A 72,089-nucleotide genomic window follows, 5' to 3' on the forward strand; every position below is an offset into this window, starting at 1 on the left:
CCTGGGGGCGGCCGTTGAGAACGGGCTGACTGCCGAGGACCTCCTCTGCACCATCGCCGAGCGCTGGGTGCTGCCGCTCCAGAGGCGCACCCACAAAATCGGGCACATGTCCGGCCGGTTCGACCCGAACCGGACGTCCAAGGCACTGCTCTCCAAGGCCCAGGTGGCCAGCCGGGTGAATAACATCACCAAGGCGAACATGCCGGACGACTGGAACTACGGGCTGGCGCCCCGCGACAGGGACCACCCGCCCGAACGGGTAAGCTTTGTGTTTTTCGCCGGCTTCCGGCTTGCGGCTGCGAGGCCGACTTCCTTTTGCTTCTGCCGATTTCCGGCTTGTTGTTTGCTCATGTTTTCTGTTTCTCTAGCTTTTTGAGCGCCAGAACGCCGAGGACGGTGACCTGGCGACGAGGAGGTGGACGCCGGATCACGTCGATCCGGCTGACCAAGCCGGCGACCAAGCTGGCGACGACGACCTGCTGCAGGCGCCTGACCTAGGCGGCCAGGGGGAGCACAATCCGCCCCCTTCACCGGAGCAGGAGGAGGACGAGGAGCCGGCGACGTCCGCCACGGGGCCGATCCCGGCCGTGCCCCTGCGCGCGAGGCCGCCAAGCACCACGGCGACTTCGGCGCACAAGGGGAAGAAGCGGGCCAGCGAGCCCCGCTCCACTGCCGCCTTGGAGGCGAAGGCGAAGAAGCTCCGCCGGCAGCAGCCGAAGAAGGTTCCGGAGCAGGCCGGGTGAGTTCTCTTTCTCTTTCTTGTTTGATTCCTTTTCTTTCCTTACTTTTTATGCTTATCTTCTCCTTGTTTGTCCGGCTTTCGGCTGTCGGCTGCCGGCTTTCGTTGGCAGCCGGCGGCAGAAACTTCTGATTTCTTCGCTATCTCCATCTTCGGGCTGGGGGCAGTCGGTTCTTGCCGGCTGCCGCCAGGCTTTTCCTTTTGTCTTAGGACTTCGAAAATTTGCATTTTTCAGCTTATTTCGGCTTCGATAATTTCTGACTTGCTTCTTCTTGCAGCGGCCTTCCCGGAGACGCAGGACGCGGCCTTGGCAGCCGTTGGCGTTGCGCGCGATTCCAGGAGGCGGGCGACTGGCGAGGGCAGCTCGGAGTACTTCACCATGGAGGACTACATGGCGTCCATGGCTGCCCGCGTCGAGCCCATCACCAAGCTTGGCTGGGAGCTCCGGAAGGCGGCTGAGGAGCTGGTTCCGATGCTGTGGCCTGAGGAGGCGGTGCCGCAAGATATCTCCCATCTCACCTCCTTCATGGAGCGGGCGCCGGATCGCTTCCTCGACTGGAAGGAGTCGGCCACGCGCGCTGGTGCCGACATGGCGCTGTCCTTTGTCCTCTCTTGGTACGACGAGGTGGACCTGGGGCAGCTCGAGTACCGGCGAGCCGGCGTGGAGGACAAGCTCCCGGCCGAACACAAGACCGCCCGGCTTGCCCGAGCCAGCGCCATTGCCGACTTCGTCGACAAGGGCCTCTTCGTCGCTGACCCGAACCCTCCATCCGATGATGATTACGAGATGGACGATGAGGAGGCGGAAGAGGCGCCCGAAGACGACCCGGCAGCCGGCTCCGCTGACGCTCCTCCGGCTGGTCCTTCTTCAGCCGCTACCTAGATTACCTGTCTCTTTATGTTGCTTTTGCCAAGACAATTCATTAAATCCCCGGGATGCCGGGTGCATATGTATGAATATTATCGTCCTTTTGTTATGTCACAGTTTAATGTGTTTGTTAATCATCTGTGTGCCGAGTTGCTTTCTTTCGACTCGTTCGCTTTTTCCCATCCGCCCCACTCTTTGGATGTGCTCTTGCCGGTCGTACGTCCGACTTGCGATCCGTCGCCGGATCAAGAGCGGGCCGCTGGGTGAGGCCGACAGTATTTCAGTCGAACGAGCTGAATTCGGCAATCCGGCACTTTTATGAAAAGTTGCAAGTCAACTCGCTTTTACTCTTTCCCTTAGTCGTTTTTCGCGTGCCGGCTCCCTATGCCTTACTCCCGCCAGCCGGACAGCCGGGTTGCGGTCTGTAGCTGGATCGGAAGCCGGCTGTCGGAAACCGGATCACGTTACTGAGCCGACCGCGTGAGAGGGTGTTATCACCAGAATTTGACCGAGTCAGAGGTGGGCCGCGATCAAGATGGATTTGAAGAATATACATGGAAGAAATATGTGGATCGGCCTTTATATGCAAAATATGGGCTAGTTGGCCCGTGTATCTGTAACATAGTAGATTACGTGTCGTTTTAGTTAGAATTGGCCTCGTGCACGGTTGGGATTATTCCCACGTTAGAAAGTCCCCTGGACTATAAATATGTATCTAGGGTTTATGAAATAAACAACAACCAACGTTCAACCAACCAATCAATCTCGGCGCATCGCCAACTCCTTCATCTCGAGGGTTTCTACCGGTAAGCATCATGCTGCCTAGATCGCATCTTGCGATCTAGGCAGCATAAGCTTCATGTTGTTCACGCGTTGCTCGTACTGAAGCCTTTTTGATGGCGAGCAACGTAGTTATCATAGATGTGTTAGGGTTAGCATAGTTCTTCGTATAACATGCTATCGTAGTGCAACCCTTGCATATCTAGCCGCCCTTACACCTATCTTAGGTGTAGGGGCGGCACCCCACTTGATCATTATTTAGTAGATCCGATCCGTTACGGTTGCTCCTTGTTCTACAAGGATTAGTTTAATATCTGCAATAGTTAGGCCTTACAAAGGGTTGGAGGATCCAGCGGCACGTAGGGTGTCGTCTGCTAGTCCTAGGCAGGATGTTCCGGGGATCAACCTTGTGTTGGTTTTTATGCCCTATCTAGGATCGGCTTACGATCACCGTGCGTGGCCGCGAGGCCCAATCGTGAGTAGGATGATCCGATTATGCGATGAAAACCCTAAATCGTCGTAGATCGCATTAGCTTTATCTTGATCAAGCAGGACCACCATATATGCGTGCACCTCATACGAATCATGGGTGGATCGGCTCCCTGAGCCGATTCACAGGATAACCTGAGAGCCGATCGAGGCTCGTATTTAATGTTTACGTGTATGCCATGCAGGAAACTAAGCGAGGCATCTCCATCACCTTCCTGACCAGGTATAGGTCAGGTGGCACGCCCTTGCATCAGCATCGGACGTGTGCACCAGAGGCTTTGCGGGCCGTCGCTCGGAGGGACCAGGGCCAGCCGAAGCCCTAGGTTGTTCCCGGCTCTACTGTGTTGCCCGTCGCTGCCCGCCGGTGGGTTTTGACCGCAACACATTCTGGCACGCCCGGTGGGACTCGAACCCACAATCGCTTGATTAGAAGTCAATCGCTGACTGAAGGCCCTGTACTTGCGAGGTTACATCGATGGGAGGCCTGTAAATAAGATGCTGGTGGACACCGGAGCGGCAGTCAACATCATGCCGTACTCTATGCTACGTCGGCTGGGACGCTCTAGCTCAGATCTAATCAAGACCAATGTGACATTGAGCGATTTCAACGGCCAAGCGTCTGACGCACAAGGTGTTCTGAACGTGGATCTGACCGTAGGAAGGAAAACTATCCCTACAACGTTCTTCATCGTCGATAGCACGAGCACTTATGCTGTTCTGCTAGGAAGGGATTGGATCCACGCCAACTGCTGCATTCCCTCCACGATGCACCAATGCATAATACAGTGGGATGGAGATGAGGTAGAGGTCGTCCAGGCCGATGACTCAGCCAAAATTTCAACGGCTGGCATGAACGCATGGGAAGCAGAAGGCCAAGAACCCCTCTCAGGTATCAATTTGGACGACTGCGAGCGCATCGACGTGACGAAGGGAAGGGTTAAGCTGGTTTTATCCACTGGCCTGACTATGTAGCTGAAGCAAAGCGATGGGCAAACGTGGCGAGGCTGATCCTTGTGATCGGCCCCAAAAATCTATGAAGGGGCATTACAGAACCTTCAGTCAGCACTGCAATCAATATGGAGGCCGATCCCAGCAATCGGCCAAAATTATCCTCACCACATGTTCTGCTTATGTTCGTCATTGATCCTACCGGAGCCGACGGACGAATTATAGAGCCGATATCTGCCATTCCCTGACAGATTCGGCTCGGGGGGCACCTAAACACGATGAACATGTGAACATGTGCAGGAGAACATGTGTGCAGTGAAATATTGGGGCCGATAGGAAAAAATCGGCCAGTAAAATTTTTTTACAGCCGATGCAAGGGCATCGACTTTAGAACTAAGAAACGAAGCCGATGCGCAGCCATCGACTCTAGTGCAATTATACGAGGTTTACCGGATCTCCACCAAATCCAGTTCAGCTGTGGGGCCCTCTGCTTCTTCGCGGGAGTAAAACAATGAGAACTTCTTCAGCTGCTTTGAGCCGATCCGGGTTCCTGAACCTTCTCGTCGAGGATTTTCAACCATTGGTACTAATTCAGCAGTGTTGACAGAAGGGGTATATCGGCTTTCTAAGGAAGAAAGGTGATCGGCTTTGGTGCATCCTCTCTGACATTTTCGCCCCGAGTAAGGCTGGGGGGGCAGCAGGCCTGGTGGACGCTCTGTTCAGGAGCCGATTGGGGTACCATCGGCTGATCTTTCGTCGCGACCTTCTTCACAAAATGATGAGTGTTTAAAGAAGATCATTAAGTTTGGTTGGAAGAATTCAAAGGCTTCCCGGAAGACTCTACATTATCCACCAGATTTCAAAATCATCAGTTGAAGAATGGAAGGATGAATTTTAAAGGACCGATGCGTTGCTATCGGCTCATTACGCATTGGCAAAGGGGACAAATCGGCAAGATCAGTATGAGAAGAAATCGGCTAAATTAAGCTCAAAGGAAATCGGCAAGATCAAATTGGGAAAAGTTCTTCATTGATAGATTTCTTACATAAAGAGCTGATTGCTCTCAAAAGGAAGTACTAGGGGATACATTGCCCCATCTACTGCTACTGGTCCTATGCTAGAGGTCCTATCTACGGGCCGTCGCTGCCCTCGTCGTCGCCGTCGTCGCCGCTGTCGGCGCTGCTCCCGGCGGGCTCGTCGTCGCTCCAATGGCCGCCGACCGGGCCCTCATTGTCCTCGTCCTCTTCGTCAGCGTCATCGTCGTTGCTGTCGAAGTCGCTGAGGTTCCCCGGCCAGGGGCAGAACCGCTTGGCCGGCGGCTCGTCGGAGGAGGTGTCGTCCTCCTCCTCCTCCTCTTCTTCCTCCTCCTCCTCCTCGGGAGAGGTGAAGTCACAGGAGAAGCGATCGTCGTCGCTCTCCTCCTCCGTTTCCCCGCCGGCGAGGAAGCGGAGGTCGCTTTCCCCGTCGGTCAGGGACTTGTCGTCCTCCGACCAGATGGAGAAGTCATGGCTAGACTCCTCCCCGGCCTCAATGGCGCGGTGGGTGTTGGCTGCGTGGACCTCCGCCGGGTTCGGTTCCGGCGTCGGCTCGCGAGAGGAAGGGGACTGGGTGGAAAGATCCGATGAAGCGGAGGAGGAAGAAGACATGGTGGCGCAGGAGGGATTTTGGAGTGCTAATGCGAAGAAGATGCGGAGATAAACTGTGCGGAGCGGTTAAATAAAAGGGGATATAGTGGAAATTCAATGCCACAGCAGTTTCCGAGGAAGTGGTGCCTAAAAGAAAAAAAAACTGCCAGGTCACGCGGAGAAGTTGAGAAGGCAAGGCATCATGATGACGGATACTGCAACGGTTCTGCCACGACATGACCCAACGAAGGAAAAGCAGAGTGATTTTGGAATTACCAATTCCAAAACCAGGGGGGCATGTGTTATCACCAGAATTTGGCCGAGTCAGAGGTGGGCCGCGATCAAGATGGATTTGAAGAATATACATGGAAGAAATATGTGGATCGGCCTTTATATGCAAAATATGGGCTAGTTGGCCCGTGTATCTGTAACATAGTAGATTACGTGTCGTTTTAGTTAGAATTGGCCTCGTGCACGGTTGGGATTATTCCCACGTTAGAAAGTCCCCTGGACTATAAATATGTATCTAGGGTTTATGAAATAAACAACAACCAACGTTCAACCAACCAATCAATCTCGGCGCATCGCCAACTCCTTCATCTCGAGGGTTTCTACCGGTAAGCATCATGCTGCCTAGATCGCATCTTGCGATCTAGGCAGCATAAGCTTCATGTTGTTCACGCGTTGCTCGTACTGAAGCCTTTTTGATGGCGAGCAACGTAGTTATCATAGATGTGTTAGGGTTAGCATAGTTCTTCGTATAACATGCTATCGTAGTGCAACCTTGCATATCTAGCCGCCCTTACACCTATCTTAGGTGTAGGGGCGGCACCCCGCTTGATCATTATTTAGTAGATCCGATCCGTTACGGTTGCTCCTTGTTCTACAAGGATTAGTTTAATATCTGCAATAGTTAGGCCTTACAAAGGGTTGGAGGATCCAGCGGCACGTAGGGTGTCGTCTGCTAGTCCTAGGCAGGATGTTCCGGGGATCAACCTTGTGTTGGTTTTTAGGCCCTATCTAGGATCGGCTTACGATCACCGTGCGTGGCCGCGAGGCCCAATCGTGAGTAGGATGATCCGATTATGCGGTGAAAACCCTAAATCGTCGTAGATCGCATTAGCTTTATCTTGATCAAGCAGGACCACCATATATTCGTGCACCTCGTACGAATCATGGGTGGATCGGCTCCCTGAGCCGATTCACAGGATAACCTGAGAGCCGATCGAGGCTCGTATTTAATGTTTACGTGTATGCCATGCAGGAAACTAAGCGAGGCATCTCCATCACCTTCCTGACCAGGTATAGGTCAGGTGGCACGCCCTTGCATCAGCATCGGACGTGTGCACCAGAGGCTTTGCGGGCCGTCGCTCGGAGGGACCAGGGCCAGCCGAAGCCCTAGGTTGTTCCCGGCTCTACTGTGTTGCCCGTCGCTGCCCGCCGGTGGGTTTTGACCGCAACAGAGGGTTCAAGCCAATTGGCGAAACAAGGTAAAGTACGCGAAAAACTTGTCGGAAACGGCGCTCTTGGCGCGTGCTTTTTCAGAGCTTGCAAAAGGGATACAAGGGATACATACATTCCTGCTCTCATGTGTAAAATGGGCGGAGTAAGTTGACATTCCAGGGACGTTTAGTCTCCTCGTCAGCCTTGTCCGGCTTGTTTTTCTTAGCCTCTTGGGCATCTATGAGATAGTAGGAATCATTGCCTACTGCCTTGCTCACGATGAAGGGACCCTCCCATGGGGATGACAGTTTATGCTGTCCGGCTGTCCGCTGGATCAGCCGGAGCACTAGGTCTCCTTCTCAGAATGCTAAGGGCTGGACCTTCCGGCTGTGATAGCGTCGGAGGCTCTGCTGGTAGATAGTAGATCTGGATGCAGCCAGCAGCCGGGCCTCTTCGACCAGGTCGACTCCATCTTCGCGAGCTTCTTTGGCTTCGGCTTCGGTATACAGCTTGATTCTTGGCGCGTCGTGCTCGATATCAGTCGGCAAGACGGCTTCGGCCCCGTATACGAGGAAGAATGGTGTGAAGCCGACTGAGCGGTTTGTCGTTGTGCGCAGACTCCATAGCACATTGGGCAGCTCTTCAATCCAGCAGCCGGCTGCTCGCTCGAGCGGCTCCACCAGCCGGGGCCGAATGCCGGCTAGGACCAAGCCGTTAGCCTTCTCCACTTGTCCGTTGGACTCTGGGTGCGCCACAGAGGCTAGGGCCATCCGGATCCCCATTTCCCCGCAATAGCGAGAGAAGATGCCTTGGGCGAAGTTGCTACCGTTGTCGGTGATGATGCTGTGGGGGTAGCCGAACCTCACGATGATTTCCTTGAGGAATGTGACGGCTGTGGAGCCGTCCAGCTTCTTGATTGGCTTGGCTTCGATCCACTTGGTGAATTTGTCAATCATCACCAAGAGATGTGTCATGCCGCCTCGCGCTGTTTTGAACGGACCCACCATATCCAAGCCCCATACGGCAAACGGCCATGTGATGGGGATGGTCTTCAAGGCGGAAGCCGGCTGGTGTCTCTTCTTTGCGAAGCGCTGACAGCCGTTGCACTTCTTCACCAATTCTTCTGCGTCTCTCGAGCGCGATCGGCGATAAAAACCATGCCGGAAAGCTTTGGCCACTATGGCCCTGGATGAGGCGTGGTGTCCGCACTCTCCTTGATGGATTTCCCGTAGGAGTTCAATCCCTTCAGCCGGCTCGACGCACCGCTGGAACACCCCACTTACGCTGCGTTTGTACAGCTGGTGGTTGATGATGGTATAGGCCTTGGCCCTTCTCTCAATCTGCCTGGCCTGGACTCTATCATCAGGCAGCACACCATCGGTGAGGTAGGAGAGGAATTCTTGTGCCCATGAAGGTATGCATCTTATCTCGAATACGCTGACCAACAGGGCCTCCTGCGTGGGAGCTTCCGGATTCGACTGCATGGTCGCCGGGTTCGGCTTGCTAGCCGGCGGGTTCGGCTTGCTAGCCCCCGAGTTTGGCGATGAAGCCCCCGGGTTGGACTGAGAAGTCCCCGGGTTCGGCATGGTAGCCGGCGGGTTTGGCTTTGAAGCCCCCGACTTGGGCGATGAAGCCCCCGGGTTCGGCTGAGCAGCCCCCGGGTCAGCCGGCACGAATATTGAATCCGAGTCCGGTGACGGTATGATGGACGGCTTCTTGAGAACCGCCAAGGCGATGCCCGGCGGAATGGCTTGCCGGGTTGAGCCAATCTTGGACAAGGCGTCAGCCGCCTCGTTGTTTGCTCGTGGCACATGGTGGAATTCGCAGCCGTCGAAGAAGCCGGATAGCTGCTGGACATGGAAGCGGTATGAGGCCATGTTGGCGTCCTTCGCGTCCCAGTCGCCAGATGCTTGCTGTATAACCAAGTCGGAGTCGCCGAAGCAAAGTATGCGACGCACGCCAATCTCCTTGGCCAGCTTCAGCCCATGAATGAGCGCTTCATATTCCGCCACATTGTTTGATGCGGCGAAGTGGATCTGCAGGACGTAGTCCAACCGGTCTCCCTTGGGAGAGGTAAGGACGATGCCGGCTCCCAAGCCGTTGCGCATCTTCGAGCCATCGAAGTGCATCTTCCAGTGTGTGGAATCCGGCACAGGCGGCAGGTATTGCATCTCAGCCCAGTCGACGAAGAAGTCCGCGAGGATCTGCGACTTGATGGCTGTGCGTGGCTCGTAGAGGATGGTGTGGGCGGCTAGCTCCAGGGCCCACTTGGCAACCCGGCCGTTGGCATCCTTGCTGCCGATGATTTCCGCCAAGGGCGCTGTGGCCACCACCTTGATGGGGTGCTCTTGGAAGTAGTGCTTGAGCTTCTTGGCCGCCATGTAGACGCCGTAGGTGACCTTCTGGTAGTGGGGGTAGTTTTGCTTCGACTGGGAGAGCACTTCGCTAAGGTAGTAGACTGGGCGCTGAACCAGCTGCTCCCTGCCGTCTTCTTTGCGTTCCACCACCAGGACAACGCTAACCACTCGGTTGGTGGCTGCGATGTACAACAGCATCGGCTCCATTGAAGCCGGCGTTGCAAGGATTGGCGCGGTTGAGAGCACGCGCTTCAAGTCACGGAAAGCTTCCTCCGCCTGCGGTGACCAGACAAACTTGTCCGCCTTCTTCATCAATTGATACAGGGGCAGTGCCTTCTCCCCCAGCTGGCTGACGAAGCGGCTCAAGGAAGCCAGGCAGCCAGCGAACTTCTGGACGTCCTTGAGGCACTGCGGCAGTTCCATCTTCTCCAGGGCACTGATCTTTTCCGGGTTGGCTTCGATCCCTCGCTGAGAGACGAGGTAGCCGAGGAGCTGGCCAGACGGCACGCCGAATGTGCACTTGGCCGGGTTGAGCTTCATCCGAAATCTTCTCAGATTGGTGAAGGTTTCTCTCAGGTCATCAAGGAGGGTAGTCGTCTCCTTGGTCTTTACAACGACATCATCCACATATGCGTGAACGTTTCTGCCGATTTGATCCTGCAAGCATTTTTGCATGCACCTTTGGTAGGTGGCGCCTGCATTTTTCAAGCCGAACGGCATAGTCGTGTAGCAATAAGCCCCGTACGGGGTAATGAACGGAGTCTTTATTTGATCATCCGGATTCAAAGGAATCTGGTGGTAGCCTGAATAGGCATCAAGGAAAGACAACAGTTCACAGCCGGCAGTCGAGTCTATGACTTGATCTATGCGCGGCAGGGGGAAGGGATCCTTCGGGCACGCCTTGTTCAGGCTGGCGTAGTCGATACACATGCGCCAGGAGCCGTTCTTCTTCAAAACCAGGACTGGGTTTGCCAACCAGTCCGGGTGCAGCACTTCCATGATGAAGCCGGCTGCCAGCAGCCGGGCGATTTCTTCACCGATGGCCTTCCTTCTTTCTTCGGCGAAGCGCTTGAGAGGCTGCTTCACCGGCTTGGCTTCGGGCCGGACGTGGAGGTGGTGCTCAGCCAGCTCCCTCGGCACACCCGGCATGTCTCTTGGAGTCCATGCGAAGATGTCCCGATTCTCACGGAGGAAGCTGGTGAGCTCGCTTTCCTATTTCTTGCTCAAGCCGGCACCGATGGTGGCGTACTTGTCCGGCTGCGCCGGGTCCAGCAGGATCTTCTTGGTGTTGTCGGCCGGCTGGAAGTGAGTCGTCCCAGCCGGGTTGCCTGCAGCCGGCATGTCTGTCTGCGCGGCTTTGGCGAGGGCGACGGCGTCGTGGATGAGCTGCTTCTCGGTGGCGATGACCAGCGTCTGGGCCATCTTGGAGCTCTGCGTGGCGCAGTCCATGGAGCGGCAATAGTCGCCGGCTATGGTGATGACCCCCTTGGGGCCAGGCAGCTTCATCTTCAGGTACCCATAGTGGGGCACCGCCATGAACTTGGTCAGGGCCGGCCTGCCCAGGAGCGCGTGGCAGGGACTCACGAGGTCCACCACCTCGAACTCGATTCTCTCGGTGCGGAAGTGGTCCGGCTTCCCGAACATCACCTCCAGCGTGATCCGGCCGATCGGCTGGCAGCAGTGGCCTGGCACGATGCCATGGAAGACGGTGGGGGTGGGGCGCAACTCGGCCTCCTGGATGCCCAGCTTGCGGGCGGTGTCGCGGTAGAGGATGTTGATGCTGCTGCCGCCGTCGATGAGGACGCGCGAAAAACGCACGCTGCGCCGGGTTGTGCCGATGGTGGGGTCGAGGACCATGGCATAGCTGCCCGGCTTCGGCAGGACAGCCGGTGTGTCGCGGCGATCAAAAGTGATGGCCTGCTCGACGGTTTAGGTACTGGGGGACCGGCGGTATGACCGCGTTGACCTCGAGGGAACGGCTCTGCTGGCTCGTCTTGTCCTCGGGCTCGGAGGTGAAGATGATGTAGGTAGCATCTTCGGCCAGATATCGGCCGCCATGGTGCACTTGGTTAGCCTCGTGGTGCTCGAGGTTGGCGTTTTCTGCGCCGGCTTGGCCACCCGGCCCGCCGGCTGGTGGAGGCGGGGGTGGAGGCGGGAGAGGTTCACCGCTTGTCAGCCGCTTCATGAAGTGGCAGTCGCGGGTGGTGTGGTTGGAGGGGTTCTTGCCGCTGTGGTACTTGCACGGCGAGTCGAGCATCTGCTCGAAGGTGTACTTCGGCTTCCACTGCCGGTCTTGCTTCTGGCGGCGGCTGCCGCCTGCCGCGTTGTCTGCCACGGCGGCTACGTGGGCGGAGCCGTACCGGTGGTTCGGCTGGTCGCTGTGACGCTTGCCGCGGTAGTTGTCCCGCCGGCTGCCATGAGAGGCGCCGTCTGCCGGCTTGTGCTCAGCCGACTTGTGGTGGTCCCGCCTGGAGGGAGCCGGTGCTGGGTCAGCCGGCGCCTTGCCGGCTTCTTCAGCCAGCGCGTACTTGTCGGCGATGGCCATGAGGGCGGCCATGGACTTGGGCTCGCTGCGGCGCAGCTTGTGCCACAGCATGGTGTTGGGCCGGTAGCCGCCCATGAAGAAGCTGATGGCCTGGATCTCGTGCACACCCTCGCAGGAGTTGCGCATCTCGCACCAGCGCGTCAGGTATGCGCGGTCCGTCTCGTCCGGGCCCTGCTTGCACATCTCAAGCTGTTGGGGCCGACCCGGCCGGCGGTAGCAGCTGGTGAAGTTGCTGATGAAGGCCGCCTCGAAGTCCAGCCAGCCGTTTATGCTGCCGGCTGGCAAGTTGTTGAGCCATGTGCGGGCGGAGCCGAGCAGCATGAGGGGGGAGTAGCGCACAGCCCAGCGCTTGTTGCCTTTGCCGATGCCGACTGCGGTGGAGTAGTCCTGCAGCCAGTCCTCCGGCTTGGCAGTGCCGTCGTACTTGGGGGTGTCGCGCGGGAGCTGGAAGCCGTCGATCATGGGCTCGTTGATGATGCGTGGCCCGAAGCACTTTGGGCCGGCTGGCGCTTCTTCTTCCGCAATGCGGGATTCGACCAGCCGATCGAGGCGGTCTCTGGCGTCGGTGGGCTCGATGCGGGGGCCCAGCCGGGAACGTGCCGGCTGGCGTGTGCCGGCTGCTTCTGGAGCCGGCCGATGCTGGCGGCGAGGCTCGGAGTCTTGCTCCTGGTTCCGGCTTGGGGAGGCCGGCTGCGGCTGCTGCCGCTCGGCTGGTGGCTCGGCCGGCCCGAGCTTGCGTGCGTGGCCCGGGAGTCACGGTGCCGGCTTGGTGCTGGGGAGGCGGACTCGGCCGTGTCCCTGGCGCCTTCCCTGTCGTTGCCTGCAGCTCCACGAGCGTGAGAAGCTCTGGGGGCATTGACATACCTGGGGTCGGCCGCCTGCTTGTTGGCTGCGTTGAGCAGCTCAGTCACCCGCTTGGTCTGGCGGCGTAACTCTTCGCCTTCAAGGCGGTTCAGCTCTTCTGCGGCGGCTTGTGCCGCGCGCATGTTCTTGTCGGGGGTGTTGTAGACGGGTAGCTCCGCGGACGGAGCCGGCGAAGGAGCGCCGTCGCGGGCGATCTCGGCGCCAAGGTCGCGGCCCCTGCGGCGGATCTGGCCAGCTCGGCTGGGCTCGTCGCCGCCTGGAGTGAGGCCGTGGGCGCGGTTGTACTCGCGCTGGGTGATCTCCATCTGGCGCTTAGCAGCAGCCAGTTCTTCGGTTTGCTTGAGGAGGAGCTGGCGGTGCGCCTCCAAATCCGCCTCGATGGTGGTGGGGTCGCCGCCAGGCGTGAGCGGGGTGCTCAGTTTTGCCCGGACTTCGTCCAACCGGGACGGTGGTGGTGGCGCCTTTGGGCCCGAGCCGGAGGCGTTGGGGTCGACGTTGCGCTCCAGGTTGGGGCCACGGGTGCGCGGGTTCTTGGTGGGGAGCTCCTCGCCAGCCATCATGACTTGCACGACGGCGGGGCTGGCGGGAGCGCTGCTGCCGGCTCGCGGAGGAGGGCTTGCGCAGCGCAGCACCTGCCGCGGGTAGCGCGGCGGTGCGACGGTGGCGACGTAGACGTCGTGGCCGCCGAAGGAGATGACGCTGCCGCCGGCTGGGAAGGGCCGGTCGGCGAAGCAGCCAGCGTTGTCGCTGACGCAGTCGAGGGAGCCGAATCTCCAGATCAAGCCTGAAGCGACTCGCTCGCCGGTGGTGATGGTGAGGCCCGTCCGGATGAAGACACCGGCCGAGGATGCTGAAGGCCCCACGGTGGGCGCCAAATGTCGTGGTATCGTCACGGCATATGCCATAGGGTGGCTAATCGAAGTGGTTCCTGAGAGATCTCACGGCGGTATCCGGATGCGGGTATGGGGACGAGCGACACGGCGACGTACCCAGGTTCAAGGCCCTCCGATGGAGGTAACACCTCTAGTCCTGCTATGAGTGTATATGATGATCACACAATACAATGGTGCTCCTAGAGCTGTGACCGGCTGCTCCTGGGAGGCTAAGGAAGACGATGGTCTCTCTCTCAGGGCAGCGCTAAGGGTGGAATCAAGTGAGAATGATCGATCGATCCCCTGCACGAGAGGGGGTAGTGCGGCTTATATAGGCACCGGCACTTTACATATAAGACCCTATAGTCTACTGGCCGGCTTCGGCTTCCGCTCCTTCCCGAGGCGGTGACATCAGGAGCCGTTGAGGCGTCGTGGCCTGTCCCATCCGGCTGCCAAGGTCAGCGGTATGGAGAGGAGGTGTCCCTGTCACCGTCAGCCACTGTAGCCAGTACGGCTCGACGTAGACCATGATGGCCTGTCCGGCGCGTGGCACTATTGCTCCACAGTGCCCCGCGCTTTACGGAAGATGAAGTCAGCGTGGACTTTGGGAACCCGGATCACCAACCCGGTTCCTTCCAGTGCAAGACTCGCCAGCCTCGAGTCGGTCCGAGTCTGAGACCCCGATCGGATATGGCTTGTAGAAGCCGGCCCAGCTACAGCATTGGTGGCCGTAGCCAGGCCGACTAGGACCTAGAGCCAGCCGGCTTCCGGACCAGCCGGCCACGGCGCCAGCCGGCTGCTCCTCAGCCGGCCTTTGCCGCGAGCCGGCCAGTGGCCAGCCGGCTGCTCCGCGTCCATTGCCCTACCCGGGGTCTTCCCCCCGACAGTGTTTGAAGAAAGGACAGTCCCAGTGCTTGTCCACGTCGTCTTGTTCTCTTGACCTTTCCTTGGCATGGTGCTCGTATCTCTCCTCATCGCGATCATGCCGACGGTGTCTCCTGCTAGCTAGACGATCCCTTTCATCGTCGCTGTTGTACCGCCGGTGTTGGTCGTACTGACTTACATATTTGTTGAGGAGATGATCAGAGAGAGGTCGTTGATATCGCACATTCTTCACTTCTCCCTCAGTGATGTAACGTTTGCCATCGTGCCGGAGCCGATCGCGTGGAACGGCTTCCTCCTTGTCCTTGCTACGAGAGCGGCTGCCCTCGCCCTTGCCCTTACCAGAGTGGTGCCCAGGCTCGACCATGTTAATGCTCAACAAGAAACCTGGCTGGCACCCCTCGGGGTAAGCGTACTCCACCATGTTAACGGCGGGGAAGGGGTGTGTGTCGACTTTCATGGCGTACTGGTTGAAAATTAGACGTCCTTGCTCTATCGCCATTTGGATCTGCTGACGCCACACCCTGCAGTCGTTGGTGTTATGGGTGAACGTGTTATGCCATTTGCAGTATGGCTTTCCGTTCAGCTCCTGTACCGTGGGGATTTTGAGGCCTTCGGGTAACTTTAGCTGCTTCTCCTTAAGTAAGAGGTCGAAAATTTGCTCAGCTTTAGTTACGTCAAAATCAAACCCTCTGGGCGGACCTTGTGGCTTAACCCACTTGCAGGACACGGGGCTTGCCCCCCGAGTCCATTCAGCCACTGCTACCTCTTGATCTCCCGCAGACCCTTCATCTTCCTCTGTCTCAACCAGGACTACTGCACGCTTGAATTTGTCCTGGTACAGCTCTGGGTGGCGCTGTTCATATAATGACAGTTTCTGAACCATATGCGCCAGTGAAGGGTAGTCTGCTTGGGAAGCCATATCCTTGATCGGCGATGCAAGACCCACCACCGCCAACTCGACTGCTTCTTTTTCAGTCAAACGAGCCGAATAGCATCGGTTCCTAACGGCCCTGAAGCGCTGGACGTATTCTGACATTGTTTCTCCGCGCTTCTGACGTACCTGTGCTAAATCGGCAATGCCAGCCTCGGAACCTTCTGAGTGATACTGCATGTGGAATTGTTCCTCCAACTGCTTCCAAGTCCGGATCGAGTCTGGTGGTAGTGATGTGTACCACCCAAAAGCCGATCCTGTGAGGGACTGTGCGAAGAACCTCACACGTAGTGCATCTGCAGCTGAGATCGTGCCCAGCTGAGCCAAATATCGGCTTACATGCTCGATAGAGCTGGAGCCATCTGACCCACTAAACTTGGAGAATTCAGGGAGCCGATATTTGGGTGGTAGTGGGATCAAATCGTAGTCGTTGGGGTACGGCTTGGAATAGCCGATTGCTCTCCTTTTCGGCACCATGCCGAACTGGTCTCTCAAGATCGTGCTGATCTGATCCGCAGTGCCAGCTGCAGGAGTGGAGCTCTGAAGATTCCCTGGCGTGGCATACTTAGCTAGCCACGCTTGCTTCTCAAGATCTGAGCTAGCTACAGGAGTTGAGCTCTGGAGGTTCGCCGGAGTGGCATACTTAGCTAGCCACGTCTGCTTCTCAAGATCTGATCCAGAGGCTCCTCCTGCTGTTCCGGAAGTCCCCGCTGTTGCAGCCTGGTTCGTGAGTGCCCGATTGCTGGCTGTCTGGCACGTATGTGCACGTGTATCCGTGAGGGATCTCCTTAGGCGCCTCGTACAAGAACTGGTAATCGCTAGGATCGCCACCGATCTTGTAGACAACGAATGCCGGTGTACTCGGCACCTCTGGTGCTGCCCGTGCGAACGGCAGCGGTGGTCGGCTCTGGAGTGGTAGCTCTCCTTGGTGAGTCCCTAGAGCAGGTCCTGACGGAGAGTACTGATGCTTCAAGATTTCATGGAGCACCCGAAGGGCGACACGCTCCAAAGTGTTCACCAAGCTCTCGGAGTGGCGGTGTAGCGAATGAGCTACCATGAAATTGATCTCCTGACGCAAGGACCTGGTGCGTTCTTCTGAAGAGGTGGACAGGTCTACTCCATCGAGCGCGCCTTCAGGTGTGAACCCTCTCCACCTGATGCCGTGTGAGCGGGTCCTGTGGAAAGAGCCGATGAGGTTGGCTTCGAGGATAGCTTTGACATCGTCATACTTCTTCTTGAGCTCCTCGGGCAGATCCTCGTACGTGACTGGAGTACCTTCCGCCATCTCAGATGTAGATGGCGACGCAGTTGATGTCGAAGACTGTCCCACCGGGCGTGCCAGAATGTGTTGGCGTCCGAAACCCACCGGCGAGCTACGGCTGGCAACACGAAGAGCCGGGAACAACCTAAGGCTGCGGCTGGCCCTGGTCCCTCCGAGCGACGGCCCGCAAAGCTCCTGGTACGCACGTCCCGATGCTGGTGCAAGGGCGTGCCACCTGATCTATACCTGATCAGGAAGGTGATGAATTTGCTTCGCTTAGTTTCCTGCATGGCATACACGTAAACATTAAATACGAGCCTCGATCGGCTCTCAGGTTTTCCTGTGAATCGGCTCAAGGAGCCGATCCACCCATGGTTCGTATGAGGTCTACGATCACATGGTGGTCCTGCTTGATCGATATATAGCTAAAACGACCTACGACGATCTAGGGTTTTCACCACATAATCGGAACATCCTACTCGTGATTGAGCCTGGCAGCCACGCACGGTGATAATAAACTGACCCTAGGCAAGGCCTAAAAATCAACATTAAGTTGATCCCCGGATCATCTTGTCTAGGGTTAGCAAACTACACCCTACGTGCCACTGGATCATTCAACCCGTTTGTAAGGCCTAACTATGCAGATATTAAACTAATCCTTGAAGAACAAGGGGCGATCGTAACGGATCGGATCTACTAAACAATGATCAAGCAAGGTGCCGCCCTTACACCTAAGAAAGGTGTAAGGACGGCTAGATGTCTAAGGGTTGCATGAACGAAAGCATGTGATACGATGAAAACAATGCTAACCCTAACACGTCTACGATAACTACGTTGCTCGCCATCAAAAAGGCTTCAGTACGAGCAACGCATGAACGACGAATAAACGTATACTGCCTAGATCGCAAGATGCGATCTAGGCAGCATGATGCTTACCCGGAAGAAACCCTCGAAACAAGGGGTCGGCGATGCGCCAAGATTGGTTTGTGATGAACGTGATTGTTGTTCTTCTCAATAACCCTAGATACATATTTATAGTTCGTAGACTTTCTAACGTGGGAATAATCCCAACCGTGCACGAGCCAAATTCTAACTAACCGACACGTATCTTACTATATTTACGGATACACGGGCAAACTAGCCCAAACTTTCTTGTACAAGGCCGGTTCACGTATTTCTTCCATGTATATTTTTCAAGCCCAATCTTGATCGCGGCCCACCTCTGATCCAGTCAAATTCTGGTGATAACAGAAATATGGATATCAGTACAGCCGATGCATGGACATCGACTTTAGAATGACGAAAAAGCCGATGTGTAGCCATCGACTCTAGACAGAACGAGCTCAAAAGGAAAATTGAGCAGGTTAACGGATCAATTTCATGCCAGAGTTCATGGCATCTGAGGTGATTCTCCCGTTGGATTTGCTGAATCTGCGCGTTTGAGACCAGGAGATGGCGTGGACACGAATTGGATTTGTTGACCGTGTGAATAGGCAACTTTTATGGCCTTAAAGCATGTTTATGGCATAAGCCGATGCCCCGCCATCGGTTCTTTGTGCAGCAACTCCGTTTGACAATCGGCAAAATTAACGAGAAAGCAAAGTTAATGGGGAAATATTTTCTTCATTAATAAAGGATTTCTTACAAAGAAAGAGCCGATTACTCAAGGGAGGAAGAACAAAAGAAGGGCCTATTGGCCAATCTGCTACTACTAGACCTATACTAGTAGACCCTACTCTACGGGCCGTCGCTGCCCTCGTCGTCGGAGCTCTCGTCGGCGCTGCTGCCAGCGAGCTCCTCGTCGCTGCTCCCATAGCCCTCTATGGGAGCCTCCTCCTCCTCGTCGTCGTCGTCGTCGTCATCATCCGATCCGGCGCGGAAGCGCTTCGCCGGCGGATAGTCCTCGAGGGAGTCGTCGTCGTCTTCTTCTTCCTCCTCTTCGGGGGAAGAGTAGCCGTCCCAGGAGAACGAGTCGTCCTCGCTCGTCGCTTCCAGCTCCCCATTGGCGAGGAACTGAAGGTCGTTGTCGCCGCTGGTCAAGGACTTGTCGTCCTCAGACCAGACGTAGGGCTCGTGGTCCTCCTTGTCCCACTCCGATGCGGCGAGGATGTCGTGCGCCGCCAGCGAGCCCCACTCCGGCGTCGGCTCACGAGATGAGGAAGAATCGGAGAATACCGATGAGCTGGAGGAGGACGAAGAGGAGAAGGTCTGGGAAGAGAGATCCGACGAGGCGGAGGAGGAAGAGGAAGAAGACATTGCTCTGGATTGGGGTTTTTTGGGTGCCGATGGCTAGAACAGAGCAAGGGGATGAAGAGGCGAACTGTTTGACGCGGTGAAATAAAGGGGATATAGTGGAGATTCAATGCCACAGCAGTTTCCGAGGAGGTAGTGCCCAAAGAAAAAAAAAACAACGGTCAAATCACGCGGAGAAGTTGAGAAGGCGAGTCATCATGATGAAGGATGCTGCGACGGTTTTGCTCTGCCACGACATGACCCGACGAAGAAAAGCAGAGTGATTTTGGAATTATCAATTCCAAAACCAAGGGGGCATGTGTTATCACCAGAATTTGACCGGATCAGAGGTGGGCCGCGATCAAGATTGGGCTTGAAGAATATACATGGAAGAAATACGTGAACCGGCCTTGTGCAAGAAAGTTTGGGCTAGTTTGCCCGTGTATCTGTAAATATAGTAGGATACGTGTCGGTTAGTTAGAATTTGGCTCGAGCACGGTTGGGATTATTCCCACGTTAGAAAGTCTACGGACTATAAATATGTATCTAGGGTTATTGAGAAGAACAACAATCACGTTCATCACAAACCAATCTTGGCGCATCGCCGACCCCTTGTTTCGAGGGTTTCTTCCGGGTAAGCATCATGCTGCCTAGATCGCACCTTGCGATCTAGGCAGTATACGTTTATTCGTCGTTCATGCGTTGCTCGTACTGAAGCCTTTTTGATGGCGAGCAACGTAGTTATCGTAGACGTGTTAGGGTTAGCATTGTTTTCATCGTATCACATGCTTTCGTTCATGCAACCCTTAGACGTCTAGCCGTCCTTACACCTTTCTTAGGTGTAAGGGCGGCACCTTGCTTGATCATTGTTTAGTAGATCCGATCCGTTACGATCGCCCCTTGTTCTTCAAGGGTTAGTTTAATATCTGCATAGTTAGGCCTTACAAACGGGTTGAATGATCCAGTGGCACGTAGGATGTAGTTTGCTAACCCTAGACAAGATGATCCGGGGATCAACTTAATGTTGATTTTTAGGCCTTGCCTAGGGTCGGTTTATTATCACCGTGCATGGCTGCCAGGCTCAATCACGAGTAGGATGTTCCGATTATGTGGTGAAAACCCTAGATCGTCGTAGGTCGTTTTAGCTATATATCGATCAAGCAGGACCACCATGTGATCGTAGACCTCATACGAACCATGGGTGGATCGGCTCCTTGAGCCGATTCACAAGAAAACCTGAGAGCCGATCGAGGCTCGTATTTAATGTTTACGTGTATGCCATGCAGGAAACTAAGCGAAGCAAATTCATCACCTTCCTGATCAGGTATAGATCAGGTGGCACGCCCTTGCACCAGCATCGGGACGTGCGTACCAGGAGCTTTGCGGGCCGTCGCTCGGAGGGACCAGGGCCAGCCGCAGCCCTAGGTTGTTCCCGGCTCTTCGTGTTGCCAGCCGTAGCTTGCCGGTGGGTTTCGGACGCCAACAATATCTCACCAGAGATTTCAACTACATGCTTATAATTTATGCATAGCTGACCATATATAATGTTCCAGAGGGTCTTTTTAGGAAGGAACTACGTGGCCTAATTTCATATTTGGCACTGGGCCTCCAGTTTATCAGGTACGGACCTGGCATGGACCCTCACGGTTGTTGGGTGCTGCCGCCAACCGAACTCGGGACGGCCCAAAGCACCAGTTCTGGTGGCGCGCGTAGCAAGCGCCACCACGCCCAGATCGCAGCTCGTCGAGTGGGACGCTCAACATTGGCAGTCACCGGCCGTGTTAACACTGTCCCTCCGACTACTGTCCTCATCTCAACCAAGCAGTGTGTTCCTGTATCAGAAACAGAGAGTCGGCGTACGTGGATGGTAGCCAAGCGAGTGAGCGATCGATGATAGAACGGGTCGCCGGGCGGGGTGGGGTCTCTTGTTTGTTTGGTCGCATATTACAGACCACACGATGGTGTCACCAGACCAGAATCGTCACAGGCCGTCACATTCTTCCACGTACACCAGACAAATCTTGTCATGGAATCGACCACTACAAACCTTTTAATCACTAACCCATGTACAACGACATGTCCAAATAAAGGCGTGGAGAGTGACCGCTTGCTCTCTTCGCACCACGATTAGGGTGGTTTTCTTGTTTTCTCCCGAGCTTTCTAGAATCATTTGTGACCACCATGTGTTCTTCCATTCAAACTAGTACAAATAATCTGCTATCCGGACGTTATCACTTGGATATACAAAGAAGTTTTTAACTAGTGATGCCACAACGCCAGAAAGGCTTGACAACATTACAGCAGAACGACCGCTGACTCGCCTCACGCCAATATTATAGAAGTGGCTATTCCATGTGTTCCATTTATGTAGTAAAATGTTGTAGTTTTGATTTTACATGATTAGATTAGTGTGAATAGATGAATGGTAGTACTACTAGCTAGCAGATATGACTGAAAAATGTTGCGCGGATACACCACATTTTAGACAACAATTATGAAAAATAACATTCTTGCAGATCGGCATGGTCAAAGGTTGCATGATGAATCATGCCAACTGAAAGATCAGATTCCATGGGTCAATTATTTATAATAGTAATTTAATGACTATGCTTAATGAAAAATTGATTGAGTATGTGTTCGAATTAGCTACTGATAAGGGTATCAACACTCTGCACGATGTCACGCTAAGTAATATTATCGCTTAAAAATAACTAATTGGGTTCTTCAAGATTTTAAATTTGAAATTTTATGAAGGTTAAGTTGTGTTTGCTAGATGTTGGTATATTATATACTTATATCTTTTGATGTGATTTGGTTAATATAAATAAATATTACTTATCAAATGAATATTTTGATAATATCCTATCGTAATGTACATCTAATCTGATTTGTTTGGCTATAAACATTAGAACAAGTGTTACTCACTCATCGTTGGGCTACAAAAACAATCACGAAGTTGACGTCCTCTTGATGTATCTCGCTAATTACGCTGATCACTCACCGCTTAGATATCATATCCTAGTATTATATTTCAACAAGGCATTATTATCATTTTCATTAAAATCATTGTTTCCAAAATATTATTCTAAGTCATAAAATTGAGAAACGTTGTTATCATAAGAATTCATCTTCATTGATTCAAAAGAGATCGATAGAAATTTGGAGGATTGAAATCCTTATGGTTTTCTATGTTGGTTGTCTGATAAGTAGGTTTCAATCCCACATATTTGTTTAGTTCAAAGTAAATCCTATATCCATTTTAACCTCTTGGAAAGACTGCTTTTTTCATGTTGCCCAATCGAACATGCTTAACAATTTTGTAGGAATCAAGTGGGCACAAAATTGTGACCCTACATTTTCCTATATATATCCCCTTTTTGCAATAGTATTACAATAAAGGATGCCTTTATAAGTATATTTCGATTGCTTCCCATATTGAGCTTTCTAGAGATTCATTTATAGAAGTGAACTAAATTATTTGCATATATCTTAAATATCTTCATAGATTTCAAATACAAGCATATGATTTAGTTATAGCCGACAGACCCTTGAATCTACTAGACACCTCCTTATTTAATGTCATTGTGGACATTGACAAGCATTCGGGTGAAGGTGGCCCTGAAAGGCTGAAACCACAACCTCCTTTAGAATCTAAGATCAGATCATCCCACGATGCTCCAATATTCAGTCACAAAATGTTCAAAAGTGTATGAGGACGCCACTCAATGCAGCTTGGGGGATCATGAAAGAGTGAAACATAATGCATGGTTTCAACAAAAACTCAAGCCCCTACAGATACAAGCTCTATGATAGATAGATACATAAACTCCGATATGGCTCGTAGCAAAAAAGACCGTTCGCCGCTCTTGCGTCTGGCAGTGGAGATTGCGGAGGGCCGCCAAGGAGATTGACTTGTTCTTAACGCGCGCAGTCCTGCACAGGAGGCCGCGGACACCAAAACAGTCCACGGCGCCTATCCTTGAGGGAGGAGCGGTGTGCATTCGGTGGTTCTGACTGGCTCAAACAGCTGCCACCATGGATCCATCGTGGGAGCCAACAAGCGATCGTTGATTCGTTGAGCGCTCGCGAGGTAGGCGGCGAAGGGCGCCGGAGCCGCAGACCGGTCCATCGTTGCCCTGCTCAGCTGTGCGGCGAATTCGCGAGATGCACCTGCATCGGCACGGCGCCGCGTCCGTGCCACAGCCAGACGCGGCCACAGCTGGGCGCCGTAGTTGGATTGGTAGGTAGCTGAAGACAAGCCTTACGAAGACGACAGAGTACAAGTCTGCAACTGGATCCGCAGTCAGTTCGGCTACGTACGCGCGCTTCCCCTCATCAACCGGCGATCATGGAGACGGACTGGAAGAGGGCCCGTCGACAGATGGACACCCACGCACGCACTGGTTTGTCCGGTGCTACCGCCAACCAAGCCCGGGACGCCCCGACCCCGAGCCACCAGTTCTCGTGGCGCGCGTAGCAAGCGCCCCCACGGCCATATGCAATGGTTTTGAGGAGATTTCACGTCGCGCCGCTGGACATGATCGCAGCCGATCTGGTGGAGACTGATCTACCATTTAGCTCGGCGAGTAGGACACCATGTGATGATTTCTTCTGCACGTTCAAACTCGCCAGTCACCGTGTTAGCACTGTCCCTCCAGCTACTCTCCTCGTCTCCTCCAACTTCACAAGACACATAATAATTAAGCTGTGTACTGTGTCACTGTATCAGAAAAACAGTGTAGGTGTACATAGATGGATGATAGAACGGGTCACCGGCTGACTGAGCGATCCATCGATGATACTAGAACGGATCACCGGCCGCGAGCGTGGGGTCTCTTGTTTGTTTGGCCGCATATTACAGACCACCCGAATGGTGTCACCAGAATCACTACGGATCACCACATTCTTACACGTACGCAGCAAAAAATCTCAGTCGTGGGATCAACGACCACAAGCGTTTTAATCACTGGCCCGTAACTAATGACATGTACGACGACGTGGAGAGTGACCGCTTGCTCGCTTCACACCAACGATTAGCATAGGGTTACGTCACACACATCACTATACTTACTTAACTTTGATCGATGATGGATGATTGTGGAAATGACGCGCAAGCATTTGCACGCCCAGGACATACTCCACCATCTTATCTTTCTCTAGGAAACATTAGGAGTAGCAGGTTTGGCGATCAAATTCGTTGTCTCCGTGGCAAACTATGTGGTCTCTATGCCAGTGGAAAATTAATCAGATCCGTCATGTCGATTTATGCTAAGAACCTTAGGTGGGGTTTTCAATAACCACTTAAATAAGCATGCAGCATTTGAGCTGAGCTAGGCAGAAAGTATTTTAGTATTATTGTCCTTCACACGGAGTTTGATCCTACTCGGCAATACCAAGAATCTGACGATTGTTAGAGTATATCACATCTAGGCCATATTAGGTAGTTTAAGATTATAATCTTGATCTATCTCTACTAGATTCCTTAGTCTTTATGTACTATAAATAGCCCAAGAGACACACAATGTAATCAACAATTATCATCAATACAACAACTATTCCGCAATTCTACGATGATGATGCATATGAAAAAATTCAAGAGTTTGAGGCATGGCACAATAATTACGGGATTTATTTTTGATGCGAGAAGCATAGGCTGCCAGTTTATGGAAAATTTCCAACTTCAGCTTTTGCTTTCATGACGAACCAAGGAGGTCGAAAAATTGGAACCATTTTATCCCTAGTGTTTGATGCGTATCAGAACTTTTGAGAAAGCCAAATCACTTGGATACGATTGGAACCGAGACTATTACATATTATAGCTATCCTATTAGTTCAGATCAATATTCTCTATTCTCTTAGGGTTCTTCATGAATATGGAGAGCGGATTGTGCAAATGTAAGGGGAAGTTTTTATTTTGTTTGGTTTAGTCGTAGGTTAAATTTCTTAAATTTATACTAAAATTTTGTATTTTCATCGTAACTGATCTTATAATTAAGGTATTGATCCATATTTTAGAATATAGTATTCAATACCATTTTCATACAAATTAGGATGACTATAATATATAAGCATAATCATTTATATTAATATGTACATATGTGATAATGTAGCACATCTATCCTTATGAAACAAATTGCACAAAAATTATTTTAGTTTGCTTGTGATGTGTAAGAAGTTTATTCGCAACAATGGTTTTCACAATAAATCTAAGCATCCCCCATATTATCACATTTCCTGCAAATTTATTTATGTCCAAAAATATATTTCAAAGTATTTACATGTATCGTTTCATGTAGTATCCTTACATATCTACAAAACTTGCTAGAGTATTCCTTAGTACAAGTTATGGTTAGTACTTGTTCTACGAGTCACCTCTTCTACTATCTTTTGCGGCCTACGATTAGTGGCAAGTCATTGGTATTTTCTTGTTCTAGAAATATTATTAAGACCATTTAGCTCATAGCATAACGAATAATAAGAAGTAAATTTACATAAGTTTCGTGATACTCTAGTACACAATGATATCCCTATAATAATCAAGCAACTTCAAAAGGTGAATTTACAAGTTAATATGTTTATTTCTTATTTACAAAAAGATATATGTATATAAAAATACTTCATCGTTCCAGGATAACTGAAGTTCTAGGTTTATACTAAATGAAAATACTATAATTTGACCAAGTTTGTAAAAAATATATCAACATGTAAAAAGACAAATTCGTTTTATTACAACCAACGTACAAAAAATTGTTGTGCTATATAGATTTGATATGATAGATGTTGACACATTTTCCCATAACTTCGGCCTCACTTAGAGAAGTTTGACTTCAAACAAAACTAGAAGATCAATTATGATGTTACAGAGGGAGTATAATATTGCTAAAATAAAGGTCTCGACAAGGCTTTGGTTTGTGCGAACAGGACACAATATTTATATTAGCTGTTAAATAGGTACATACTCATTATGTTCCAAATTTACGAACCATATGTTGATCAATGTGGTACCAGTGGATAATTCTTTTTAAGAACGGAATTTGAATGAACTTAACTGATGAAGTGTTTGAAAGATATGCGTGCCTAGCTGTTAAGTTCTACCAATGAAATTTGTCCATATTTTAGTTTAATGGGTGAACATTCATATCTTAATAGAGTTGGCCGGTGCGACTAAATCGGTTGATGTAAAATGTGCATTCTAGTGAATACGCTTCCTATGTGGGAACGAAGACCAGGAGAATATGTGGGATCAAAGACCATGAGAATATGGGATCACGTAGAGCGGATGATCTCTCATTCATCGTCATAGCCGCCATAGCATTCATATCTTCCATCTACACTGTCGGCAACACTGTAAATCAAATAGACATCAATATAATCAAGCAGAAGTAGGTCTTTAACTCCACCGAGAGGGGCCAACCTAGGTATAACGTGTCGTGTACCAATCTCTTCTAGCTGCTTCAATATCGTCATCGTCAACGATGATCTGTAAGCTACCCTTGTAGCATTTGCTTCGTTAATACCACGATAATGACCGATCTTTTGCTCCATACTTTCATGGTTTAACACGCATCATGTATAATATGGAAGACAAATATTTGACTTACCTCTTTTCTCAAAATCATCCCAAGTTATTTCCGTGTATAATCACCATACACTTCAATGTACTCCAAACAAAAACTCGTTAACGGCCAATAATGACATAAAATAAGTGTTGATAGCGACCACGTCCCACCACGATTAGAGGCCCCCTATGCCATACTCATTACTTAATTTTGATGAATAAAATTCAGTGCCATGCTAGATGCATGGACATGTATGTATGTCAACCTGTACTTAGTTCCGTAAGCTTTATCTTTGTTGAATTCTCCACCCCACATGGCCACTGCGTCTGGCAACGTTCATCGTGGAGTCACACTTTTTTTATGAGCATGTTCGATAGACTGAATTGGAAGACCTTAAGATTGATGAAGGCACCACATACGCCACACTATCGATGGAAATGTCGCACTAAACATAAATTGTATTTTTTTATGAGATACTAAAGTATAAAACCTGAGGTTTGATCTCCTCCAAGCTACGTGTAACACTGTCTCTGCAATCATCCAACGTGAGGTTGGTTCTCGAGTCAATAAGAAGCGGCGGTAGATTTTTTTTCCACACTCAGTATTGTTGTTGTGATAGGTCTGGGTCAGGGAAAATATCTGGGGATACCAAACTCTATATGATACCATGATACCATTTGTGAATACTGCATTTGTAGTTTTGTCTTTTTTTTTACACTATTCATGTTGAATTTGTCATTTTTGTTTCTCTGTTTGTTTTTCGAATTTGGTTATGAAGATTCTAGGAGTTATAAACACACGTATTATGAACACTCACAATTATATTTGGATTTTTTAGAAACTGGAATTTTGATTTTGAAAACTGGTACCATGGTATCATTTAGTGGTATCACTAGATATATTCTCGGTCATAAGAGTATAATGTTTGGAACTGGATCACGAAGGAAAGGAGGCACATAAACCATCCGCGAACAGGATGAAAGTGATCTACAGAAACGGTCACATGACTACATGAGGTCTTCTTGTTTTCTCTCGAGCTTTCCAGGATCATTTGAGACTACACTATATATATTCTTTACATGTAGTACAAACAACAAACTGTTTAACTACCTAGCTAACGCATACATACATACTGGGCAGTGGCGTACTTAAATTACTAGAGCGACCGCTAACTCGCATTACTTAATTCACCACACATGATGATGGACCAATTACAAGAAGGGGTGTGCATTCGCTGTATTTGGCTGGCTCAAACCGCTGCCACCGTGGATCCATCAGCGGCCGACGTGGAGCCAACCACCGGTGGTTGCACGCTGGCGGCGAGGTAGGCGGCGCATACCGGCCGGGCCGGCGCCCCGAGGGCGGCGTCCACCGCGGCGTCGCTCCACCGGTCCCTCATTGCCCTGTTCAGGCGCGCCACGAACCCGGCGCGTCGCCGCTCCAGGTGCTTCAGGAACCGCGGCGAGATGCACTGGGTGTTGGACGTGCCATCCGCCTCCTTGGAAGACGACAGCGCCTCGACGTCGGCGGCGCTGGCACTGGCGAGGTACTCCACCATGGACTCCGTGACGCGGGCCGGCGCGGCCCCGCGGGCGTCCCACAGCCACATGCGCGCCACGGCCCGGCGCACCGCGGCGGCCACGGCGTCCACGGGCTTGCCAGTCCCGGAGGCGCCGGACAGGAGACGCGGGCTCAGCGAAATGACGTACTCCCCGCCGGCGTTGGCGTCGACGGTCGCGTCGGCGGCGGTGAGGTTGCCGCCGTCCATCATCCGCACGGTGACGCGCGTGACGCGGCGGCGCGGGAACGACGGGTCCGGGAAGAGCGTTTCCTCGACGGCGCGGCTGGCGCGGTGGAGCACGCGCTCGGCGCGGCCGTTGGAGACGAAGAGGAGGTCGAAGCGGCGGGCCGCGACGCCGCTTCCCTGGGTCCCGGCGCCGACGACGTCGATGCGGAAGCCCTTGGATGCCTCGCGGTGCGCGAAGAGCGACACGGAGGCGACGAGGAGGACGGCGAGGTAGCGGGCGAGGATGCTCCGGCCGGAAGGGGAGGAGCGGGTTGGGGTCGGGGAGAGGACGGTGGTCGTCGTGTCATCGTCGACGGTGATGCCGGAGGAGGAGGAGCACGACGCGGCGGTGGAGAGCGGGAGGAGGAGCGGGGCTTCCATTGCAGCTGGCCGATCGACCGGTGGCAGGTCAGGAGGAGCTAGAGAGCCAGCTACGGAAGCTTTGCACTGTACGAGATTGTAAGCAATCAGGAGAGCTTTGGGATTATTGTACTGGCCTGTGGCAATAATGCGAGCTTCGCGCGCTATTTAAAGGCAAATTGTAACGTCCTAGTGAAGACTGAAGCGGCCTAAATTATTGATGTGAAAGATTTCTCTTGGTGTGCATCCATCAGCCGATCAATGTCAGAGATTCAGAACGAGTCCGTGTCAGGTTCCCCGTTTGGTGCCAAAGATGTTGGTCACCCTAGATCATGGGCCTCTAGTTTGCATTGTCCTAGCGATGACAAGTCGTTAAGTGGAATCGCCGGCAGCGGCACCACAGAAAGTACCGGCCATTGCATCCTCTACAAATCCAGCCACTCGTTAACTGGCCAGCGACCCCTGACCACCTCGTTCAGTCCTTAGGGCATCTCCAACCGGGCGACCCAAACGGACGCGCTGGGCCGTCCGTTTTGGGCCGTTTGGGTCGCCGCCAGGACACGCGGACAGCGCCCCGCGTCCGCGTGTCCGTTTGGGTCGCGCGCTGCGCCCAACGCGGCGACCTAAAGAGACGCCACGTGGTTCGTCTTCCTTGCGCGGCGCTGCGCCATGGCAGGCCTCGACGGGACAGCCATGGTGGGCGGTGGAACGCGCGGGAAAGATCCCGCGCGGCAAGGTTCCCGCGCGCGAAAACGACATTGGCGCGCGCTCGCGCCCTAGTTTCCCGCCGGACCGCCGGCTATAAAGACGGCGGCGGTCTCACACGTACCGCGAGACCTTCCTCTCCCACTCCACCTTCTCCGGCGGCCACTCCACCTTCTCCGTCGCCATGCCGCGCACCTGCAGGATACATGGGCCAAGCTCTCCCTCGCCGCCGGGCCAGGTTCCCGCGGACGGTGGAGGAGGAGCGCGCGGACTCCCGGTGGGTCGCCGACGACGAGGCGCTCGCGTCGGCTGCCGAGGCGGCGGCAAAGAAGGCCGGTGACGCGGAGATGGTGGAGGCGGCCGCGGAGGGTCGGCACGAGACCGCGGACGGGCGGTACGAGGCCGCGGAGGAGGGCGGCCGCCGCGGAGGAGCCCGTCAACGAGGAGGACCTCGCGGCGGCGAACATCAACGCCGCCATCGAGAGCGACTCCTCGACCTCACGCGCGTGACGAAGGAGCACGAGGGCATCCGGCGGGCCGGCCGCCGCCGCTTAGGCGACCTCCTCGGCCGAAGAACGAGCCGCTCGCTATGCGAGCAGCCCGTCACCTCATCCAGATGCCGCCGTCCCCGAGCGGCGCGCCGGGAGGATGCCGAGTCGGCGGAGCGCGGCCGGCAAGAGCGCATGCGCCGGCGGCAGGAGATCCACGAGGCCCGTGCCCCCGCCCTCGTCCGCGTTGAGGCGCGCGTCGGCGTGGAACGCGCCGCTCTGCAGGAGGTGGAGCTATGCGGGAAGCGGATGATTCCGCCGCAGAGGCGGAGCGCGAGCGCGCCCGAGGTGCGCGGACGGAAAGGAGGAGGATGACGGCCTCCTTCCAAGCTGCCCAGTGCCCGCGCCGCCGCCCGCGCCGACGCCGACGCCCGCGCTCGCCGACGCGCCACCCGGCCGTAGTAAGTCGGAGTGGAATCCTCACGCGTACAGGCCGCCCGCGTCGAGTGAAATCCACGGCCCCGACGGCGAGCCGGCGAGGGAGTCGCCGGCGAGGCCGCCGGCCCCGTACGTATTTAGGATAGAAGTAGTACCTAAAAAAATGTAATGAGTTCTTTTTAATGACAAATATTATTTATGCCTATGACACGCGGGCCAGGGGCGGACAAGGGGCGGACGCGAGCGACCAGCCTTTCGCGTCCGCGGCCACGCAAACCCGGCCAAGATTTGGGCCGGGTTTGCGTCGATCCGGACGCCGCGGGCATCCGTTTTAGGGATGGGTCCGCGCGCTGGGCCGGGTTTTTGTCCGGCTGGACCCATCCGGACGCGCGGGCGCGGGATGGGTCGCCCGGTTGGAGATGCCCTTAGCGTCCTAACAGACTTTTTGGAGGCACATAACAAATTAATTTAAGAAACACACGCAGAGGAAAAATTATAAAACGTTTTGGTGGAATTACCACTGGATAATTGACATGAGAAAATAGAAGAGTATGCGAAAGATTAGAAAACACAATCACCTCCCTAAAAAAATGTCCACACAGGTTGTCCCATGCAATATACGTTATACTTTGGATTTTTTTTCTCAAAAACTTATATACCTTATATCTAGGAACGGAGGGAGTGCTAATCACCTTTTAGGGAGCGCTAATCAACTTTTTTTATGAAAGAAATATATTAATACTGAGAGATACTAATTACAAGCAACCTATGCAACAACGCAATACCCTAATGATAGTACGGATACACACAATCAAACAAAGAGAAAGAAAACTAAGAAATATAAAATCTCGCTACGGTATTCCAACTTAGCAGCAACAATGCATCGACCACCAAAACATCAACTATCAACCAGACATCGATCACGGCCACGCATCCTTTCTATTTAAGCATGCGAGAGCAGAGCATGTATGTCCAACTGCGTAGTTTTGGCACCCAGCCTCTACTCACTGAACAATACTCGACAGTCTCGTCCCATGTGTCTCATATCCAGGACCAGGAGCACAGTGTAGTTTAGCGAGAAACAATTCGTAGCACCCAACAATATGTGTTTCGGAGTTCAAAAACTGCACATGTTGCATTACTATCATCTTTTACAAGAGGAAAGACAATTTCCTTGTATAGAATATCTAGGACATGGTACAACAGAACATGGGGACACCCAAGAGAATTCACAGTTCTTACATGGCTGACAGACAGCTGTTACAACTCCCAGAGAATTGCACGAGTTGGCTAATTGTGTACAGGTTTTCAGAATGAAAAAATGTCAAAAATTGCACCTCTAAATCTATACCCTCCGGGAGTTCAATTCAGTGTATGAGCAAACACAGCTTCTTCAGGGAGTGCATCTTACCTCCAGTCCCTAGATGCAAATGGAACTAACCCGGTATCATTCTACATCCACAGAAATGGAAACTATTCACCTGCAAGTACAAGGGAAAATAAGTTAGAAATGGTCAACAAAGATTGCTGTGATTTGCAAAAACTGCCACTAGGATTCCAGCGGTTTACCTATACACCAGGAATTTTCAGAAGAACAAGCGAGCAGAGGTACAGACATACGGAGATGGCAATCCCCGCAACAAAATTTTGGTACAGCCGAGTATTGTCTCTGCTGGGGATGAATGCTGCTCTAAGTACGTTTGTGAGCTCGAATATTCGGTATGATAGCTGAAATGTGAAGCATGTAATTAGCATATTTGATGATTCAGTTTTGTGGAATAAACCTGAGATCGGTAAACTTACGAAAAGATATATCGTTGTGGTAAGCATGAAGTTAAGCATGGGGTAGTCTGGTATGAAAGACAGAAGCCATTTTGGCTGCCCATTTGGTACGCTAGACCTGTAAAAAAAAGAACCAGCACTGAAAAAGGATCTGACGAACCATTTAGAGAAAATGATAACAGATCCTACATGCACTTCCCGGTCAAAAGAAATGTATCTGCATTTTCTTATACATGCCTAATCATGGAATCTTCAGTCCCGAATTCTAATCTCTTTATCGAGCGATATGCTTGATAAGCAACCCAAACCAACAAAAAAAGAATTCAAATCTCTTCGAAGGTACAAGCATCTGGGTTCTAATGTGTGGCGTCGATTACATAGTTGCTGCTAACAGTTGAAGAGTAATACTTGGCAAAGTAATAAACCAAGCTCTCAGTATTTAGTGGAACTATCCCATTCAGACCAACAGAATATAAACTAATGGTTTCCTTGCCGAACAACTGGACGTACTCCAGTATAGCAATGGATATACAGTTCCTAGATATAGAAGGTCAAGGTCTCACAGACACAATAGAATGACCCTTTTATTGTCGCTCTTCAGTTTTGATCTTATATTTTTAGCATGTTATAATATACTCATCAATGCACTACTGAACTGAATATATTGAGTAGTTGAAAAAGAGTTGACATCTGCTGAAACGACTCGATTACATACCTGAGCCAAATGTGGATCTGAGATATATAAGTCTCCAGTGTAACCTTGCCAAGCCAACTATCAAAAAAAGAAAACAGATAAGAGTCTTAGTAATGGAGAACACAAAGGAATAGGAAGTCAAATGCCCGAACAGTTGATTTGAGGTGCTACAAATTCAGATGCTTACGCGAAAAGAGCCAAAGAGGCGCCCCTCAGCTGTTGGGTGCAATTGCGTAGGCAAATATACACGCTGTAAGAAATAAAGTACCGTGTCAGCTGGATGAAGCATATTTCTGTAACATATCATATTAATGGTTATGATATCATCATTTTTCCTTTTTTATACGTACGTGATAGGAATCCATGACGTGTAGGGATGGTACTTGTTGTACGTGATTTTGTCTAGCTTGTAGATATATTCATACCACAAATAGCCAGCCTACAAGAACAGAAGTCCAAGTTAGTACATCATATGAAGTTAACACAGCGCTGTTGACTTCTTGGTAAAACCAAGCTAGCTGACATAAATAGTGATTCAGGACATATGTATGAGATAGTAATGCAACTTACCAGTACTGAAACAGTCACAATGGTACCCTTGATCGACAACCTAACCTTAGTCTCGGCTTCCTCCAGCTTCTCCATCCATCTTTCCACCTGTTTAGTATTAAAGGTTATATGCTAGATCAATATGCGATAAACAAAAGGAACAAATACATAAGATAATAACATCTATGTCTGTATGCCATCATCACTCTTTGTATCAGGAGACCCTAGACACCAGAGGGGAAGTGTATGAAAAAAACTTAAAATATCTCCCACTCATGAATGTATAATGAAAGGAGTAAAGTACATATCCATATCTGAAAACTTACATTAGGGTGGAAGTAGGCGTAAATCATTCCAATAATCCATATGTACCGATCAAGCCCAGATCGGAAATGCCACTCGTGCAATAAGGGTAAGTGTGACTTAGAAGGCTCCGGATCTTTATAGCCTACATTGGACAGAAAAGACAAATATAAACAATCCAGATCCATGACTGAGAAGAAGAATTTCACACAAAATTATATGGATAACTCACCAAGCAGAAACGTAAAGGGGGCCCACAAAATTTCGAAGACCCCAGGGACTTCCCAAATCAAAATGACACTCAAGAAGCAGCAAGCGATCTTAATAGCCATAATTGATGGTATCTCATTATACTTGTTAAACAGACCAAGTGATCCGTACACCATAAGCGTAAATAGGGTGTGCATTGGGCAGATATAGTACAGCATAAAATCATTGTCAAGGACAATGCAACAGAAGGTCACAAAGAAATTTAGCCTCCACATCATCTGCAATAAAAGTTTACTCATTGGTCATTGGTGTTTTAAAGATGGTAAAAATATCAAGTAATTAAATTTAGCATATGAAGGGGAGATGAAGGTTGAGGTAGACTGGGCACCTGAGCAAATCTTGCAATGCTAAAATCTTTCTTGATATAATAGTACGAGAAATTCCCAAATCCGGTCATCCAAACATAGCAAGCAATGAAAACACGAATTGCATTGTATATTTCTGACGCACCAAAATAGTGGTACATCAGAAATAAGACCTGGAAAGGCAGATTCAATAATTAGAGGTTTACAACATACTGACAGCCAGAATATAACAAATATAAAACCTGCATACGACAACAACAACCAAGAAGGTACTGCAACAATTGTATATCCTGGTCGTATAAATTTGCTGTAACATACATGAGAAACAAAAGCTATTGCGAAAGCAGTTGGGATACGGAGTAGCAGATTGTAACTCATGGATGATGAACAAACACTTCATTTGAGTTTAATACATAGTAAAACCCGTTAGCTTGCTCTTTCATCTACTTTTGCAATCTAAGAGAAATAGACTAGGAAGTGGAAGAGGCACTAAAATGAATGCACACTATGTAAAAAATGCATGGCAGAAATTTCACTAAATGAACATGGCCATGCTTTTGTGTATCATGTGGCAAGCTGAAAGGATCAATGGCCAAAGGAAACAAGTGCATTAAGAATCTCAGCACCCACAGTTTCTCAAAATCTCCAATTATAGATATCATCAAAATCACATCTACCAGAAGAACTACAGCGGTGAAACAAATCACTAACCTGCATCCACCCTTTCCATTCCTCAGTTTGGTGGCGATTAAGATAGAGTATGGACTTTCCAGAAAATGCTGATTTCTCCTGGTGCTTCTTAAGTGAAGTAAGTGCCGACGCTATGATGAGAAGAATGTATAGAAACAGAAACAGGTCGCGGTTGTAGTTCTGTCAAAAATAAGGCAAAGATTACCATACAAGAAAAGGAGAACCAGAGACATGACGAGCATATACAGTTCTGCTTGCTGTAATTCAGGTTTATACATAAATAGTTGCTTATTACATCCGCACAAACATTTAACTGGTAGATTACCGAGCTTACAAAAGTTGCAAGTATAAGCCATCATCTATTAGCTACAGTTCTCAGATGGTGAAAACCTTAAGCTTGTTAGACATGCCTACGAATATGCCACCTGATTTGCGCTGGCTCTCTACGTCTAAATTCAAGCTAAGGAAAACAAATCATTATAGCTTGCAGGTATTAATTGCTGAGAGAACAACGAGGAAACAAGTCATAGTAGATTATGAAACCAGAAGTAACAAGGATGGTCTCCAGAGCTACGAAAAATGTTGGTATTACTATTTTAATTAAAACAATCGATACCTGCTACAGCTTCATTTACCATATGATACAACATTCTAAATGACTACAGCAAGAAAAAAACAGCAACATGGTTACCTTCTTGCTTTCTGCAAATATGTTTGTGCGGTCACAAATGTAATAATAAACTAGAACAATGCCAACTTCAGCCCTGCAAAATGGTTAGTGAGTGAACACGTGTCAACAGATAACCTCTTAGCATGAAAAACTAGAGTGGGAGAAATTAAGTCTGTAGGGTCTTACATGGCTCTCAGTACTGCACGGTTTTCAAGCAGAAAAGACTCATCCATTGTTATAAACCTGCACACCAAACCACCTCATGACATAAGCAATCATGATCAGGATGTGTATGGATCTATAATCCTAAAATATGTATTGTGTTGTTTATTCAGAACATACCGTATTAAATTTGCTTTTGCAGACACGTTCCGGAACTTTGCCGATGGTGATTTCAACTGGCCTCCTTCAATTAATATGGCCTTCTCATCTTCCTTGGAAGTTTCGTTCTCCAAAGTAACATCTGAGTGACTGCAGATGACAAAAGGAAGTTAGAATAGGACAAAGTTAGAAAAGTGGTTGTTCAGCTTCGTAACAGAGTAACTGGTGCAATCTGCCAGATAAAGCATGGAAACTCCGTAACATGGTTGAATTATTTGAAGCAGCAGTATGCAGCTAGCGGTGAATATCTCCACCTTCATGGCTACTCGGACTGAAACTAGAGATTTTGCAACAAGGAAAAAATCTTACACTTTCCCATGCGATGAAGATCTCCGGTATTCCAGGATCTCGGAATAGACCCATGCAATGAGGACCGGGAAAAGGCCGAGCAGAAACGACACCTGCAAGAATGGGAAACAACGTGGTACGTATGTAAGTCCATGCCAACATCCAAAAATGAGCTTCAGTTAAAACAAACCAAAGCATGACAAAAGTTTGAAAAGGCCAACTCTGCGCTAGTTTGGCATTGCGTATGTACTTCGCACTCACGGTCAAACTCTCCAGAATTTTTCATTTTCTTCAGAGAGATCGGTTGATATACGGTACCTAAGCACATTGGTTTCGGTATGGTGGCATGTTTTCTCTGACGGTTTTCACCAGCAAACATGAGAAAATTCAGTTTTAGTCCGTTTACTACCACAGATCGTCTCGTATCATGCATGGTCAAGCAGAAACACTAGTCAGAATGATAAGCAGAGATCGCAGACACTGTATCAAATTCTATGAAACAATCACCTAGATCCCACTCAGATCATCCACTGCCCCAAACGAACACTTGCGCTTCAATCTCCCGTGCCATGTGAAGTAAATTACCTGAGAATTAATGACCCCAAAAGAAGCCCCACCAAACTCGTTCGGTGAGGGCTCATGTGGTTGGCAGGAACAAAGACAGCTTCGTCGGCACGGAATTAATTGAATTGTGCCTGGAAAACCTGGAGCTACTACCTTAAACATTGCATTAAACTCTTGACCGAGTACGCCCAGCAGGCAGCAGCCAGCACACGGCACTCTGCCGTACCAGCTGTGAGCCAGTAGTAGACGCAAGCTTGTGCTACGCGTTTCGCTGGGGCCAGAATTTGCTCCCGGGGACGCCGGAGCAGCAACATGGAGCAAGGGGACGAGCTAAACCGCCTAGGCGACTTGAGCGCCGGCGGGCGGGCGGGCGGGCGCGCGCGCGCGCGGGGAACTTGACGAGCAGAGCATGAGCAAGAGGAGGGAATCGAGGTGCGGCCGTATCGGCGCGGGGGATCACCTGGCCGGGCGTGACGGGGCCGAAGACCTCCATCCGGCGCCCCCGAGATCCCGATCCCGGCAGCAGCAGCAGCAGCAGCAGCAGTGGCGCGGACGGGTCAGATCCAGAGCAGGAGCAGGCTCCGTCCGTCCCAGGTCAGCAGGCCATGGCGCGGACGTGGTGGCGGGCGGGCGGGTGGGGAGGTAGGTGATGGGGATGGGGGGCTTATATACGAGCGAGCAATGGCGGGAGTGGGAAGGAATTGATGGGGGGATGGAGGAGGAGATCTGAAGCAAGCGCGGCTATGGTGGCTGGTCGCGGTCGGGAAGGAAATGATGGGGGAAAGGGGACGGAGGTTGGCCGCCGACGCCCGACGGGATGGTGTTGGTGGGTGGTTGCGGTTTGGTACGGTGCGCCCTTTTTCCTCTGCTTTTATACATTGTTTTTCTTAGTTTACGTATATGGACCCCGTCGTGTTACCGTGCTCCTTCTCTGTGAACTACGACGACTTCCTCTCCCTCTCCTCCAACCATATCGTCATGTCTATTGTCATCAACATCATGATCGCATAACAAGTGCATTATGTTTCGAAAAAGAAAGAGTTTGAAAACCTCAAAGATTTGCTAATATCGTTTAGATTTTATTTTGTAATCGTTGGAGACAGCTTGTTCGTAATGATTTGGGTGGGTGGGCACACAGAGCCCGCTTAACTTCTTTGTGGCAACCCACGCTGCGTTGGTGTGATAAGAATTCTGGCTTGTTCGTCCCGCTAATATCCCGATTGACTAAACAGGAGCAGCATTGCAAACTCTACCGGCCATCCTCGCCACTCTCTAGCTCCTCTGCTGCAGGAAACCGGGTTTGCAGCCCATGGGTCCCGTGAATCCCACTACTCGATTTCTTGTTTGTCATGTTTAATCCCAACGGGCAAGATCAGGAGGAGAATGGCCATCCCATGTCCATCCCACTTGAATTGTTACTTGTTCACCGCTCTAACTTGATCTAGATTTATCCTAGGGTGACCATTCTCCTGCCACGGAACACGCTCACGCTTGCCTAAAGCGCAGCACCTGACATTCAATGTAGTGATATGTCTAAAAGAGTTTCACATTCGACACATTGATTTGCGGTTTTTTCATGGCTTTGACAGGTTACGGGGCCAGCCAATGGATGTTCCATGGCTGATACCTTGCGTATGTTGTTGCTTCTGTTGTCGACCTCTTGGCAAGCCAAAAGTATCAACTCGATAACAAGTCTTTCTCTTCATATAGGTGTCTGATTTATAGGCATACTCTCAATGTCATAGCGAAGAGCCGAAGAGGGAGGGAATCCAAACATAACGACAGACATGTAGCAGTAAAAGTGATTAATGGGATGTAGATCAACGGTTACAAAAAGGAAACCTACCACGCCACCAGAATCTCAAATCACATTTTGGTCCATAGGCACACACATTATTAGTAAATGCATGCTCACAGTAATCTCTATACACTTCATTTCTACCTTCATAAACCAATTGTGAATCCACATGTTTTAACAAAACCTTTAAATACAGAGTGCATGAAAACACATTTTTCGCTAAATCCATGTAAAATCCGAGTGATTCCTCAAGACTCCGAAATTTTCTGGTGCTGCTTTAGGATTCGGGCCTCCTGAGTTAGCGACTTGGATTCTAGTTCTAGCTTTGGGCCACCCTAGGCTTACTATGGCATCTCTTTATTATGGGCTTACCCTAGCGGAACCGCTATCAGGATGCTTACCATCACTCCCTGTGATGGATCGGTATGTATGTATTGTCCCCTAGATATGGTATTATATTCTTGTGCTAGCATCACCTTTTCATGTCAATCGAACTATTTACAAACTATCAATTCCTGTTTATTTATGCTAAACATTTTTACCTCTTCATAATTTAACAATGTACCCATGCACACAAAAGTAAGAAAACATTTTTAGACAATTCGAGTAGTCTTTACAAATATATATTTCTTTTGCTAAAAGGAAACTACATTTTGAGCCAAAAAAATAGTTGTAAGTGCTCAAGGGAATCTTCTTTTCCGGAGTATTAACTTCAAGTTTAAGAAACATAAAAGCATCACATTACCCACATTTAACTTATTTCCTTTAACAATACTCTACGTATTTCCTATTTACTTGTCCATAGTTTGTTAAATATCTACGAATATTGGTAAAAAGTGCTCTGGAGTGTATAAAAACAAATAACGTGATAGTGGTTTCTAGAATATAAGTGAAAGTGCATGGAGCCCCCATGTGTGGTTTTGGTAATTAATGACAAACCCTATGGACTAATGTTTGCATTGAGTTATATTTGTAGGAGTTGTCCATAGGCAATGCTTGAACCATATGTTGGCTTCAAGGTTGCAATAAGAAGAAATTGATGAAGGATATCAGGTGTCAAGTATGTCTTGAAGATGAAGATGAAGTGAGCCCTCAAGTTATCTCAAGACATCAACATGATGAAGAATGAAGAAATGAAGTGCAAGTTCAAGATGAGCCAACTCGAAGAGATCATATGCTTGAAGCTTGCTATCCATATGGTGTTCATGGATTTGTGAAGATGTGCCGAAGAAGAAGCTCTCCCATGGTGGATTATGGGGGAGCAATCCACAAGACTTCATCAAGCAAGCACAATCAAAAAAGGCGTTCCATCTTGTTGAGGTCAAGATCGTTATCATCGAGCTCAAGTGGAATGCGCAAGTTTAAGGTTTGCTCTTGATAGGGTTTCTTTCTCACCGGTCTCATAGTGTAGTTGGAGACCGGTTTATAGTTTAGTTGTCGTACTATCAAGAGGGCTCTCGAGTGAGTAACTCGATCGTATCGTTCGGAGAGAGCTCAAACCTTTGCATCCTTGCATCACCTTTCTAGGTTGTTATTTGGATCTTATCCATGTGATGTTTTAGAGCTTGTGCTTATTCTCATGACAAGCTCTAGTTCATCGAAAACGGATTTCGCATAGATCACTTGTTGCGTTTTCGAGTTTGGTTCATCATCATCTTTCTTGGTTGTTATTTGGATCTTATCCATGAGGTGATTTAGAGCTTGAGGTTATTCTCATGACAAGCTCGAGTTCATCGAAAACGGATTCCGCATGAATCACTTGTTGCGTTTTCGAGTTTGGTGATTTTCTCGATTTCTCATGTTGAGGTGTTGCACCTCTAAAAATAATAGAAAATCACCCCCCACTAGTTTCTCATGTTGAGTGATAGCTCTTGTCGATCTCTTTCCAACAAAATTGATTTCATCTCGTTTGGATTCTCCAATCCCAAGATATTTGCATTTCATATTTGGGTCTAAAAGAAAGAAAAGTAAAAGAAAGGAAAAAGGGAAGGAGGGGCAGACGCCGAAGGCACGGGCGGTACCACCGGCCTCACCATGGCCGGAGCCTCCGGGCTCGGTACCGCCCGAGGTACCGGAAGTGGCATGTGTGCCACAGATGGTTGCCAGGGGAGTTTGGAGCCCCGGCGGTACCTCAGCCGGTACCACGGCCGGAGGCTCCGACCTCCCCTCCCAGCCCGCAGCTCGCCACCTCCGCCGCCTCCTGCCAACACTGGCCGGTAGTACCGTCCCAACCTGGCCGGTAGTACCGTCCCAACCTGGCCGGTACTACCGGTCCCTTCTCCCACGCGCACACCTGCCTCCAACGGGCAGAATTTTCCTGCCTCCTTTTATGCCCCCTCTCTCTCCTGGTTTTTAACTGGTTGCTTCTTCTTCTTCCTCCTCTCTCTCTCAAGCCTCTCTCCTCCATTGTTGTTGACATTTTGAAGCTTGAGATCTTTCTCCCCTTCCCATGATTCTTGCATCTATTTGAGAGAAAGATTGAGGGGATCTAGATCCACACTTTGACCAAACCAAATCATCTCTTTGTGAGTGAATCTTTGGGATCTAGATCTTGGAGAATTTTGTGTTCTCCTCTTTGTTCTTCCTCTCTTATTCCCCCAATAGCTTTTGTAGCTTTGTTGGAATTTGAGAGAGAAGGACTTGAGCATCTTTGTGGTGTTCTTGCCATTGCATTTGGTGCATCGGTTTGAGTTCTCCACGGTGATTCGTGGTGGTGAAAGCAAGAAGGTTGTTACTCTTGGGTTCTTGGAACCCTAGACGGAGTCTAGGCCTTTGTGGCGATTTGTTGAGAGCCTCCAATTAAGTTGTGGATGTGTGCCCCAATCTTTGTGTAAGGCCCGGTTTCCGCCTCGAAGGAAATCCCTTAGTGGAACCGTGACCTAGGCCTTTGTGGCGAGGGTCACCGGAGATTTAGGTGAGGCGCCTTCGTGGCATTCGGTGTGTGGTGTGAGTACCGCATCTTGGGGTGAGGCCTTTGTGGCATTGGTGTGCATCGAGCAACCACACCTCAAGGTGAGCCTCTTGTGGCGTTCGGGAGCACTAATCAACCGCACCTCTCCACCAGAGATTAGCACTCGCAAGAGTGTGAACTCCGGGATAAATCATCGTCTCCCGCGTGCCTCGGTTATCTCTATACCCGAGCTCTTTACTTATGCACTTTACCTTGTGATAGCCATCGTGCTTGAAGTTATATATATCTTGCTATCACATACTTGCTTGCATTGCTTAGAATAAGTTGTTGGTGCACATAGGTGAACAATAGTATATAGGCTGTTTTATTCCGCATTTGTCAAGCCCATCTCGTAAAAGTTTTAAATCGCCTATTCACCCCCCCCCCCTCTAGGCGACATCCGTGTCCTTTCAATAAGATTTTATGTTTATTATGTAACCATATAGTGGATCCTAAATTTTTGGTAATGGTCCTTTCAAAGAGTTGATATGTGTTACACAACCATCGGGTTTCGAGGATCTGCATCACTCCAACCACATGTATAAACTCCATAAGGCGAGATTCGTATAATCACCTTGGGATTTCCTACTCAAGGATGAGTTTGTGATGGGGAAGGTGGATTACAGTCCCAGTGTGGCTGATCATCCGAAAAGACCATCTAAGCCAAAACCGTACATGAAACCTTAGCTTCATACGGCTCCTCTATAATAAGAAAAAACAAAAAAGGACAATACTAGTTCTACTAGTAGGAAGTGAAGGAGTACATTAGAGCCCTCCCCTCACGAGGGCGCCTTGCTGGCGTGTAGTTGACGTGGGAGTTAGAAGTCTTCTTTTCTTCAGTTCCCCGGCAACGGCGCCAGAAATTTGCTTGATGTGCGTGGTTGACGTGTTGTCTTTCCGTTCGACACGCGTCCGTTGGGAACCCCAAGAGGAAGGTGTGATGCGCACAGCGGCAAGTTTCCCTCAGTAAGAAACCAAGGTTTATCGAACCAGTAGGAGTCAAGAAGCACGTGAAGGTTGATGGCGGCGAGATGCAGTGCGGCGCAACACCAGGGATTCCGGCGCCAACGTGGAACCTACACAACACAAACCAAGTACTTTGCCCCAACGAAATAGCGAGGTTGTCAATCTCACCGGCTTGCTGTAACAAAGGATTAGATGTATAGTGTGGAAGATGATTGTTTGCAGAAAACAGTAGAACAATTGCAGTAGATTGTATTTCAGTATAGAGAATTGGACCGGGGTCCACAGTTCACTAGAGGTGTCTCTCCCATAAGATAAATAGCATGTTGGGTGAACAAATTACAGTTGGGCAATTGACAAATAGAGAGGGCATGACCATGCACATACATATTATGATGAGTATTGTGAGATTTAATTGGGCATTACGACAAAGTACATAGACCGCTATCCAGCATGCATCTATGACTAAAAAGTCCACCTTCAGGTTATCATCCGAACCCCTTCCAGTATTAAGTTGCTAACAACAGACAATTGCATTAAGTATTGCGCGTAATGTAATCAATAACTACATCCTCGGACATAGCATCAATGTTTTATCTCTAGTGGCAACAACACATCCATAACCTTAGAGGTTTCTGTCACTCCCCCAGATTCACGGAGACATGAACCCACTATCGAGCATAAATACCCCCTCTTGGAGTTAAGAGTAAAAACTTGGCCAGAGCCTCTACTAATAACGGAGAGCATGCAAGATCATAAACAACACATAGGTATAAATTGATAATCAACATAACATAGTATTCTCTATCCATCGGATCCCAACAAACACAACATATAGCATTACAGATAGATGATCTTGATCATGTTAGGCAGCTCACAAGATCCGACAATGAAGCATAATGAGGAGAAGACAACCATCTAGCTACTGCTATGGACCCATAGTCCAGGGGTGAACTACTCACTCATCACTCCGGAGGCGACCATGGCGGCGTAGAGTCCTCCGGGAGATGATTCCCCTCTCCGGCAGGGTGCCGGAGGCGATCTCCTGAATCCCCCGAGATGGGATTGGCGGCGGCGGTGTCTCTGGAAGGTTTTCCGTATCGTGGCTCTCGGTACTGGGGGTTTCGCGACGAAGGCTATTTGTAGGCGGAAGGGCAGGTCAAGGGGCGTCGCGAGGGGCCCAGGAGATAGGCCGGCGCGGCCAGGGCTTGGGCCACGCCGCCCTACCTCCTGGCCACCTCGTGGCCCCACTTTGTTGACTCTTCGGTCTTCTGGAAGCTTCTTGTGAAAATAGGCCCCTGGGCGTTGATTTCGTCCAATTTCGAAAATATTTCCTTACTAGGATTTCTGAAACCAAAAACAGCAGAAAACAGCAACTGGCTCTTCGGCATCTTGTTAATAGGTTAGTTTCAGAAAATGCATAAATATGATGTAAAGTATGCATAAAACATGTAGATATCATCAATAATGTGGCATGGAACATAAGAAATTATCGATACGTCGGAGACGTATCAGCATCCCCAAGCTTAGTTTATGCTCGTCCCGAGCAGGTAAACGATAAACAAAGATAATTTCTGGAGTGACATACCATCATAACCTTGATCATACTATTGTAAAGCATATAAGCTGAGATCAAATCATTCAAAGCAAGTATCTATATTGATATAAGAGATGATAATGCAAGAGTTAGACAAGCTAGAAGTTTTCATGAACTATTGCTTTAAAGACATGCAACCGTACAAAGTTCATTAAAGATGTATTAAGTATTCAGCATAGAAGTTCTATCCTTCATTCCAAGCATCAAGTAAATTTTCACAACATAAGAAGGATTCAGTCAAGTAAACATAAACATGAACGTCATGAATCAACTGTTTCGAAGTCTACTCAACCGGTGAGCGCAAGCATTTGGTATTAGCACCAGGATGTTACGGCATAAAGAACGTTAATGGGGGTTTGGAAGGCCAAATGGAAGAAAGGCTTGCAAAGCTGTAAATGACCATTAGACAAGAGGAAGCATTATGATCGAAGCTATGTAAGGAGTAGTGATTGCCATGCAACGGATGCACATAGAGCTATATGTGTATGAAAGCTCTCCAATGGAACTAGTGGGGTGCATCCAACTTGGTTGCTCACGAAGACCTAGAGCACTTTTGAGGACGCTCGTCATTGGAATATACAACCCAAGTTCTATAGTGTAAATTCCCCACATAGTTATACTAGTAAAACATGAAAACTCTCTCATATGAATGTAGGTGCTAAACATGAGCACAAATGATGACTATGAATAATGCGGGTGCTAAAACATGAGCACAAGTGTGGATAAAAGATAGTAATGCTGCCCCCTTTTTCTTTATTCTCTTTTTTTCTTTTTTTTCTCTTTTTTTCCCTTTTTTTTCTTTCTTTTCATTTTGTTCTTTTTTTTTTTTTTGATGGCCTCCACGGCTCTTTTCATTTTTAGGGGCAACATCCTAATATGACAACACACTTCTTAGTACAAATAACTCATAATAAATGAAACATGATGTATGAAACTGTATGCCTCTGCCAATGTAGCAGGATGCGCAATGATCTAGCGTAACATGGGTAAACCACACATCAGCTGTATATGATCATGCAAAGCAATATATAAATAATAAATGACAACATGGTATGTAATGTAAAATGGATGTTGCATGGCAATATATCTCGGAACAGCTATGGAAATGCTGTGGTAGGTAGGTATGGTGGCTGTTTTAAGGAGATGTATGGGCTTATGTGTAGGAGAACAAGAGAAAGTTCTCCCACGGGTTTGGATGTACTGGCGAAGTATGCACAATTCTCAATGTGAGCAAAAGGCAATTGATACGCGTACAACACGCGTCCGTTGGGAACCCCAAGAGGAAGGTGTGATGCGTACAGCAGCAAGTTTTCCCTCAGTATGAAACCAAGGTTATCGAACCAGTAGGAGCCAAGAAGCACGTTGAAGGTTGATGGCGGCGGGATGTAGTGCGGCGCAACACCAGAGATTCCGGCGCCAACGTGGAACCTGCACAACACAACCAAAGTACTTTGCCCCAACGAAACAGTGAGGTTGTCAATCTCACCGGCTTGCTGTAACAAAGGATTAGATGTATAGTGTGGATGATGATTGTTTGCAGTAAAACAAGAGAACAAGATTGCAAACAGATTGTATTTCAGTAAAGAGAATTGGACCGGGGTCCACAGTTCACTAGAGGTGTCTCTCCCATAAGATAAACATCATGTTGGGTGAACAAATTACAGTTGGGCAATTGACAAATAAAGAGGGCATGACCATGCACATACATATTATGATGAGTATTGTGAGATTTAATTGGGCATTACGACAAAGTACATAGACCGCCATCCAGCATGCATCTATGCCTAAAAAGTCCACCTTCAGGTTATCATCCGAACCCCCTCCAGTATTAAGTTGCTAACAACAGACAATTGCATTAAGTATTGCGCGTAATGTAATCAGTGACTACATCCTTGAACATAGCACCAATGTTTTATCCCTAGTGGCAACAGCACATCCGTAACCTTAGTGGTTCTTGTCACTCCTCCAGATTCACGGAGACATGAACCCACTATCGAGCATAAATACTCCCTCTTGGAGTTACTAGCATCAACTTGGCCAGAGCATCTACTAATAACGGAGAGCATGCAAGATCATAAACAACACATAGACATAACTTTGATAATCAACATAACAAGTATTCTCTATTCATCGGATCCCAACAAACGCAACATATAGAACTACAGATAGATGATCTTGATCATGTTAGGCAGCTCACAAGACCCGACAATGAAGCACAATGGGGAGAAGACAACCATCTAGCTACAGCTATGGACCCATAGTCCAGGGGTAGACTACTCACACATCACTCCGGAGGCGACCATGGCGGCGTAGAGTCCTCCGGGAGATGAATCCCCTCTCCGGCAGGGTGCCGGAGGCGATCTCCCGAATCCCCGAGATGGGATTGGCGGCGGCGGCGTCTCAGTAAGGTTTTCCGTATCGTGGCTCTCGGTACTGGGGGTTTCGCGACGGAGGCTTTAAGTAGGCGGAAGGGCAAGTCAGGAGGGGGCACGAGGGCCCCACACCACAGGTCGGCGCGGCCAAGGGGGGGCCGTGCCGCCCTAGGGTTTGGCCACCTCGTGGCCCCACTTCGTCTCCTCTTCGGTCTTCTGGAAGCTTCGTGGCAAAATAGGACCCTGGGCGTTGATTTCGTCCAATTCCGAGAATATTTCGTTACTAGGATTTCTGAAACCAAAAACAGCAAAAACAAAGAATCGGCACTTCGGCATCTTGTTAATAGGTTAGTTCCAGAAAATGCACGAATATGACATAAAGTGTGCATAAAACATGTAGATAACATCAATAATGTGGCATGGAACATAAGAAATTATCGATACGTTGGAGACGTATCAGCATCCCCAAGCTTAGTTCTGCTCGTCCCGAGCAGGTAAAACGATAACACAGATAATTTCTGGAGTGACATGCCATCATAACCTTGATCATACTATTTGTAAAGCATATGTAGCGAATGCAGCGATCAAAACAATGTAAATGACATGAGTAAACAAGTGAATCATATAGCAAAGACTTTTCATGAATAGCACTTCAAGACAAGCATCAATAAGCCTTGCATAAGAGTTAACTCATAAAGCAATAATTCAAAGTAAAGGTGTTGAAGCAACACAAAAGAAGATTAAGTTTCAGCGGTTGCTTTCAACTTGTAACATGTATATCTCATGGATATTGTCAACATAGAGTAATATAATAAGTGCAATATGCAAATATGTAGGAATCAATGCACAGTTCACACAAGTGTTTGCTTCTTGAGGTGGAGAGAAATAGGTGAACTGACTCAACAATGAAAGTAAAAGAATGGTCCTCATAGAGGAAAAGCATCGATTGCTATATTTGTGCTAGAGCTTTGATTTTGAAAACATGAAACAATTTTGTCAACGGTAGTAATAAAGCATATGTATCATGTAAATTATATCTTATAAGTTGCAAGCCTCATGCATAGTATACTAATAGTGCCCGCACCTTGTCCTAATTAGCTTGGACTACCGGATCATCACAATGCATATGTTTTAACCAAGTGTCACAATGGGGTACCTCTATGCCGCCTGTACAAAGGTCTAAGGAGAAAGCTCGCATTGGATTTCTCGCTATTGATTATTCTCAACTTAGACATCCATACCGGGACAACATAGACAACAGATAATGGACTCCTCTTTTATGCATAAGCATGTAACAACAATTAATAATTTTCTCATATTTGATTGAGGATATATGTCCAAAACTGAAACTTCCACCATGGATCATGGCTTTAGTTAGCGGCCCAATGTTCTTCTCTAACAATATGCATGCTTAACCATAAGGTGGTAGATCGCTCTTACTTCAGACAAGACGAACATGCATAGCAACTCACATGAAATTCAACAAATAATAGTTGATGGCGTCCCCAGAAACATGGTTATCGCACAACAAGCAACTTAATAAGAGATAAAGTGCATAAGTACATATTCAATACCACAATAGTTTTTAAGCTATTTGTCCCATGAGCTATATATTGCAAAGGTGAATGATGGAATTTTAAAGGTAGCACTCAAGCAATTTACTTTGGAATGGCGGAGAAATACCATGTAGTAGGTAGGTATGGTGGACACAAATGGCATAGTGGTTGGCTCAAGTATTTTGGATGCATGAGAAGTATTCCCTCTCGATACAAGGTTTAGGCTAGCAAGGCTTATTTGAAACAAACACAAGGATGAAGCGGTGCAGCAAAACTCACATAAAAGACACATTGTAAACATTATAAGAATCTACACCGTCTTCCTTGTTGTTCAAAACTCAATACTAGAAATTATCTAGACTTTAGAGAAACCAAATATGCAAACCAAATTTTAGCATGCTCTTTGTATTTCGTCATTAATGGGTGCAAAGCATATGATGCAAGAGCTTAAACATGAGCACAACAATTGCCAAGTATCACATTATCCAAGACATTTATAGCAATTACTACATGTATCATTTTCCAATTCCAACCATATAACAATTTAACGAAGAAGAAACTTCGCCATGAATACTATGAGTAGAAGCTAAGGACATACTTGTCCATATGCTACAGCGGAGCGTGTATCTCTCCCATAAAGTGAATGCTAGGATCCATTTTATTCAAACAAAACAAAAAAACAAAAACAAAACCGACGCTCCAAGCAAAGCACATAAGATGTGACGGAATAAAAATATAGTTTCAGGGGAGGAACCTGATAATGTTGTCGATGAAGAAGGGGATGCCTTGGGCATCCCCAAGCTTAGACGCTTGAGTCTTCTTAGAATATGCAGGGGTGAACCACCGGGGCATCCCCAAGCTTAGAGCTTTCACTCTCCTTGATCATATTGCATCATACTCCTCTCTTGATCCTTGAAAACTTCCTCCACACCAAACTCGAAACAACTCATTAGAGGGTTAGTGCACAACAAAAATTAACATGTTCAGAGGTGACATAATCATTCTTAACACTTCTGGACATTGCATAAAGCTACTGGACATTAATGGACCAAATAAATTCATCCAACATAGCAAAAGAGGCAATGCGAAATAAAAGGCAGAATCTGTCAAAACAGAACAGTTCGTATTGACAAATTTTAAAATGGCACCAGACTTGCTCAAATGAAAATGCCCAAATTGAATGAAAGTTGCGTACATATCTGAGGATCACTCACGTAAATTGGCATATTTTTCTGAGCTACCTACAGAGAATTTAGCCCAGATTCGTTACAGCAAAGAAATCTGAAACTGCGCAGTAATCCAAATCTAGTATGAACTTTTCTATCAACGACTTTACTTGGCACAACAAAACACAAAACTAAGATAAGGAGAGGTTGCTACAGTAGTAAACAACTTCCAAGACACAAAATAAAAACAAAGTACTGTAGGTAAAACGACACATGGGTTATCTCCCAAGAAGTTCTTTCTTTATAGCCATTAAGATGGGCTCAGCAGTTTTAATGATGCACTCGCAAGAAATAGTATTTGAAGCAAAAGAGAGCATCAAGAGGCAAATTAGGAACACATTTAAGTCTAACATGCTTCCTATGCAAAGGAATCTTGTAAATAAACAAGTTCATGAAGAGCAAAGTAACAAGCATAGGAAGATAAAACAAGTGTAGCTTTAAAAATTTCAGCACATAGAGAGGTGTTTTAGTAACATGAAAATTTCTACAACCATATTTTCCTCTCTCATAATAACTTTCAGTAGCATCATGAGCAAACTCAACAATGTAACTATCACATAAAGCATTCTTATCATGAGTCTCATGCATAAAATTATTACTCTCCACGTAAGCATAATCAATTTTATTAGTTGTAGTGGGAGCAAATTCAACAAAGTGGCTATCATCATATATAGGAGGCATATTGTAATCATAAAAGAAAATTTTCTCCTCAATGCTTGGGGGACTAAAAAGATCATGCTCATCGGAGCCAGCTTCCCCAAGCTTAGAATTTTCCATAGCATTAGCAACAATGGTGTTCAAAGCATCCATAGTAATAACATTCCCATTAGCATGCATATAAAGTTCCATGGGTTTTTTAATTCTCTCTTCAAACACATCATGTCCTAATTCAAGATAAAGTTCATAAAGATCTCTCATATTTTTGTTGTTTTCCATTATGCTTAACTAGTGAAATAAAAACATGCATGATATTAAGTAAAGTAAAACAAGTAACTAATTTTTTTTGTGTTTTTGATATAGAGAACAAGGCAGTAAATAAAGTAAAGCTAGCAACTAATTTTTTTTGTGTTTTGATATAATGCAGCAAACAAAGTAGTAAATAAAACTAAGCAAGACAAAAACAAAGTAAAGAGATTGGGAAGTGGAGACTCCCCTTGCAGCGTGTCTTGATCTCCCCGGCAACGGCGCCAGAAAAAGCTGCTTGATACGCGTACAACACGCGTCCGTTGGGAACCCCAAGAGGAAGGTGTGATGCGTACAGCGGCAAGTTTTCCCTCAGTATGAAACCAAGGTTATCGAACCAGTAGGAGCCAAGAAGCACGTTGAAGGTTGATGGCGGCGGATGTAGTGCGGCGCAACACCAGAGATTCCGCGCCAACGTGGAACCCGCACAACACAACCAAAGTACTTTGCCCCAACGAAAGCAGTGAGGTTGTCAATCTCACCTGCTTGCTGTAACAAAGGATTAGATGTATAGTGTGGATGATGATTGTTTGCAGAAAAAGAGAACAAAGATTGCAGAGATTGTATTTCAAGAAAGAGAATTGGACCGGGGTCCACAGTTCACTAGAGGTGTCTCTCCCATAAGATAAACAGCATGTTGGGTGAACAAATTACAGTTGGGCAATTGACAAATAAAGAGGGCATGACCATGCACATACATATTATGATGAGTATTGTGAGATTTAATTGGGCATTACGACAAAGTACATAGACCGCCATCCAGCATGCATCTATGCCTAAAAAGTCCACCTTCAGGTTATCATCCGAACCCCTCCGTATTAAGTTGCTAACAACAGACAATTGCATTAAGTATTGCGCGTAATGTAATCAGTGACTACATCCTTGAACATAGCACCAATGTTTTATCCCTAGTGGCAACAGCACATCCGTAACCTTAGTGGTTCTTGTCACTCCTCCAGATTCACGGAGACATGAACCCACTATCGAGCATAAATACTCCCTCTTGGAGTTACTAGCATCAACTTGGCCAGAGCATCTACTAATAACGGAGAGCATGCAAGATCATAAACAACACATAGACATAACTTTGATAATCAACATAACAAGTATTCTCTATTCAGCGGATCCCAACAAACGCAACATATAGAACTACAGATAGATGATCTTGATCATGTTAGGCAGCTCACAAGACCCGACAATGAAGCACAATGGGGAGAAGACAACCATCTAGCTACAGCTATGGACCCATAGTCCAGGGGTAGACTACTCACACATCACTCCGGAGGCGACCATGGCGGCGTAGAGTCCTCCGGGAGATGAATCCCCTCTCCGGCAGGGTGCCGGAGGCGATCTCCTGAATCCCCCGAGATGGGATTGGCGGCGGCGGTGTCTCAGTAAGGTTTTCCGTATCGTGGCTCTCGGTACTGGGGGTTTGGCGACGGAGGCTTTAAGTAGGCGGAAGGGCAAGTCAGGAGGGGGCACGAGGGCCCCACACCACAGGTCGGCACGGCCAAGGGGGGGGCCGCGCCGCCCTAGGGTTTGGCCACCTCGTGGCCCCACTTCGTCTCCTCTTCGGTCTTCTAGAAGCTTCGTGGCAAAATAGGACCCTGGGCGTTGATTTCGTCCAATTCCGAGAATATTTCGTTACTAGTATTTCTGAAACCAAAAACAGCAGAAAACAGCAACTGGCACTTCGGCATCTTGTTAATAGGTTAGTTCCAGAAAATGCACGAATATGACATAAAGTGTGCATAAAACATGTAGATAACATCAATAATGTGGCATGGAACATAAGAAATTATCGATACGTTGGAGACGTATCAGCAATGCACAGTACCGAAGAGGCTAGCAAATTTGGATGGTGGAAGTGCCAAAAACCGTAGCTTAACATTAGTCAAAAAGAACTCACAAGCTTATTGCAAACAACTAGCAGGTTCATCATTAAGAGCATGATTAAAATTTACTCCAAGGAGGGCCGTTCACGGTGGAACAAGTACCCCGCTAGCTCCCTCGACCTTCAGCACAACTTAGTTATTACGATGAACTCTCAGACATGGAAAGCTATCAAGTCCAACTACGCCTTCAACTATTTAAATAGAGTTTGTAGTACGGCGCAAGCTTAAAGACAACAATCCACTACTAATTTTAACTTATTTATCCAGCAAGCCTTACCATCTAAATACCTCAAAACATTTGCAAAGAATCAAGTTATCAAAGCTCAATGTTCTACAAGTATTTTATTATACACTACCACATGCAACATTTCCCGTTTCCAACCATACAACAATTTAACAAAGAAGAAACTTCGCCATGAATATTATGAGTGCAGCCTAAGGACATATTTGTCCATATGCAACAGCGGAGCGTGTCTCTCTCCCACACAATGAATGCTAGGATCCATTTTATGTAGGATAACGTTGCATAGAAAACAAAAAATTTCCTACCGCGAGAACGCAATCCAAGCCAAGATGCAATCTAGAAGATGGGAGCAACGAGGGGATGAACGAGACTAACCCTTGAAGATTTCCAAAGCCTATAAGAGTAGGCTCTTATTGCTGTGGTAGACGATCACTTGCCGCTTGCAAAAGCGCGTAGAAGATCTTGATCACGGTGCCACGATCGGGCAACACCTCCGTACTCGGTCACACGTTCGGTGTTGATGAAGACGACGTCCTTCTCCCCGTTCCAGCGGGCAGCGAAAGTAGTAGCTCCTCCTTGAATCCGGCAGCACGACGGCGTGGTGGCGGTGGCGGTGGAGATCTCCGGCAGAGCTTCGCTAAGCGTGCGGGAGAAGAGGAGGAGAGAGGGGGCGGCTAGGGTTTGGGAGAGGGGGTGGCCGGCCACCTAGGGGTGCGGCCAAGCTATGGGCTTGTGGTGGTCAGCCCCCTCTCCTATGCCCCTCATTATATAGGTGGAAGCCCCAAGTGTTGGACTACAAGTCTTCGAATAAGACCCGGACCAAAAACCTTCCATGTGTAGGGAAACCTACCCAAGGTGGGAATCCCACTTGGGGTGGGATTCCCCCCTTCCATGAGGGGGGTTGGCCGGCCACCCTTGGGGAGTCCACCTTGGACTCCTCCCCTTTAGGGTTGGCTAGCCATGCAAGGTGGAGTACTCCACTTTCCATGGTGATTTCTTCCGGACTTTTCTAGAACCTTCTAGAACCTGCCATAAATGCACCGGATCATTTCCAAACTTGGAATATGACTTCCTATATATGAATCTTATTCTCCGGACCATTCCGGAACTCCTCGTGATGTCCGGGATCCCATCCGGGACTTCGAACAAAACTTCGAACTCCATTCCATATTCAAGTTCTACCATTTCAACATCAAACCTTAAGTGTGTCACCCTACGGTTCGCGAACTATGTAGACATGGTTGAGACTTCTCTCCGACCAATAACCAATAGAGGGATCTGGAGATCCATAATGGCTTCCACATATTCAACGATGACTTTAGTGATCGAATGAACCATTCACATACGATACCAATTCCCTTTGTCACGCGATATTTTACTTGTCCGAGGTTTGATCATCGGTATCACTCTATACCTTGTTCAACCTCGTCTCCTGACAAGTACTCTTTACTCGTACCGTGGTATGTGGTCTCTTATGAACTTATTCATATGCTTGCAAGACATTAGACGACATTCCACCGAGAGGGCCCAGAGTATATCTATCCGTCATCGGGATGGACAAATCCCACTGTTGATCCATATGCCTCAACTCATACTTTCCGGATACTTAATCCCACCTTTATAACCACCCATTTACGCAGTGGCGTTTGATGTAATCAAAGTACCTTTCCGGTATAAGTGATTTATATGATCTCATGGTCATAAGAACTAGGTAACTATGTATCGAAAGCTTATAGCAAATAACTTAATGACGTGATCTTATGCTACGCTTAATTGGGTGTGCCCATTACATCATTCATACAATGACATAACCTTGTTATTAATAACATCCAATGTTCATGATTATGAAACTAATCATCCATTAATCAACAAGCTAGTTAAGAGGCATACTAGGGATTCTTTGTTGTTCACATAACACACATGTATCAATGTTTCGGTTAATACAATTATAGCATGGTATGTAAACATTATCATAAACTCAAAGATATTATAATAACCATTTTATTATTGCCTCTTGGGCATATCTCCAACAGTCTCCTACTTGCACTAGAGTCAATAATCTAGTTTACATTTGTAAAGATATAACACCTTGGCCTTCCAGTGTTTTATCATGTTTTGCTCACGGGAGAGGTTTTAGTCAACGGATCTGACACGTTCAGAAACGTATGTATTTTGTAATTCATTTGCGTCTCAATGCATTAGTCATTTCCAAATGAGTCGGCATTAAATATGTTTGGTCTTCTGGTGGAACCTTAATTCCGCGGTCTGAAATATGTCACTAATATTGTCACACAAATATAGCTTCAAAGTTCTGACTCTATCGGAACTACACCAAGTTCTCAAAGAACCTCTTGACTTAACATCCTCAGTCATTGTCAAAACAATGACATACTCTGCCTTTCGTTTGTAGAATCCGTCACAATATTTAGAACTCTTCTAAATCTAACATAGACAACTTCTAACTCATTGTGCTACCTTTTAAACAACACTTAGTCAAATTTGAGATTGAAATTATATTTTATATGTGACAAAACCAATATCGGTGTAACACCTTACAGCGATTTGTTTGTCATTTCCCCATACAAAATTATATATATATATACTTGGTTCTTCTTAAGTACTCAAGAATATTCTTACTATTTTTCAATGATCATCACATGAATCATTCTGGTACATGCTCATAATACTTTTAGAGCATAGGACATCTGATTGTGTACATATTATTCGTGATCTATAATCACTCATGTGTTTTTACTCATTGAGTGTCAGATACACTCAAGTTTTATTAAACCTTCACATGACAAGAACATTTTCTTAATATTTCTATATTGAACTACTTCAATATCCATCCTATGTACTTTGACTTAAACTTATTTATGTGTTTCAATCTATCTTCATAGATCTTGACACTAAATTTGTTTCAGTCCATATCCTTTCATTGAAATTAATTTCTCAATGAAACCTTTTAATCAAGTATATAATTACATCATTTATAACCAACTATATGTCACCTACATAAAGTATTATAAATGTGTCTTAGCGCTCCCACTTAATTTTTTTGCAAATGCAAGCCTCTTCATCGTCTCTGATGAAATCAAAAACTCTTTGACTATTTCATCTGGTGAAGATTCCAACTCTGTGATACTTACTTCATCCAATTTGAAGTTCGTATACTTATCTAGTATTCCACGGACCAGCAAAACTCTTGGTTGTATCTTGTATACACCTTTAATACATACTTCTGATAAGTAATGTATTTTGCCATCCTACTAGCATATCTCATAAAATAAATATGTAGTGATTACTAGAATAATCCACATAGACTATAAGCATTGCTACGTTAGATCTAATCTTATCGTAGTCAACTCTTTGAACTTTGTCGTAAACAATTTTTCGACAAGTCGAGCTTCTTCAAGGATATTTCATCCAAGTCTATAGATCCATTTACTTTCAAAAAGTATTCATCTATTATGGATTTCATGGCGCATGGCCATTTTAACAGAGTCAGGGCCCATCATAACTTCTTTGTTTGTAGTTGGTTTATCATTGTTCAAAATCAATCCTTTGTCCACAAATCATTTATTTGATCACAAAGTAAACCATACCTACAAGGTTCAATATGTACTTCGATCTCCATGGCTAAAACACTTTGTAGTCATGGGAGCCATGATCGTTGTGGCCGCTTCCGAAACCAATTCCAATGTTGCGCTACTCTGATCATTATGCTCAGGTTCATAAACCTTATCAAGTTCTATCGTCCTCCCACTCAAATACTTCGCTAGAAATAATTTCTTGGAAATAAGAAACATTGACAAACACTTTTGTCTTTGTCTACATAGTGGGAAGAATTCCCAATCAATTCTCTGGGATAACCAACAAAGACATTCATCCGATTTTGGTTGTAAACTTATTTACTTAAGCTATGCATACCAAAATTTTAAGTAAAGACTATTAGGATTCATACCCATACCATAACTCGCATGGTGTCATTTCAACGGATCATGATGATGCTCTATTAAGTGTAAAAGCGGTAGTCACTAAAGCATAATCCACAAAATATAATGGCATCAATATTTTATCTCATCATTGATCCAACAAGGTTTGGATACGTCTTTTGGATACTTCATCATCACTATGATACTCTGAGAAACGTGAGTTGTAGAACAACTTCATAACTCTCTTAGATGTTCGCTAAAACTCGTAATTCAAATATTTCCACCATGATCCAATCATAGATATTTGACTTTTCTATTACGATGATTTCCACTTCATGCTGAATTTATTTGAATCTATTCAAACTTCTTCCTTATCGAATATATCCACATATATATACTCAATTCATTGTTTGAAGTTTTCATGAAGTAGAAGAATCTCCCGCACACAACTAGGCCTAGTGAACCACATACATCATCATGTATTTTTCCACTAAGTTTGTTGCCCGTTCAACTCTTGGCCTATGAACGGTATTTTAATCATTCTCTTTAGAAAAGATTTGCAAGCGCCAAATGATTCAAAAATCAAATGACTCCAAAAATCCATTTGCATGGAGTTCCTTCATGCGTTCCTTTCTAACATGACCTAAATGGCGGTTCCACAAATAAGTGGAATTCAAATCATTCGCCTTATGGCATTTTAGCGTCAGTGTTATGTATGTGTGTTTCACCATTAAGATTTATAATAACTCATCCATTGTACATGGAGTAATGTCATAATTTGAACAACTCATTGTTTTTATTTGACCAGAGCAAAATAACAATTTATTAAGCTCTTTATTATAAATTCTAAGGGCTAGATAGAATGCCAACGACGAACATAATAACACTTTATTTTTGTTCCTGACGTGCATTCCTATCATATTCCTTGTCAGTCACTTAGGCCATTGTATTCTTGTATTGCGTTGTTTTGTATGACACTTCATACCAACCAATATGGTACTAATACCCAAGAATTTCATTGTGTGACCTAACTAGGAATATAACCATAACATGTATATCATTTATATACACCTGAGCTAGACATTCTAGTCTTTTCTTTCTTTCCGCCAATAATCTTTTGTAGTTTCTCTTTTAGCTTTCCTCATTATTCAGAAAAACACATCAACTTCAATAACTTCTCGGTTTGTTGGTCAAATACCAATAACCTTGAGGTTCTTACTTTGAAGTTGATCATCATATGACAAGTGTTCCGGATTTCACTATTAGTAACCTTGTAATATGATGAACAATTTCACTCATAATTTTATCCATTGTATCATGATGACTTTCTGAGACCATGTCTGTACATGCTAGGCTCATAAAGTTTTAACCTTGGTATTCGCGTGTGCAAATCTGGCTTGCACCCATTGTATGCACACGTAGAATCTATAACATCCGATCATCACGTGATGCTTCGAAACGACGAGTCATAGCAACGGTGCATACTAAGGACGATCACTTCATGGATATGCGAATATCGTTAGTGCCCCAATAGTTGGAGGATTGGGACGCCTTGCGTCTTCAACCTTCGTACATTCCCATAAATCTTATGAGTTTATGTAGTCTCACCAAATTATATTCTATCATCTTGCAATAAGGTCTTAGATATCACATATATCTCATACCTTGATTATTTCTGAAAACTAAATTTTCAGCTCCTTACTTTTCAAACAGATTTGAACTTCAAGTTTCACGGAGACAAGATAACTTTAGGTACTAATTGAAACCATAGCTCTTTGAATCAACAATGTGAGGTTTACTAAAAGTTTGCAATAGAACTTAATAATTTCTTGATTCATTAACAATACGGCACCAGTCCGTAAAATTATTTGTCAGATTTAACAGTATTTCTATCTCAATTACAAGACTAATGCATAGTAGTAAACGGATGCCAATTCTACAAATTAATTCAAAATACTACTTAGACTATGTTTATGATAATTAGTTCATATTTTAATCTAATTACTAATGAACTCCCACTTAATACAACATCCCTCATAGTTGTTAAGTGGTACACGATCCACATCCACTACACCAAAACCGATCATCACGTGAGATGATGTAGCTTCAATGGTGAACATCAACATGTTGATCATATCATCCATATGACTCGTGTTCAACCTTTCGGTTTCCGTTGTCCCGAGGCCATGTCTGTACATGCTAGGCTCGTCAAGCTAACCCAAGTATTCCGCGTGCGCAACATGGCTTACACCCGTTGTATGTTGAGTTTATCACATCCGATCATCACGAGATGCTTCAAAACGTCAAACTATATCAACGGTGCATACGAGGGGAGAACACTTTATTATCTTGATATTAAAGTGAGGGATCATCTTATAATGCTACCGTCGCGTTCTAAGCAAAATAAGATGCATAAAGGATTAACATCACATGTAGTTCATATGTGATATGATATGGCCCTTTTGTCTTTGCGCCTTTGATCTTCATCTCCAAAGCACGAACATGATCTCCATCATCAACGGGCATGATCTCCATCATCGTCGGCGTAGCGTCAAGGTTCATGGCACCGTCTTCATGGTTGTTCACCTCATGTAGCAACTATTACAACTACTTTGAAATACTACTCAACATGAAATTTAAAGACAACCATAAGGCTCCTGCCGGTTGCCACAATACAATAATGATCATCTCATACATATTCATCATCACATTATGGCCATATCACATCACCAAACCCTGCAAAAACAAGTTAGACGTCTCTAATTTGGTTTGCATATTTTACGCGGTTTAGGGTTTTCGAGAGAGATCTAATCTACCTACGAACAAGAACCACAACGGTGATACTAATGTTGTCAATAGAAGAGTAAATTGAATCTTCACTATAGTAGGAGAGACAGACACCCGCAAAGCCTCTTATGCAATACAAGTTGCATGTCGAACGAGGAACAAGTCTCATGAACGCGGTCATGTAAAGTTAGTCCGAGCCGCTTCATCCCACTATGCCACAAAGATGCAAAGTACTCAAACTAAAGATAACAAGAGCATCAACGCCCACAAAACCATTGTGTTCTACTCGTGCAACCATCTATGCATAGACACGGCTCTGATACCACTGTAGGATAACGTTGCATAGAAAACAAAAAATTTCCTACCGCGAGAACGCAATCCAAGCCAAGATGCAATCTAGAAGATGGGAGCAACGAGGGGATGTACGAGACTAACCCTTGAAGATTTCCAAAGCCTATAAGAGTAGGCTCTTATTGCTGCGGTAGACGATCACTTGCCGCTTGCAAAAGCGCGTAGAAGATCTTGATCACGGTGCCACGATCGGGCAGCACCTCCGTACTCGGTCACACGTTCGGTGTTGATGAAGACGACGTCCTTCTCCCCGTTCCAGCGGGCAGCGGAAGTAGTAGCTCCTCCTTGAATCCGGCAGCACGACGGCGTGGTGGCGGTGGCGGTGGAGATCTCCGGCAGAGCTTCGCTAAGCGTGCGGGAGAAGAGGAGGAGAGAGGGGGCGGCTAGGGTTTGGGAGAGGGGGTGGCCGGTCACCTAGGGGTGCGGCCAAGCTATGGGCTTGTGGTGGTCAGCCCCCTCTCCTATGCCCCTCATTATATAGGTGGAAGCCCCAAGTGTTGGACTACAAGTCTTCGAATAAGACCCGAACCAAAAACCTTCCATGTGTAGGGAAACCTACCCAAGGTGGGAATCCCACTTGGGGTGGGATTCCCCCCTTCCATGAGGGGGGTTGGCCGGCCACCCTTGGGGAGTCCACCTTGGACTCCTCCCCTTTAGGGTTGGCTAGCCATGCAAGGTGGAGTCCCTCCGGGACTCCACTTTCCATGGTGATTTCTTCCGGACTTTTCTAGAACCTTCTAGAACCTGCCATAAATGCACCGGATCATTTCCAAACTTGGAATATGACTTCCTATATATGAATCTTATTCTCCGGACCATTCCGGAACTCCTCGTGATGTCCGGGATCCCATCCGGGACTTCGAACAAAACTTCGAACTCCATTCCATATTCAAGTTCTACCATTTCAACATCAAACCTTAAGTGTGTCACCCTACGGTTCGCGAACTATGTAGACATGGTTGAGACTTCTCTCCGACCAATAACCAATAGAGGGATCTGGAGATCCATAATGGCTCCCACATATTCAATGATGACTTTAGTGATCGAATGAACCATTCACATACGATACCAATTCCCTTTGTCACGCGATATTTTACTTGTCCGAGGTTTGATCATCGGTATCACTCTATACCTTGTTCAACCTCGTCTCCTAACAAGTACTCTTTACTCGTACCGTGGTATGTGGTCTCTTATGAACTTATTCATATGCTTGCAAGACATTAGACGACATTCCACCGAGAGGGCCCAGAGTATATCTATCCGTCATCGGGATGGACAAATCCCACTGTTGATCCATATGCCTCAACTCATACTTTCCGGATACTTAATCCCACCTTTATAACCACCCATTTACGCAGTGGCATTTGATGTAATCAAAGTACCTTTCCAGTATAAGTGATTTATATGATCTCATGGTCATAAGGACTAGGTAACTATGTATCGAAAGCTTATAGCAAATAACTTAATGACGTGATCTTATGCTACGCTTAATTGGGTGTGTCCATTACATCATTCATACAATGACATAACCTTGTTATTAATAACATCCAATGTTCATGATTATGAAACTAATCATCCATTAATCAACAAGCTAGTTAAGAGGCATACTAGGGATTCTTTGTTGTTCACATAACACACATGTATCAATGTTTCGGTTAATACAATTATAGCATGGTATGTAAACATTATCATAAACTCAAAGATATTATAATAACCATTTTATTATTGCCTCTTGGGCATATCTCCAACATTTTATTCAAACAAAACAAAAACAAAAACAAACCGACGCTCCAAGCAAAGCACATAAGATGTGACGGAATAAAAATATAGTTTCAGGGGAGGAACCTGATAATGTTGTCGATGAAGAAGGGGATGCCTTGGGCATCCCCAAGCTTAGACGCTTGAGTCTTCTTGATATATGCAGGGGTGAACCACCGGGGCATCCCCAAGCTTAGAGCTTTCACTCTCCTTGATCATGTTGTATCATCTCCCTCTCTTGATCCTTGAAAACTTCCTACACACCAAACTCAAAACAACTCATTAGAGGGTTAGTGCACAATCAAAATATACATGTTCAGAGGTGACATAATCATTCTTAACACTTCTGGACATTGCACAAAGCTACTGAAAGTCAATGGAATCGAAAAATCCATCGAGCATATCAAAACAGGCAATGCGAAATAAAAGGCAGAATCTGTCAAAACAGAACAGTTCGTAAAGACGAATTTTATTGAGGCACCAGACTTGCTCAAATGAAAATGCTCAAATTGAATGAAAGTTGCGTACATAGCTGAGGATCACTCACGTAAATCGGCATAATTTTCTGAGTTACCTACAGAGAATTTTGCCGAGATTCATGACAGCAAAGAAATCTGTTTCTGCGCAGTAATCCAAATCTAGTATGAACCTTACTATCAACGACTTTACTTGGCACAACAAAGCACAAAACTAAGATAAGGATAGGTTGCTACAGTAGTAAACAACTTCCAAGACTCAAAATAAAAACAAAGTACTGTAGTAAAAACATGGGTTGTCTCCCATAAGCGCTTTTCTTTAACGCCTTTCAGCTAGGCGCAGAAAGTGTGTATCAAGTATTATCAAAGGATGAAACGTCAACATCATTTTCAGAATTTATCCCATTAGGTATCTTAGATGCTCCCTTATCTATAGTGGTTTTAAGAGTTTTATCAATTTTAGGCCTATAATAGCTTTTTGGTTTAGGCCCCTTAGAGACATACATGAACTTTTGCTCCTTACCCACATGAGCTTTCTCTCTAAATTTTATAGATGAAAATGTTGAACCCAATGTCCCCATAGCCTCTTCAAGTTCACTAATCCTTTGGGTTTGATTATCATGAATAGCACAAGATTCCAAAATGGCAATTTTCTCATTAATTCCTCCTAGAGATTTATCAAGTTTATCAGTGCTATCAAGTAATGCTCCCAAAGTAGTATCAATACTTGGAAGGTTTTGTTCTATGGTTTCCAACTTTTTCATGACATCTTCAAGAGAGGTTTCAATTTTAACTTCATTAACAGGTGGTATTCCAAATAAACTCTCAATAATGCAACTAGCTTCTAAGGCAGGAGTACTTAGGAAGTTACCTCCCGCGAGACAATCAAGAACATACCTATTCCAGCTAGAGATACCAACATAAAAATTCCTGAGTAAAATAGTGGTGGAGTGTTTCTTAGTGCACCTATTATGGGCATTACTAATTCTATACCAAGCATCTCTTAAACATTCTCCCCCTTGTTGCTTAAACGAACGAACTTCAACTTCAGGATTACTCATTTTAGCAATAGTAAATAAATCAAACTAGATAAAGTAAATGCAAGTAACTAATTTTTTTGTGTTTTTGATATAGAGTGCAAACAAGATAGCAAGTAAAGTAAAACTAGCAACTAATTTTTTTGTATTTTGATATAATGCAGCAAACAAAGTAGTAAATAAAGTAAAGCAAGACAAAAACAAAGTAAAGAGATTGCGATGTGGAGACTCCCCTTGCAGTGTGTCTTGATCTCCCCGGCAACGGCGCCATAAATTTACTTGGCGCGTAGTTGACGTGGGAGTTAGAAGTCTTCTTTTCTTCAGTTCCCCGGCAACGGCGCCAGAAATTTGCTTGATGCGCGTGGTTGACGTGTTGTCTTTCCGTTCGACACGCGTCCGTTGGGAACCCCAAGAGGAAGGTGTGATGCGCACAGCGGCAAGTTTCCTCGCAAGAAACCAAGGTTTATCGAACCAGAGAGGAGTCAAGAAGCACGTGAAGGTTGATGGCGGCGAGATGTAGTGCGGCGCAACACCGTGGATTCCGGCGCCAACGTGGAACCTGCACAACACAAACCAAGTACTTTGCCCCAACGAAACAGCGAGGTTGTCAATCTCACCGGCTTGCTGTAACAAAGGATTAGATGTATAGTGTGGAAGATGATTGTTTGCAGAAAACAGTAGAACAATTGCAGTAGATTGTATTTCAGTATAGAGAATTAGACCGGGGTCCACAGTTCACTAGAGGTGTCTCTCCCATAAGATAAATAGCATGTTGGGTGAACAAATTACAGTTGGGCAATTGACAAATAGAGAGGGCATGACCATGCACATACATATTATGATGAGTATTGTGAGATTTAATTGGGCATTACGACAAAGTACATAGACCGCTATCCAGCATGCATCTATGCCTAAAAAGTCCACCTTCAGGTTATCATCCGAACCCCTTCCAGTATTAAGTTGCTAACAACAGACAATTGCATTAAGTATTGCGCGTAATGTAATCAATAACTACATCCTCGGACATAGCATCAATGTTTTATCCCTAGTGGCAACAACACATCCATAACCTTAGAGGTTTCTGTCACTCCCTGCATTCACGGAGACATGAACCCACTATCGAGCATAAATACCCCCTCTTGGAGTTAAGAGTAAAAACTTGGCCAGAGCCTCTACTAATAACGGAGAGCATGCAAGATCATAAACAACACATAGGTATAAATTGATAATCAACATAACATAGTATTCTCTATCCATCGGATCCCAACAAACAAACATATAGCATTACAGATAGATGATCTTGATCATGTTAGGCAGCTCACAACATCCGACAATGAAGCATAATGAGGAGAAGACAACCATCTAGCTACTGCTATGGACCCATAGTCCAGGGGTGAACTACTCACTCATCACTCCAGAGGCGACCATGGCGGCGTAGAGTCTTCCGGGAGATGATTCCCCTCTCCGGCAGGGTGCCGGAGGCGATCTCCTGAATCCCCCGAGATGGGATTGGCAGCGGCGGCGTCTCTGGAAGGTTTTCCGTATCGTGGCTCTCGGTACTGGGGGTTTCGCGACGAAGGCTATTTGTAGGCGGAAGGGCAGGTCAAGGGGCGTCGCGAGGGGCCCAGGAGACAGGCCGGCGCGGCCAGGGCTTGGGCCGCGCCGCCCTACCTCCTGGCCACCTCGTGGCCCCACTTCGTTGACTCTTCGGTCTTCTAGAAGCTTCGTGTGAAAATAGGCCCCTGGGCGTTGATTTCGTCCAATTCCGAGAATATTTCCTTACTAGGATTTCTGAAACCAAAAACAGCAGAAAACAGCAACTGGCTCTTCGACATCTTGTTAATAGGTTAGTTCCAGAAAATGCATAAATATGATGTAAAGTATGCATAAAACATGTAGATATCATCAATAATGTGGCATGGAACATAAGAAATTATCGATACGTCGGAGACGTATCACGCCTCTACTCACTCTCCCCCCCGGGTAGGTATGGAATCGCTAAAAAGTCAATGGAATGAAGCGGAGAGATACCTTTTTTTACCCGGAAAATGGGTATCCTTACACCGTTTTCACCTAGAGAGTTAAAGGTGATAACTGGTTCATATGTAGCTTGTGTGTACCTTGCTTTGTTTTTATCTTCTTAGCAAGGCCAAAAGACTAGCTCGGTAAAAAACATATAGATGGTCTATAGATAGAACATGAATGCTTCGGTTGACGGCTGAAGAGATAGGGAAAACCGATAACACTAAAAGCATGTGGTAGTAAAAGTGGCGACGAGTATGCTGATGTATTGCAGAGAAGGCAATCCACCGCGCATTTGTCCTAGTCATGGGAACCGGGTACACCCACGGAGCACAAAGAGGACCCACCGTCCATAGGGTGGACCCTATCATAAGGATTCAGCGTACAACGAAGACCAAGATGCCTCATCGACTCTGATTACAGCTCAAGCCAGGAAACCATCTTAGAGTACAAGGCAAGTAATGTACATATGTGCAATACGCATGGAAGACTAGTTTGCATTCAGCTAGGGTTCTAGTTTTAAACTTACCGTCTCTACATACATAAGGAGAGGTAGGGAGCACATCGGCCGTATAATGTGCCACCCCTCATGACAACACCCCCATAGAGGAATCGATAATCCCTTTTAGAAACGCAGACAAACAAGTGGAGTGGATCTCTCCACGAATAGGAGTAAGGTCTTTACCAAAATGATCCTTCCAGTTGCCCGGATGTGTATAAATATGCCTCTCTTGCGTGATAACCCATCAGGTTACCATACTCACGATGCCCCAATATGAATTACCACATGTAGGTACCACGTGGTGGAATCATCCTACAGACACCGACAATAGTCATTTGTACCACTGGATTCTACCTCCTTAAACTAATGGGAAATCCACGTTTAGGATATGGGACTAGTTGTAGTTGACCCCTGGAGCTTTTAGCATATCCTTAGCTACATGTGTTCTTTCATAAAACTTCCTTTCTTTAATCTTAATGAAGATAAGTGGCAATCACATCGACGACCACACGGGTTCATCGTCCCGCCGAAGAAGGCACCGCTGTAAACGATTTTCATTGACACCAAACCGCACAACGACACACAAGAGTAAAATCTGGGCAGGAAGGAGCGAACCCAAATCTTCTCGGATTATATTTATAAAACAAAATACAAACACTAGCGTTCATAAATGTGTACATACACTCACACTCTTCTCAGATTATAGGATCGACACTTTTGCAATTAATCAACAATATGCTTCTATCTGTATTTAAAAAAGGAGATACATTTTTTTTTTTTTCATCACCTGGATTTATTCCAGGATTTAACCGGCGCTATGCTTTCAGTGGTAGGTGACGTGCCCGTCAACAGCGAGGCGCCAGTGGTGACTTCGTCAACCTCAAGATATGCCGGCTCAGTCCCTCAGAGGTGCTCATAGGGGTAGGGTGTGCGTGCGTGCGTTCATAGGGGTGTTTGTACGTGCGTGTTTGTGAGCGTCTGCGTTGTACTGTGTTCTCAAAAAAAAAAAAAAAGGAGATACATCATTAGAAAATATTTAGTGTCTTTCTCTAAGTGATGTAGACTGTCAAGAGAAGGTGAGTTTTCTTCTACCATTTTACATGCTCTTAGCTACGTGTGTACTTTCATATGACTTGCTTCTGAATCCTAGGTAAGATAAGTGAAAATCAGATCGATAACCCCACGGGAAAGATCGAACTTTACTGGGCACTGTTGTGAACAATTTCATTTGACACCAAACATTACAAGAGTAAAATTCGGACGTGAAGGATCCAACCCAACTCTTCTCGGATTGTAGGATGCATAGATGTACACAATTCTATCTATTACTTAGAAAAAGGAGATATATTTTTCATCTCATGATTGATGTGCAAAAACCTTAGTAAATCAAGAAATTAAGTTCACTTTCAAGCTTAAAAATCATCTCTTAGTAGTCCTTCCGTCTCATGAAACTTGTTCAAGATTTATCAAAATTTAGGTCTATCTAGGTGTTGTTTAGTGTGTAGATACATCTAAATTTAGATAAATCCTAGACAACTTTGATGGGAGAGAGGAAGTATTACAAGTAAAAATACAACAAAGCGACCACGAAACTGCTAAAAAAAATAGTGTAAAGAGTTGATTTTGTAGCAAGAATTTTGTGTACGTTTAGTCACGCTCCGCCACTGCCGGACGGCAAGGTGCGAACCCAACTCTTCTCGGGTTATACGATCGACACTTTTTGCAATGAATCTACAATATACTTCTATCATCTATATTTAGAGAAAGGAAATACAATAGTACAGTAGAAAATACGTTTGCCTTCACGTACTACGTACTGACGTACACCACCAGCATGTCCTCGAGACCAGGACCCTCCCATCCATTCACGTGCTCTAGCTCAATAGAACGATATGTCGGCGTGATGAGATGGAGAAAATCATTCGGAAAAGTGCTTTTATTGGTGCACCAAAAGGGAATGGATTTTTTTTTCTGGTGCGGGGACGTACGTCGTGTTTGGTGGTGGTGCACTACGAGCGAGGGATGATGTTATATCAGATTATTATTGTTAGCAGTCGGTCCGTCAGGTCAGGAGAAGGTATCGCAGCAGGTTGGGTTGGAACTAACGCATGTGCGAGGGTTTGCTGCGAAAGCGACACCGTTGGCTTGGCGTTGTCCACTAAAAAAAAAAAACAATTCTCTTAGCACATCCAGACTCATGCTAAAAGTATCCGGCCCTTTTGGCCCACGAGAGCAGCCCGTCAGGCGCCTGGAATTTTGACGTCCTGGTCCATGCTCCGATGCTAGCTACCACTACCAGTGCTCGTCCACATTGTCACACTCAAAACTCGAAATAAACGAGAGACCTGCACCTAAGCTGGCGAAGCAACCAAGCTAGATCAGGTGCGACGGCATCAATTTCCATTCTCGCCGGTCATTGCCATCATATTTTGTCCATGTACGTGCCGATGCAATCGCCCTCGATCGGTTGTTCAGCTAAATTCGTCATCAGGCACTGGTGGAAAAAGGGGCTTTGGTCGCGGTTCGCAACTGCCATTAGTCGCGGTAGCGCAACCGCGACCAAAGTAGCGCGACTAAAGGCCCCCCCCCCCCCCTTTAGTCGCGGTTCCGGTTCCTTACGAACCGCGACTAAAGGCCAGTCCACGTGGGCCGCAGGCGAGCGCCAGGGCGGAGGACCTTTAGTCGCGGTTCTTCTGGCCAACCGCGACTAAAGGCCTCCGCAGGGTTTAGGGTTTAGCCCCCCTCCCCCTAAATCTGGTTTCTTTTTAATTTGTATTATTTTATTTCTTTTGGGTTTTAATTTTGAAGGAGTTTCACATATTCTACGGTACTACATACATGCATATGAATGTACAATTTCAAACAAATTTGAAATTAGAACCAAAAAGAATTCAAGAGGAATATACAATATATATTCAATATCGGATGACCATATACAATATATATTCAATATCGGATGACCATATACAATTTTGAACAAGTTAGTTACAAATTCTGGTGCATATAAAGTTCTACGTCATCGTAATAGTGTTCTCCTCTAGGATCGATGACTTCCCTCGCCAACCATCCAGCTAGTTCCTCTTGAAGTGGTCGGAAGCGAGCTTCTGGACTAAGCGTCTTCCGGAGGTTATTCCTCAGGATGTTGTTCTCACACTTCTGGTCCGGCTCATTGCAGTATCTCCGGATCCTCTCACAAACATAGTATCCACATAGATTGGTCCCCGGTGGCTGAATCTCCCCAGTCGTCCGCACTGCCATTCTAAAATGTAGCTCTTTTTTGAATTCACCGACCTTGGTATCTACGAACCGTCTCCAAACCCTACGAGGCAAAGAAAATTAAATAAACAAGAGAGTTATTAATTAGTTACTTGATATTAGGAAATGATGAACGAAATAGGCCGATCGATATAGAGCGCAAATGAATGAAAATAATTACTTTTGCATCATTTTTCTCATGTCGGCCCAAAGCGCCGGATCCATATTCAGAGAGTCGTGGACGAGAACCGAGGAGGTCCGAACTTGAATTACCATAAGAATCCAAAGTGGAACTGCGGACACGATACATGCACAATCATGCATAACTCATCGATTAGCCACATACCATACATGGAGTAAACAAAAGAGAATGTGCTCAAGACAGAAACACTCACCCAAAATGGTAAGGAAATAGAATATCACTTTTCTCGTTGCTGTTTTCTAATAAACCGCCACAGTGTCATCCTCCACGTCGGCGGGGTGGTGTTCTAACACATGTGAATTAACGATGTGTGGGTCAATGAACCCAACATCATGGATGTTCCTTATTCGCATTTCCCGCTTCTTCATTCTCGCATAATAGCGTACACAACAAGATAGTTAGGACAATATATATATATAGTGCAGGCAATGAACGAGATGGGGTAGAAATTAATAAATCACTTACGTAACGTAGCAACCGATGATAGATTTGTCGAGGTCGCGCAGATTGAACAGTGGAACAATTCACTCAGATGAATTTGTACCCGTAATGTTTGAAGTGATGCTCTTATCTATGTTCCGCATATATTTAGTGTTTGGGGTTTTTATGTTTTATGTAAGCCTTGTTCCAAATTAGCAGACCTTTCATTTGTCGAGGTAGATCCTCTTCTCGCGCAGTGCTCGACGAGAGGGCCATTCTTCACATATGTAAATACTACGTCCTTCATTGGCGCCTCATCAAGGCCTAATAGTGCACGAAGAGTGATACCTAAGTCGGCCGCTTGTTCTCTCGGCACTCGTTACGGTCAATCCCCGTGTCGCCGCATGCTATGATATCGGGGTCATCCGGACCGGCGGCTTTCACTATAAGCGGGGCAATCGATTGTTTACTTTGTTCCCCGAGCCGGGCAACTTCTTTCCCCCTTTCTAATTTTTTCTCGGCCTCCTCCTCCAAGGCTTTCTTCTCCGCCAACTCTTGGTTCCTCTTGAACGCGAGTGCTTGCCTACGAAGTTCACGTAAATAGTCGTCAGCATTCTTCGCGGCTTGGGACGGTGTGGTCAAAAATGACTTAGCCCATCGCTTTTGCTTGTCGAATATACCGGCTTGGGCTCGCCTCTCTTTTCTTCTTGCAGTCCGCCTTCCATTTCTCATATTCAGCAGCCGCGCGTGAGTCGACTTCCTCGGCACTACGTTCCCAAGGCCTTGTGGGGAGAGGCTTCGTGATGGCTCGGTATCTTTGTGGTTCTAGGTACATAAGGGTCCGGGTTAATAACCCAGATCGTCGCTTCTTCGCCGGAGGTGGATTGGGGGCGGTGTCCGCCGATCACCCGCCGGACGAGGACCGGGGGCGGCGTCTCGCTACCCGCCGGAGGTGAATTGGGGCGGCGTCGGGCCGACGTGGAACGAGGTGTAGGTGAAGCACCACCACCACCGCCGCCACCGCCACCGTCACCGCCACCGCCACCGCCACCGCCACCACCACCACCGTACGGGGTGGACTTGTTGGCGCCTCGCCCGGAAACTTGATAAATTTCTTCGCCATAGAATGAACCGGCGCTTGACATCTCCAAGTCTTTTCACCCCTTCAGTGTAGCAATGTCAATGTCCAGGTCCTCAAACCCTTGGACTATCTCCTCCACCGTGACACGAGCATAGCCATCTTGAATGGGGTTGTTGTGGTGGAGTGCTCCAGTGGCAAAGCACCGCCGATGGCTACCTTCATGGACATGTTCCCGATAGGATAATACAGATGACATGCTTTCATCTCCTTTATATCGTCCACGGGGTAGCGAGGAGGCTCCGGTGCAGTAATTTGGACCACCAGAGGCTCCGGTGCAGTAATTTCTATCGTCGGTGCACCAGCCGGTGAGGCCTCCGTGGAAGCCACGCTGCTTCTTCTCCGCTGCTGGCTTCCGAGATCCATTGGATGATCTTCATGCTGCGCCCGAGCTGCATCTCTTTCGGCTACTAGTACACTCACGGTTTTCTTCATCACATCCATTTCCGTTACCAACTTCGCCACAACATCTGCATCCCGATCCATCTTTCTCTTACGGCTTCTGTAACCGTACGGGTCATCGTTACGGGGAACCCTACTTTCCACGAAATGGGCCCCATGCCTCGTACACGTCCTCCGTGTTCGTGGATTCCCGAGGGCTTTTGTCGGGCGTCGTTCTCTCCGTTGAACTTGATCCTCCCTCTTGAGCATCCCTCATTGCCTCAATAAGCTTTTGGGTGGGTGTAATTATTTTGCCCTGATAAACACACTCCCCTGTCTCCGGGTTCAGCGATCCCCCATGCCCGTACCACCAGCTTTTGGCCCTTGGGTCCCATCCCTCCGTACCTGGATGGATTCCTCGCGCCCTCAGCTCGCTCTCTATCTTCTCCCACCTAGGCTGCCAAAAGCGATACCCTCCTGGCCCCATAATATGATTGTACTCCTTCTTGGCCGCATTCTTCTTATTTTTTTTCGACATTTCAAGGAACTGCTCTGATTTCTTTTGCTTCACAAATTCTGGCCAATCATGTTGCAGTTTGTCATATTGTCCTTTGAAATCCGGAGTCTTGCCCTGCTTGACAAAGTCATGGGCTAGATTTTGCTTGTATTTCCGGAATGCGTTGGCCATCTTAGAAAGAGCGAACTGTTTGACTAGCTTGCACCCCTCCTTGTTTTCCTGAATCTTGTTACCCTCCTCATCGTATTTGCGGTATTCCGGAGGTAGAACGAAATGTTCCATAAGCTTGTTGAAGCAATCTTTTTTTTTGTTCTCTTAGCGACAAAAGTGAAACCAAGACGTGCCTTCTTTGGCTCATTCCACTCCTGGACGGTGATCGAGACGTTGTCTCTAACAACGGCTCCGCATTGGCTGATAAACTTGGTGGCGTTCTTGCTGGGCTCCAGCGGCCTGCCGGTTGCTTCCTCGACAACATCGATGGTGCATGTTTCGTTTGGTTTCATCGTCTTGGTTGCGCCACGCTTTGACGACGTACTCGATTTTTTCGACGATCCGGCCGAGGGCTAAAATAAGAAAGAGAGTCGCGCGTTAGTACACACACATTTATTCAAATCAGTTAGTTTGTATCACCGCACGCTAGCTCAATATGTATATATATACCTCGGCGCCGGAGGTGGTTGCTACTTCCAATTCAAGATCGTCGTTTATCGTCGTTCCTTCGGCATCATCTTGCTGACGGCGCCCTTCATCTTCACCGTCAAGGTTCAGATAAGAAGAGATATCATCTTCTTCTTGTCCGGTCGGCACATATAGAATATCGCCTTTTATGATGCCGAACATATGGTCTTCAGTCCGGATCATAGTTGGCCGTAATCGGGTCAGCTCTATCGTCCGCCATATGTCGATCCCGAAACATGTAGTCAAAACAAATTAATTGTGTATATGCATTATCACATCTCTTCTACATATAAACAGAGAGGGCGACGAGCGGGAGGCGAGAGGGGGACGCAGTGACCGCGTGGACCGAGAGACCGGTGGCGGTGGCGAAAGGGCGGTGGCGAAAGGGCGGTGGC

The 72,089-nt window shown here is 47.2% G+C and overlaps 2 protein-coding genes across 2 annotated transcripts; both read right to left on the minus strand.

Annotated features, from left to right (window-relative positions):
• Positions 1–27,269: 27,269 nt before the first annotated feature.
• LOC127327778 (uncharacterized) lies at positions 27,270–28,698 on the minus strand. Its single transcript, XM_051354566.2, has one exon. It carries the CDS (start codon positions 28,563–28,565, stop codon positions 27,648–27,650), a length of 918 nt encoding a protein of 305 aa, XP_051210526.1. The 5' UTR covers positions 28,566–28,698; the 3' UTR covers positions 27,270–27,647.
• A 2,585-nt stretch (positions 28,699–31,283) lies between these two features.
• LOC127327779 (protein REDUCED WALL ACETYLATION 3) lies at positions 31,284–37,502 on the minus strand. Its single transcript, XM_051354567.2, has 16 exons — positions 37,132–37,502; positions 36,129–36,220; positions 35,781–35,909; positions 35,625–35,681; positions 35,460–35,532; positions 34,790–34,948; positions 34,102–34,251; positions 33,736–33,991; positions 33,527–33,648; positions 33,222–33,308; positions 33,002–33,090; positions 32,839–32,901; positions 32,673–32,729; positions 31,979–32,075; positions 31,745–31,903; positions 31,284–31,656 (listed from the first exon to the last, which is right to left on the minus strand). The coding sequence occupies exons 1-15, from the start codon at positions 37,162–37,164 to the stop codon at positions 31,745–31,747; spliced, it is 1,623 nt and encodes a 540-aa protein (XP_051210527.1). The 5' UTR covers positions 37,165–37,502; the 3' UTR covers positions 31,284–31,656.
• Between the last annotated feature and the right edge of the window lie 34,587 nt (positions 37,503–72,089).

Source organism: Lolium perenne, chromosome 1 (assembly GCF_019359855.2).
Source record: "Lolium perenne isolate Kyuss_39 chromosome 1, Kyuss_2.0, whole genome shotgun sequence".
NCBI lineage: Eukaryota > Viridiplantae > Streptophyta > Magnoliopsida > Poales > Poaceae > Lolium > Lolium perenne.

Coding starts and splice junctions, on each gene's coding strand:
- LOC127327779 (XM_051354567.2), bottom strand. CDS start 37,164: ATGGAGGTCTTCGGCCCCGTCACGCCCGGCCAG. Junction 34,252..34,789: donor AATGGAAAGGGTGGATGCAG/GTTAGTGATTTG, acceptor CTGCCTTTCCAG/GTCTTATTTCTGATGTACCA. Junction 32,076..32,672: donor CAGATCCACATTTGGCTCAG/GTATGTAATCGA, acceptor TTTTTTTTACAG/GTCTAGCGTACCAAATGGGC.
- LOC127327778 (XM_051354566.2), bottom strand. CDS start 28,565: ATGGAAGCCCCGCTCCTCCTCCCGCTCTCCACCGCCGCGTCGTGCTCC.